This window comes from Salvia splendens, chromosome 7 (genome assembly GCF_004379255.2).
Source record: "Salvia splendens isolate huo1 chromosome 7, SspV2, whole genome shotgun sequence".
In the NCBI taxonomy this organism is placed as follows: Eukaryota; Viridiplantae; Streptophyta; class Magnoliopsida; order Lamiales; family Lamiaceae; genus Salvia; species Salvia splendens.
The window spans coordinates 31,708,017-31,770,449 of NC_056038.1; the positions used below are offsets into that span (position 1 = coordinate 31,708,017).

General features: G+C 40.2%; 3 protein-coding genes across 3 annotated transcripts in view; 2 read left to right on the forward strand and 1 right to left on the reverse strand.

The window, feature by feature from the left end:
- Positions 1 to 854, reverse strand: part of LOC121810284 — a 1,460-nt gene extending 606 nt beyond the window's left edge. The window contains exons 1-3 of the mRNA XM_042211070.1: positions 565 to 854; positions 174 to 387; positions 1 to 76 (exon numbers count right to left, since the gene is read on the reverse strand). The exon at positions 1 to 76 is cut by the window's left edge and continues 606 nt beyond it. Coding sequence (XP_042067004.1) covers positions 1 to 76; positions 174 to 387; positions 565 to 810 — 536 coding nt within the window. The 5' untranslated portion in view covers positions 811 to 854. The remainder of the gene's footprint in view (positions 77 to 173; positions 388 to 564) is intronic.
- A 29,416-nt stretch (positions 855 to 30,270) lies between these two features.
- LOC121810745 (agamous-like MADS-box protein AGL61) lies at positions 30,271 to 30,624 on the forward strand. Its single transcript, XM_042211488.1, has one exon. It carries the CDS (start codon positions 30,271 to 30,273, stop codon positions 30,622 to 30,624), a length of 354 nt encoding a protein of 117 aa, XP_042067422.1.
- A 27,076-nt stretch (positions 30,625 to 57,700) lies between these two features.
- On the forward strand, positions 57,701 to 58,646 carry LOC121740915 (transcription factor bHLH162-like). The gene is made up of 3 exons (XM_042133576.1): positions 57,701 to 57,957; positions 58,048 to 58,353; positions 58,459 to 58,646. Exons 1-3 carry the CDS (start codon positions 57,829 to 57,831, stop codon positions 58,537 to 58,539), a joined length of 516 nt encoding a protein of 171 aa, XP_041989510.1. The 5' UTR covers positions 57,701 to 57,828; the 3' UTR covers positions 58,540 to 58,646.
- Positions 58,647 to 62,433: the final 3,787 nt, after the last annotated feature.

The following is a 62,433-nucleotide window of genomic DNA, read 5'->3' on the forward strand; positions in this document are numbered from 1 at the left end:
AAATTCAACTCGATTATCACCCTCACTTCTTTCTTCGAATTCGACCCCTCTATCACATCCAAAAACGTGTGCTCCCCTGCATCAACCAAAACCCCCAAATGTTAGCACTACTACTTCTTTTCTCAATTTCATAACAAACCAGAGGATACCAATTAAATTTAAAATTGAACTACCTGAAGGAATATCGGGTGAGCTCTTCCATTTGGATTTGCAAATTGCACTATTGTACCCCGAATTCTGGAGGCGGCGGCACATCTCCGCCATTAGACAGTTCCGGCAACCGTCGGCAGCTCTGCCGCATACGCAAACGCCGCAAGCTTCTTTAACTGCTTCTTTGGTGATGTTTCGGATTTTTGATTCCAAAGAGCTCGTTCTGCATATGGTAGACTGCCAAGGCACAAAATCCAAAAGATCTAATTAATTCTAAACATTGCCTAATTCAGAAATTTTACAGGGAAACGAAACCGTATTCCTATCTTCTTCAAAACAACGGACGAACTAACACTTTATTGATCCAAAAGATTAGGCAAAAAAAAAAAGAGAGAATTTCTAAAAAAAACTTACTTGCAATAATTGATGTTGAGTTTCCCAAAAGCTGTCGTCTTCCGGGCCTGGATTTTCGTTTTCGTTTTGATTCTCTTTCTCATCATCGTCTGCATAATCGTCAAAAATGTTACTCAGCCCCTCGCATTCTTCACTCAGGAACTGGAAAACGGTGTCGTCGGATAAATTAATGGTGGTTTCGCCGGAAAAATCAGATTCCCGGCCGTCGCAAGTCAAAATCCTGTGGTTTATAGGAAGTCTCGACATTTGGATTTCCACCACCCAAACCCTACTAAAGATTTGTGATATTCAAAGAACCTTGGAAGTGGTTTATTTATATATACCCGAGATCTGGGCCCAATCAGCTGACGTGGAAATGGCAGCGGGTGGTGCACATGGATATCATGGAACCCTCCACAGGTTAATGTTGCCTCGCCTCGAATGGTCCAATTTGGTAGACCAGACAGAGAGGATCCACGTCAGTCTGGGTAATAATGCGATCGGTTCGGAAGCAACTGGATATACTCGCATATTCTTTATTTTAAATTTTTATTGTTATTTGTTGCTATTCTATCCTATTCGCTTTGACGTGGCGCAATCTAAGACGTCGGTTTCTTAGGTTTATCTTGTAAGGTGGAGCCAGCACCTAGAATCGTTGTCACTACTTACGCGGCGCCAGGTTCATGGTTTTTTGCATCTACCTTCTTGCTTCCTGGATTACCCCTCAGTTGCCGCATATCTGGCTACGTGACAAGGGGTATATTAGTCATTCATGCATCAATCATTTTTTCCAGATTGAGCAAGTATACAGTTGTTGGAAATAATTGATTTTCGGCTTCGAGTTTCGCTTCGGTTAGTGAAATTATACAATGATTTAGAGGATTATAGCCTAAATTACGAATTTCTCCCTTTTAGCCGAAAAAATAACCTTAATGTATAATTAATGAATAAGATATAAATAACGACAAAAAGTAGTTGAAATAGTAGTAATTACTAGAAAATGAGTTTACGGATGAAATTATTTTTCGGTGATATCATGAACAGCTTTCTATTCAATAAAAAACTATTTATTTTGTACTCACTCCTTTTGATAATATACTAAAACTTAAAAATAAACTTAGTACACCTATTATATTCATCTGTAGTCAATATATAAATGTCTTTCTATTTTAAATAAGTTCTACTTCAATTTTTTGTATAACATTTCGTCTCAGTAAGTTTTAGTTTCTACTAACAATAATTCATTATCGCTGTGAGATCACGTAATAAAGAGATTTCATCCCTCTACAAATAAGATAACTCTACACCGAGAATACTAAAGAAGCAATTGGCATGCTGTTTTAATTTAGTTAACAATTTGTTTAACGAATGTGTAGCATTTAAATATGGACAGAATTGATGGTCTGATGGCTAGACTTAATTAAAGGGAAATTGATGTACTATGAAATTTTTTAAGATGGTCAAGGAAATTAGGCTCAAGCTTATCAATCCCATGTACTCCGTTGTTAATAAATTAATAATGATATTATTATTAAGTAGGAGTACTATTATCTGCAAACATATGCAGAGGATTAGAGTAACCTTGCGTCATCAACTGTGGCCAATTAAAGATTAAGTTAAATAGTTGGCATTTTGTTCTCTTATAAAGTAGTGGAGTATTTATTTTCTCCTCCTTTTGGGACAATATAAACGTGCTTAGTTGTGTTTAGGGGAAGATTAATAAACGTAGAGGATAAACGGGTCAACCAATATTGCTATTTTTTCTTGTTAGATCTCACACTTTTTACATTAAAATATTATTTCACTGTTTTATGGTACTCCTATCATATGCATAGTTGCATGATCAGCTTCACGAGTAACGTGACGGGTATACATAAAAGCATTATTCGAATAACTCAAATTAAGATCAGACAACTTGTGTTAACCTTTGTAGTGTGAATGGCTTATTACGAAAATAAGTAACTCTCTACTCCGTTTATCTCATTAAAATAAAATATATATTTTTTTGGTCCCATTAAAAATGAAATATTTCTTAACTGAAAATATCATCATTTCTACTTTTTCCTTCTCACTTACTCTATTCTCTTTATTCTCTTACTCTATTCTCTTTATTAACTCACAAAACAACACCACATAAAATTCAGTACAGAAAAACAAACGTTTCATATTTAATGGGACGGAGTGAGTATTTTTTAAATTGGGCTATTGGTCCATGAAATCACAAGTTTTGGGCTAAAATTTGTTATTGCACTTGAATTTAAAACTTGGTTGCAAAAATCATAAACTTATTATGTAGTATAATGAATTTTCCATAATTTGAAATGGATTCCGACAAACTTTGGGAGATATTTCAAAACTCATGTGATGCACAAATAACGCCATTTACATTCATTAAATATGACGTTATATTTTATATTCACCACTTTGTTCACCTACATAATCAAACATGTCACGTCGAATTTAATATAGAAAAAAGAGAATTCGTGAAAAATTCATTACAAGCCGAACTCTTATGACATTAGCAACTAAGTTTTAAGTTCATGATAAATATCAAATTTTGGCTAAAATTTGAAATTTCAGGGACCATTAGCCCTTTTATATATGCTTGTTTAATGTATAAGGAAAATATTTTATTTTGTCACATTAGATTAGCATTTAAACGAAAATGTCGCAACTTTAGTTAGCTGTAAAGAGGTACACAAAATTTTCACTTAAAAATTTTATAGCAAATGAAACTGACCATGGATTTTTCTCAAGAGATGTACACAGTGACAAAGCTATTATTCCTTGTTTCCTAAAAATAAACAGAGGCAAATATTTTAATGCAAAATTAATAAAATAAGAGAGATAAAGAAAAAAATAAGTGAGAGAGGAACAAAAAAAATAGCAGAATTAATGTTAGTGGATTGTATGGTCCATTTCCTAAATGGATAGTTCCTATTTTCAGAAAACGGACTAAAAAGAAAATAATTTTTATTTTTAGGAAATGGATGGAATACTTTATTGGCTTACATGAAATCTCAGTGACTTTCTTAGCTGACTTCCAAGATCTACCACAAATTGGTTGATTTCAAAGGGTGTTAGGATCAGAGTAGAGTAGAATGTGAATACCAAGCCCTTCTAGTAAATGCCAAATTCTATGTAAATTGAGAAAGTTGTGCGGATTTAGAGTTCTTCTTTTTTTTGGTATTTCTTTTTTAGTAAAACATGTTAATTGAATTCCATTTTAATGAAGAAGATTAGATTTATTCCGAATGGGGGAGTGACGCACAAGGGTTATGCGTCGTTATTAATGAAACGCACAACCCTTATGCGTCTTTGGTTAATGACGCACAAGGGTACGCATAAGGGTTATGCTTCTTACTCTAATGACGCATAACCCTTGTGCGTCACACTGGTTAGTATTCCCGCCTATCACGTGGGTGACCCGGGTTTGATCCCCGACAATGGCACATTTTTGTAAGTGATTAGTATTTGATAAAAATGAGTTATTATAAACATTTGTTTTTGGCAAATACATATTACTCTTATTGTCTATGTTTATCACCCTCGATTACTTTAAAATCAACACAAACTTTAAAAAATTAAATTCAATAAAAAATTAAATGCATCAATCCATATTATAAATATAATTAAAAATTATCTTTAGTAGCCCTATCAAATTAATGCCTACAATATAAAAGTAGGAGAGTTCCTATTATTTTTTTTTAAAAAAATTCCATGATTTTTATTTGAATTGAACCTTTCATATATGTATAATTGCATGCATAGTTCAATGATAATTGATAATCATTTTGACAAATATTTATATGAACGCATATTGTTTGCACAACGACGAGTATATCTATCATTTTTCTTTGTTGAAAAGGTTTGGTTTTTGTAAATCATTTGGCAGACCAATCGTATTTCTTGTCACAATTTATAAAATGTAAAAGTAAAATAAAAATATTAAATATATGAACTTTCAAATTGCCAATCATGAAGTGTGCATCGCATGCTTGTCGTAATTTATCGGATGTTTATTTTAATATGAAAGCCACCTATATATAAACACCCTTTTAATAGGAACAGTATAATTCCATAATTTTTATTAACACATATTTATAAATAAAATATTTAGATTCATATTTGGCGACTTTCCGTTTTGAATCTTTTCATAGAAAAAGAGTAAGTAAAATATAGTAAAGCAATTCATGATTGGTATGAACTTTGATTAGCACGATGCTCGAGTTATGGAATACGACGTGTTGTAGAAAAATATAAATTAATAATCACGTAATTAATTAATAATTACAAGTATACATACCACCAATAGAAGTTTCTAACTTAGTGACAAATTTCTTTACTTTGTCGATGATATTCTATAGTCTCATCCCTCAATAATTCACCTCTCTCTCTTTGCCTCTCTCACGTAATTTCACGATTGTGTGTGTAGACTTAGACTCAAGTTATAATCCAAAAAATACGTACAAAATTTACTAAGTCAAAATCTTAGCCTAGCAAGACAAGTTAGTATATTGATTTGAGCAAGAAAAGTTATAGTATATATATATATATATAGGGGAGCGTTATTCTCCTATTCATCCCTTAGCTCCTTTATTCTTCTTAATATGGGCCGTTAGATCTCATTCATCAACGGTCCAGATGATCTGCATTATTACACTATAATGGTGCATTATTAGTCGGTGTGCATTATTCAACTGAAAATCTACATTATTACACTATAATGGTGCATTATTAGTCGGTGTGCATTATTCATCTGAAAATCTGCATTATTAAATGACACGTGGCACCAATCTAACCGTCGGATGACAAAATCGTGGGACTGAGATTAAAAAGAACAAAGAACAAAAGATACAAAAAGGAAATGAATACATCCCTATATATATATATTGATTTGATGATTGCAAAAAGTAATATGTATTTGCCAAAAATAAATGTTTAGAATAACTCATTTTTATCAAATACTAATCACTTAAAAAAATGCGCCGTTGCTGGGGATCGAACCCGGGTCACCCGCATGATAGACGGGAATACTACCCAGTGTGACGCACAAGGGTTATGCATCATTAGGGTAAGACGCATAACCCTTATGCGTCGTTGAACGACGCATAACCCTTATGTGTCGTTGAACGACGCATAACCCTTGTGCGTCACTCCCCCATTCAGAATTAATCTAATCTTCTTCATTAAAATGCAATTCAATTAACATGCTTTAAAAAAAAGAAAGAACTCTGCGGATTTACCGCATTGTGTATCTCGTTGGCACGTCAAAAATTTGTAGCGTTGAGTGCCTCTTTGTAATTAGCATAAAGTTTATACATTTTCATTAAAACATTAAAATCATAAAGAAATCTACTAGTAATAGACCATGATTCGATTGCTTTTATTTTGAGATACCTACATCTTAAACTCAATTAATTTGGATAACAATAAAGAAAAGGAAATCACAATGATTTTAGTAATTTGATGGGTGTTTAGTTGTTAATACTTCTATTGTTAGTTTAGGTCATCACTCCATGTTCCCACTTTTTGAACTTTGGATTCTCTCAATTGAGTTTTCTATATATATACTTCAATTCCGTTCACACATTTAAGTACTTTATTCGAGTTCTATTAGTAGTAATAAAACAATTAACAGTTATAATAGATAGCTATTAATATTTTATCATAATTAAGCCATTGCTACGTTTACGTATATGCAAACGATGTACTTGTGACTATAAGATACTATTAATTATACAACGACTAAAATAATACTACTAATACAAAAGTTGTTGTAGTATATCAACGTAAAAATACATAGCATAATACTTCCCTTCACTTTAATTTATAAAAACAATCCCTTGAAAATATGTACTCCCTCCGTCCCAAGGAAGATGACCTCTTCATTGGGCGGCACGAGATATTATGCAGTTTTATTTTACTTCATGTGTTAAGTGGAGAGAGTAAAATAAGAAGAGGGAATAAAGAAGTGATAAAAAGATTTTCATTTTTAGTAATGAGTCATTTTGAATGAAATAAACTAAAAAGGAAAGTGAGTACATATTTGGAAAGGCACTGTTTACTTCCTTATGTGATCCATTTACTCATCCAAAATATAATTATAGTATTAATTTATTACTCTAGGTTAGAAATAAAACATCACATTACGTAAAATGTCAAAAGGTTAATATAGTTTGTCTGACGTGATATAAAACAACATTATGTTTTTCTAATGTGCCAACTTTTTTCCCCCGTTGAAAATGGTATGTATATTTTGAGGTAGGTGACTATGTGTTGGTGGGCTGAGAAGGAATATTGTTTGCTCTACTCTACAACAGAGATACAAGTTGTAAAAGTTTGAGATAGTCTATGAATTCCTCCTTCAAAGATGTCAAGTTTATTTTGATCGATTCATAGCCTATCACAATCTATCCAATAGCACATCTAGAAAACGGATTTCATGAAATTGATCTAGTCGGACATATTGAAGTAGAAGAGACAATGCAATGCAATGCAATGCATCGATGGAGGACAAAAAACAGAAGCGAACCTAATCCTTAAAGATTAGGGCGGAGCTGGCGCACCGTGAAGCCGACTTCCGACCCCACCTAGATATGCCAGTGACTATATCTCTGATTCTCTCCGACTCCTAAATCATCTCATCTCTCCTTTAAGGTGTTGTTTGACATTAATATGATAGCTTATCTTAATTTAATCCGTTAGCGTAACAAATGGTTGTTATGCCACTATGTTACTGATGGATCCGCGAATTTTTGATGTTAGCAAATGCTGGTAGAGAATGAAAATACAGACACAAAGAATTTACGTGGTTCGATTTACTGAAGTAAATCTACGTCCACGGGAAAAAGGGAGGGCAAGATTGTATTGCTTGATCTGTTTTCTACAGCTTACAAATACAAACTTGCTATTTGCTATATGGTGTTTTATCTCTAGAGAGCTTAACCTTCTCATATCAGATCTAAGTTCCATTTATATCTTGGACTAAGATCGTGGCTTGCATCACCACCCTAAGTCGTGGATGTCGTGTAGGTCATGGCCTAAGATCGTGGATGTAGCGTAGGTCATGGCCTACGATCGTGGCCTGAGTTGACACCACGTGGTAGTGGGTGTGTTGGACATCCTGTATGGGTCCACTAACTCCTTGTTCGGTCGAATACTGAGACCGAACTGCTTTGGTTGCCGATCTGAGAGTAGAGCTTGATGCCGACCTGAGAGCAGAGCTTGATTGGTTGGCTTTTACCGAGCTGTAGGCTGAGGCCGAACTCTTTGGTAATGCCGAACTCATACTCCTGCTTTGGTTGCCGATCTGAGAGTAGAGCTTGATGCCGACCTGAGAGCAGAGCTTGATAGGTTGGCTTTTACCGAGCTGTAGGCTGAGGCCGAACTCTTTGGTAATGCCGAACTCATACTCTTCCTTGGGCTTTGGGCTGATGGGCCGTCATTGCTGTTGGGCTTGTTTAGTACGCACCCCATCACTACCCCCCCCGAAAAGCGAAGTGAATCACTTCGGCGAAGCGAGTCACTTCGGCATTCTGGAATACGGGGGGAGGCTGAAGTCGGGGGACGTGCCCTGCGCGTGACTGCATTAAATGCGGCATTAAATGCGACAGTAAAATCCGGCCGTCGAATCCTGAAAAGGTGGGATATGAAACGGTGCGATGATTTGAAATCTTTTCCAAATCTGATAAATACCGCCTTTCTTCATCATTTGAACACCTTTGCTATTGGCTTCTTCTGCACTCTCTATCTTTTGCGTGAAAAATTTCCTTCCGCTTTCAAAAATTTCCTCAGGATTTCTTCAAACTTTCAAAGAGTAAGAACCATGTCTGCTTCTTCTTCGTCTGAGTCTGGTAGCGGTAGAAAAGGGGGTAAGGGGTCTTCTAGCCGGAAAGAATCCGGGGAGAAGACCGTAGAGTATTTTCACAGTATCTTGAGTAAGGATACTGTGATATCCCTTTACGAAAAATACTCTTTTCCTGGGGGGAAGGCGGTGGTTCCCGACGATGATCATAGGGCTAACGACCCGCCGGAGGGTTATGCCACCGTTTACGAAGCCTGCTTAGAATGCGGGCTTCGTTTTCCTCTTCCCCCACCTTTTGTAGAGCTTCTTGATTTTTTTCAACTCCCTTTAGGTCAGGTGACTCCGAACTCTTGGAGGCACTTATCGGCTTTTGCTGCCGAACTGCGTAGGCTAGATAAGGATCTGTCTCTGAGGGCAATCCTTAATTTTTTCCAGTTTAAAAGGAAGGGGTCTTGGTTTTACTTGATCCCCTTACAGCCTTTTAGGGCCTTCTGCAAAACCAAGTGGCCGAAATGGCAAAACCGTTTCTTTTTTTATAATAGGACTTCGGCTCCGGGCTTTCCTTGGAGAAGGCCGAAGTCCGTGATTCCCCATCCTCGGTTAGAACCGTTGGCCGAGCTCGAGGGCGAGCTCAATAAGATTCCTATGATTAGGAAACAGTATTCGGAAACTGAGCTCGTCAAGGGCGACCTCGTGTTCAATATCTCGTCTTCGGACGAAGAGGCCGAGGGTGAGGATTTCTCTTTATCTTTATGCTCTACTGCTTTAACGAAGAAAACTAACCTTGTTTTCTTGCTTTTTGGCAGTGTTCATGCTGAATAAGGCTATCCGAAAGTCCTCCGAGCTTGAGGAGCCGGAGAAAGAGAAGGCTACCAGCTCGGCGCCTGATGCCGAGAAGAATCCGAAGAGGCAAAAGACCTCTTCGGGTCCAAAGAAGCCGGAGTCGACTTCGGCAAGTAGGAAGGGGAAGACCCAGAAGCCCCCGAGAGCGCCAGAGAAAGACATGGTCTTGGCGCCTCCTTCGGAGCATATCTGTGAGCCATTTTTATGGCCCACGGACTTTGCCGAGGTGAATTGTCTTCTTGATTCTTTGGCTTTGCTTCTGTCCTGTATTTTTGGTGCCCTCTGTTGACTTTTTTCTTTATCCATTTTCAGAGGAACGACATGCTCTCCAAGCTCGTCGCCGTCGAACTCTCCAAAGCGTCCAACGACTATGCTGAGATGCAGAGGAAATTGGCGGCTGCTTGTCACCGGGCCGAGCAGGCTGAGGCAAACTTTGAGAAAGCCAGAGCTGCTAGGATTTCGGCCCAGGATGAAGCTCAGTTTGCCAAAAACCAGCTCGTCATCCAGCGGGAGCAGACGAAACGGAGTGATGCTGCCGCCGTGGTTGCCCAGGGGGAGGCTCTCCGTGTTTACACGGAGAAACTCTTTTTGAGCAGCCAGTTCTCGGCTTTTGTCGGTAGTCTGGTAAGGCTAATTGCCGATAAGGGCGAGCAGGGGGCCGACGTCGTGCTGCCTCTGTACAGCCGAGAGATAGCAGCTCGGCTTCAGAATCTGCCGCTCCTTGAGGAGCTCGCTTCATCTTCGGTCCTGCTTTCTGCAGACCGAGTCCGGAGTTGTCGAGCTGATCGGGACGAGAACCTGGAGGCTATCTTTGCCTCCGTGGGACCCGTTTCACCCGCTTCGACTTACAACGGAGAGGGTGAGGCCGAGCCGCTGGAGCGGGAGGCCGAAGTCGAGCGAGCCGGGCATCCGGAGAAGGAAGCCGATCAGGAGACGCAGCAGATCGGCTACGGTGGCGCCGAGCAGGCTGGGGAGAGCAAGGAGGCAGAGGCTGAAGCTGAAGCAGAGAAGGAAGCTGAACCTCACCGAGAAGGTGGAGACGAAGCTAGCGAAGTATGATTTCGTCTCCCTTCTCTTAGTTTAGTTTCTTCCTTTATGTAAAATGGCCTTGAAGCCCTCCTTGTATAGAAAAATTTTTTTTTCTTATGAATGAAAAAATTCTTCTTTCTGCTCTTGTGTCTTCGTATAGCCTTTCGTACTCTCTTACTCCTGTTGTGGTTTACTACCTGCTCGGTAAGCTGAAATGCCGAACTGACGTAGCTGCTTTGTATTCTTAACTCTCAAGGAGCTGGAGGTACTTCACTGGAAGCGGCTGTACTCTTCGGCTTTAGACGAAGCTGAGAAAAGAGCTATAGCCGATCAGACGAAGAATGACGAGCTTCTGGCTCGTTTGGTGAAGCTGGATGCCGATAATAAGGACTTAGAGTCCGATAAGAATGATCTGGAGGCCGAGCTGAATACGACCATTGCTGAGAGGACTGCGTACGAGGATTACATCCGTGTGCGCGGGGGAATGACCATATCAGATGTTCAGAGTCGAGTTGACGAACTATGGGAGGAATATAATGTACTCCGGAGGAACAATGCGCTGGAGAGCTCGGCTTGCCAACAAGTCGTGACATCATTGCGGCGCTGGGCTTCTCGGTACAACATCGTTCTTTCTCGGCGCCCCTCCATAGAAAGATTCCTTCGGCATATCGTGCCAACAGATGCTCGCACTCCAGATCAAACCTTTGATTCACTTGCTCAAAACCGTACTCCAAGTCAGCAACGAACTCTGGAACAGCCGGAAACGTCAAGACGAGAACAGGCTGAAGTTCGTAGAGGAGCTGTGATTATGAGTGAGCAAGATCAACAAATGCTTCGTGAAGAGACTCTTCGCCGCCGAGGTGCTAGGGCTTCCCGGGCTCAGAGAAGAGGTGGCAGGTCGATTAGAGCATCTCGTCGACCTGCTTATTCTGCAGCTGCCTGGAACGCCCGAACTCAGCTTCACGAGGATTTTGTGAATAGATGGCTCAACTTTAGCAACCCTGGACAGTAGAATAGTCCTTTGTAATAGCGTAACGCCATCTTGTAGGGTAGCGGAGTTGTGTGCCGAACAAGATTTGAAAATGAAATTTTGTTTTTGTTTTCGCTTCTAACACTGTGTATTTACAGCTTAGCGAAAAAATTTCATCGTACTTGTCCTCGGTCTTATGAAGTAAACTTCTTTGACCGGACTTGTCTTTGGTCTGATGAAATAAACATCTTTGACCGGACTCGTCTTTGGTCTGATGAAATAAACATCTTTGACCGGACTCGTCTTTGGTCTGATGAAATAAACATCTTTGACCGGACTCGTCTTTGGTCTGATGAAATAAACATCTTTGACCGGACTCGTCTTTGGTCTGATGAAATAAACATCTTTGACCGGACTCGTCTTTGGTCTGATGAAATAAACATCTTTGACCGGACTCGTCTTTGGTCTGATGAAATAAACATCTTTGACCGGACTCGTCTTTGGTCTGATGAAATAAACATCTTTGACCGGACTCGTCTTTGTGTTCTAATTTGGCGATTTTCGTCGCCGGGATCGAACTTTCCCTTGTCCTAATTCGGCGAGTTTTATCGCGTGGATCGGACTTCCCCAGTTAACCGAAGTGGTCTTATGCAGTAAACCTCTTTGACTAGACATGGTCGTCCTCGGTCTTATGAGGTAAACTGCTTTGACCGAACTTGGTCGTCCTAATTCGGCGAGTTTTATCGCGTGGATTGGACTTTCCCTTGTCCTAATTCAGGCAAGTTTTATCGCGAGAATTGGACTTTTGTTGCAGTTCGTTTCAGACGAAGTGCTTGATTCTTAAGCAGAATTGTGGTCTTGTATCCTCTTTAGAAGCTTTGACACACAATCGTGGGCTTGTTGCAGCTCGTTTCAGACGAACTGCTTGTTTAAGCTGAATTGTGGTCTTGTATCCTCTTTAGAAGCTTTGACGCACAATCGTTGGCTTGTATGTTCTAAAAAGGGGATCAGCCTTTGAAGAACGAGATACCTCAGTTTTATTTGTAAGAGACGACACTCACATAGACAGACACAACGCACGTAGAGACAAGAACAAGTAAAAAACAAAGAAAACACATAAGACTGACTGACCGGACTGTCTCTTACAAATGGAACTTTTTGAGGTTGGAAACGTACCATGTTCGGGGTACTTGTGCTCCTGACGCGTGAGTCAATTTGTAAGGCCCTTTGCCGAGGACTTCTGACACCCGATATGGACCTTCCTATGTGGGTTCGAGTTCGCCCAGCTTTTCTGCTCGGCTTACTTCGTTGTTTCTCAAGACGAGATCTCCCACTTGAAATTGCAGCTTCTTCACCCTTTGGTTGTAATACCGGGCTACTTGCTCCTTGTACTTGGCTGCTTTTAGGCAGGCCAATTCTCTTCTTTCTTCGGCAAGATCTAGTTCGGCTCTCAGTCCGTCACCATTCATTTCTGAGGAGAAATTGAGTTCGGGGACTGGGTATGCCAATCTAAACCGGAATCACGGCTTCAGTGCCGTACACCATCGAGTTCGGCTCCGGTGTGACTTCGGTCATTTCGCCGGCCTCTGATTCCGGCTGCTGTGATTGCTATGCTTGATGGTGCCGAACTGATTGCTCGGCACTTTTAAGCGCAATCTGCGAACACACTTGCTCTTTTTCGATCACCTCGGATGACCGCTATCTCTCCTTTAGTGGAGAAGGTGTTCGGCGAGGATGCCTCTGATCGCTATGACCGGGCTTCTTTTTGTCTTCTCTGGATGAGCTGTCTAAAGACCGTTTTCGACGGTCTGCCTCATCGGCACGAGAAAACTTGTCCGCAATGTCCCACATCTCTTGAGCTGTTTGCGGACCGCACTCCACGAGCTTTCTGTAGAGAGCTCCGGGCAGGATTCCATTTTGGAATGCCGAAATGACAAGTAGATCATTGAGATTATCTACTTGTAGGCATTCCTTGTGGAATCTCGTCATAAAATCGCTGATCTTTTCGTCGCTACCTTGACGTATAGAAAGCAGCTGAGCCGAAGTGATCCGGGCTTCCGCTTTCTGAAAGAACCTCCTGTGGAAAGCATCCATTAGATCTCGGTAGGATCTAATGCTGCCTTGGGGGAGGCTATCGAACCACCTTCTTGCGTTCCCGATAAGCAGCTCGGGAAACAGCTTGCACATGTGGACCTCGTTGAGACCCTGGTTCGCCATGTTATATTGATAGCGTCCCAAGAAGTCATGAGGATCCACTAGCCCGTCATAAGTTATCGACGGAGTTCGGTAGTTCTGTGGTAGGGGAGTTCGGGTAATATCGTCCGAGAACGGAGTCTTCAATGCTCCGTACATGGCGAACCCGACATCTCTTCGGTATGGAGGAGTTGGAGTTCTCCTGTGATTCCGGTACCGAGGATTCTCTCTCCTGGAAGACATGACGCTACTGCGGTAGTGACTGTCTCGTATGGAGGGAGAGGGAGAATCCGCCGTTTTCGCCTCCGGCTGCTTTTGGCTTTTTTGCAGGAAGGTTAAGAATTCCTCCTGCTTTTCAGCCAAAAACAGCTTGACAGCCTCGTTCAAATCGGGCTGCTGGGAAGACTCGGTGGGGCGATTTTTGGAGCGGCTTGTTCCTTCGCCAGGAGAACTGGTGGTGGATTTATCCCTAGGCTGTTTTCCAGACCTATGGGATGGATTGGCTTCCTCCTGGTTCTCACGGGCAGGAACACGGGTACTCTGCGATCTGGTATGCATTTTTTGGGTGGAAAAAATGGATCAAAAATTCGCTTTATCACAAATTTGGTTCTCTGATTCCCACAGACGGCGCCAGTGATGGATCCGCGAATTTTTGATGTTAGCAAATGCTGGTAGAGAATGAAAATACAGACACAAAGAATTTACGTGGTTCGATTTACTGAAGTAAATCTACGTCCACGGGAAAAAGGGAGGGCAAGATTGTATTGCTTGATCTGTTTTCTACAGCTTACAAATACAAACTTGCTATTTGCTATATGGTGTTTTATCTCTAGAGAGCTTAACCTTCTCATATCAGATCTAAGTTCCATTTATATCTTGGACTAAGATCGTGGCTTGCATCACCACCCTAAGTCGTGGATGTCGTGTAGGTCATGGCCTAAGATCGTGGATGTAGCGTAGGTCATGGCCTACGATCGTGGCCTGAGTTGACACCACGTGGTAGTGGGTGTGTTGGACATCCTGTATGGGTCCACTAACTCCTTGTTCGGTCGAATACTGAGACCGAACTGCTTTGGTTGCCGATCTGAGAGTAGAGCTTGATGCCGACCTGAGAGCAGAGCTTGATTGGTTGGCTTTTACCGAGCTGTAGGCTGAGGCCGAACTCTTTGGTAATGCCGAACTCATACTCCTGCTTTGGTTGCCGATCTGAGAGTAGAGCTTGATGCCGACCTGAGAGCAGAGCTTGATAGGTTGGCTTTTACCGAGCTGTAGGCTGAGGCCGAACTCTTTGGTAATGCCGAACTCATACTCTTCCTTGGGCTTTGGGCTGATGGGCCGTCATTGCTGTTGGGCTTGTTTAGTACGCACCCCATCAGTTACTAAATGACTATTGAGTCTAGATAATTCTCTTATCTTGGATCTATCTACCTTTATCAAACGGAGCCTTATTATATACTGTATTTTTTTTGTCAATGTTAATCCAAAACGGTTGTTTCCATTTTGTTTAGATGTATATAAATGTAGGTCTTATGAAAACGTAAAAATGTAAATTTGTTTGTTTTTTTTTTCTTAGACAGTGACATTTTAAAAATAGTAAAAGTACTTTTGTCCTCTTGGTTGTAAAATAAAATATACTCTTTCGTTCTACAATTAACAAACGATTTTACGCCTTATACAGACAAACACTATGCGTCACATATTAGTTTACTAGTAAGTCGACGAAGAAATTCAACGGGAACTATCTCATCCAATAGAATATACTTCCTGAACCACATAGAAAGAAATACAGTACTACTTTTTAATAAGATATTGTAAATTGAATTCCCTCAATAATGGGATAATTTCAGCATATTTCTCTGATGCTTCAAACTTCAAAATCAAATCGTATTAATTGGATGGGTTTTCTAGCTCGATTATAAATCAAGTTGGTATTGTATTTTTAATATTTTTAGAGACCTAACAACTTCAGCCTGTTCATTATAGTATATCTTTATCCATTGGATATAAATATTTTCTTTTTGATAGAGAAGATAGCAAAGGTGATCTGGCCACGGTGTGCAATGTGAAGTTGTCGAGCCTTGATGAGCAATGTGTGAGTGCAGCATGTGGTATATGAGAGAAACCAATCACCAATCTCACACGAGCTGAACTTGTGAATGTGACAAAAGTGACAGCTAAGGTGGAGGACCACCCTTGTACTTGGAGAGACGTGTTGATCAAAAGATTGAAGAAGAAAGATAGTTTGCAGAGTTAGTTTTGATTAAGGTTGTAAACATTTTTTAATCTTGTACTGAGTAGATTCGAGTAGAGTTCTAGATAGTTCGAATGAGTAGTATATGTATGGGATCTGTGAACTTAGTTTTCAAGTAATGAAATAGCAACCTTTCTCTCAATACAATTTTAGCATATTTCAGTTCATCTTTCTTCTTCATGAATTCCACTGCATCCTTTCATGGTATCATAGCAGGATCCTTTTGATTTTGTCTCTCCTACCCTATAGGCTAGTTCCTTTGTTTCTTTTCTAAAAATGGCTGAAGCCAATGAATCCATACCACTGGTGGTGGGATGGAGTTAGACGCGATGATTATTGGATCAAGCTATATGGAAGATAACCGAACCAAGTGGATCAGTTAGCAAATGTCGTTGCCACTTGATCAAGGCGTTCTCTCTCGCTCCACCAAAAGAAATATTTATAACTCCCAAACTTGCACTACTTTAACAGTAAAGCGACAAGTACGGGGTCGATCCCACAGAGGAACCGGTGCATTGAGTGTGTGAGTAGTGAACAAGGGTCGGCTGCTGCCACGCTTTAAATTGGAAGTTTAAAACTATTGGGTTACGCTAGGCGGAATGTAAACTAACTACTGGATCAAGTAACTCATCTTGCTGGAAAAGGACTTAACTACCTAGGCTTGCTACGAAAACACAAAACACTTTGCCATTCATCATGATTAAACACTGGATCAGAGACTTTAAAGTTGAACTAGACTGGAACAGTAAGCGAGATGATGAAAACAAAATAACACCGATTTTTATACTCAATGCTCAAAACAGAACTATAATCATGCGGAATACAAAAGATCGATTCTTTAACTACAAAACAACGAAGAATTGAACTTAAGCAGCTAAAACTGGAAAGTAAGAAAGCGAATCCAGCCGAGAAACTCTCGGTCGGAAACTTGAGACAACGCCGAACAGATATTGATTTCTCTGTCGCGCTCCCTTCGGTCGCTCTCTTCTAACGGGTCATTCCTATTATCTAACTAAGCTATCTTTGGAACTGAGGAAAACTGAAAACTAGACTAAAAAGAAAACCTAAACTAGAAACGGAAGGAAGAAGATCCATATTAGGATGGTGCATCCTCTATTTATAAGCTCGTCGCAACAATCTCCAGCTGGGGTAACGTCTATGGCAGCGAATATTCGTCCTTGCTGAGATTGAGCGCCTCATCGATTGATACGTGCCCTTCTTCTAGAATGACGTCGCTCCTCAATAATAGAATGATGATCGGCTTCGTCCTTGCGTCTTACGTATCAGCACGTTTCCCCTTCTAGAATGTCGTCCTTGATAACCGATTGATGATCGCCATCCAGCACATCAGCCTCACGTGTCTTTCTTCTAGAACGAAGTGGTCCCCCAGCTAACTGCTTGATTACTCCCTTGATCAACCCACCCGGTTTTTGGCCTTTTTTGCCTTCTGTACTAGCTTGATCAGTTTGGCCTTGTTGCCCTTGGTCAAGCGGCATTCCTGCACAATTAACACTCGCTTTGCGCGATAAACTGATCAAGTAGCATACATTTTACCCCTAAACCGATGCATGAAATAAGTCTTATCAAACTGCTAACACTTAAAACATATTTGTCCTCAAGTATAAAGAAAAAGAAAAGAAAACGATAAGGCAAATTCCAGGCATGGTTTACTCGTTTCAAGAAAGTGAAGAAAACGAGAAGAGGAAAACAAGACTCAAAACAAAAACACATATTCACATAGATGCATTAGACCGAATAAACTTCCAACAATCATACCCGAGGTCGAGGTCAATCCATTTGCCAGCAGCTTACGTTTCTTCTCTTTCGCGTTCACTTGATCAAGGTGTCAGTTTGTCAAAATTGCTCAATTTAAACCAACTGTTGGATTCACTCAGTCACTCATTTCTCACCAGAGATGTTAGGACTGTTCACTCTGTATTGCCACAAATTTAATACCTCGAATCGAACTGCACAAAATAGTTCCTTAAGGTCTTTATTTCGGTTGTAATGGGGCTTAAGAGGAGTAAGTGAGTTAGGGTAGGGTCCTAGGGTTCTAAGTATAAAAATTAAAAATATAAACTGTAAAAAGAAAAAGAAAAACACATGAGTCAAGAGACCAAAGATCCGAACAATTTTACTGGATCAGGCTGAATTATTACCTTGCAACTGGATATTTCACTTGGTCAAGCCGCGACCTTTAGCCTTTAACTTTTAGCTTATTTTCTAACTCTCGACTACTGGGTCAGGTTACAATATTTTTCCTGCCCTCTTTTTTCTAACTTCTCTTTTTCTCTCTCTTTTTCCAAAATAATACAATATATATTTTTTTCGAACTGATCAATCTAACCGATCAACCTGACTGACTAACTTGCTCAACTCGACTACCCTTTTATTTCAGCTTTTTCTAACGTTATCTCTTTTTCTTTTGAAATCATCCATCTCTTGACCCCTTTTTCTCATGTGTTACAAAAATGTACAAAGATGTGGGTTTCGGTTTCAAAAGACGGGTAAAAGTGTATATGGGCTCAACGTGGTTAACTAGGGGGTGCCTTGCTTTGACGAGGTGGGTTCGTGAAACGAAAGAAGAAATGACTCAGTTGGTTAAGTCCTAATGCATTTAGTCCTTACTACTTGTGCAATTTTCATCTAAAAATCAAAAAGTAGCCTCTCGTAATTTTTTTCTTTGTAAAAATAGTAGAAGGTGTTCTACTTTGGCTTGTAACTCACATATAGAGAGGCTTTCACAGAAGGTTTTAAAATTGAGCATTTCCATCATGCTTGCGTCGTTCAAACTGATCAAGTTAGGCAATTAAGTTTCACATGCAAACATAATGTATCCTTTTTCTTACTCTTTTCCAGGCATTCATATCTTTCATTTATCATATTGCATGCATACTGCCCTAATTATCACTGACTGATTGTTTTGCATTTTTATAAATTGACATGAATAATTCAATTAGGCTAACCCTCCCCCCTCCCACTGCATAGTAGCTCGCCCTCGAGCGACTTGATGCAGTGGAAAAAGGGTTAGGCAACGGCACAGAGTAAACAAATCAAGGAAAACTTCTCACACTTAGACCAGACACTGGGCTAAGTGGGAGATAGTGCCAAAAATCAAAGCATGTCGAAAAACAGAAAAACATGAACAAAAACACATAGGCAGTAAAAAACGAGCAGAGAATGCATAAACTTCTCACACTTAGACCCGACAAAGGTCTAAGTGTGAGATGAATTAAAGTATTTATACAGACCAAAGTCAAATTAGAAGCTGAGCAAGTCCTGCACATCTTGGGAGGACTTGACCAAGACTATGATCTTGCAGTGTGTGCAGTGACATAAAGATCATATCCATGGAGCATTGGAGATGTTAGTGCTTTCTTGCTGAGTTTTGAGTCCAGAATGGAATCAACTAGGGCTCATTCCATCATCTCAGATGGATCTCAACCTACACTGAATCTGGTCCAGCAGCAGTCTGGACAGAAAAGGGAGCAACAAAGTTTCAACAACAACAAGTTTGAATTAGGAAGTGGAAGAGGTTTGGAGGAAGAAATCAGAGAGGTGGCCGAGGTGGAAGAAGCTATGGTAGAGGAGGTAACAAAATTGTTTGTCTGCTATGTAAGAAGCATGATCATTCTGCAGCAAAATGCTGGCATATGTTTGAACAAAACTACACACCACCTCAAGTCTAGTTCAAAGGAAATGCACCTCAACAGCATCATCAAGGATTAGGGTTGATGATTTGAAGATTTTGAAAATAAAACAATTTGAAAGCAAATAAACAACTAATTGCAAATAAATCAAGGAGATAAAAGTATAGAGATAAGGGAATTCCGGGGATGTGCGTTCATAGTTATGGTTATACAAATTCCAACTACAATACCCTAACACAAATTCCAACTACAGTACCCTAGCACAATTCTTACTTTGATAGAACGAGTCACCTAATTTATGCTCATGCGATGCAAACGTTGGTTACAAACATTAGGGTTGTCAGTCCTAAATACCTAACTCCTAAAAGCTCCTAAGACCCTTAAAAAGTCATCACTCTCAATTAACAATGTCGTTTTAAAGGAAGCTAATTGTAGTGTCTATTAAGAGGATCTAACTCGCCAACCTGCTCTCACGATTATGTTGCAAGTTATATTAATTCACCACAGAATGTGTCACTCAAACGTGAAGTATAATCCAACAACTTAAGGAAGAAACAAAGTAAGAACAAAATGGATATTAAATAGAAAAAGAATTGTATAACCAAAGTCGTTACTAACACATACCTAGAATCCTATGAATTTAGTTACACATGATAGAATAATCTAAAAACATAGATTGAAGTGAAAACAATTAGAACATAAAACTAAAGCAAATAAAACCTAAAAGTTGAATCCTTGTAGCTTTGATGTTCTTGAATCCTTCTCCAACTCATTGTACAATGAAGCACTCTAACTTTTAATCTCTAGAAAATATGTTGCAAAAAGAGGATTCAAATGATGAAGCTTGAGGGGCTATATATAGGGGATAAATCACCCTCTTCAAATAAGGCAAACGGTTGCAAAATATGGTAAATCTTGGAGAGAAAATTAGGGCAAATCTGCTCACTGAGTTTTTGTTGCGGACCGCTACACCTTGGCCAGCGGTCGCCATGCATTGTTCCGAGGCTTCTGACTCTTGGGTGGCGGTCGCCACGCCTTTCCCAGTGGTCACTGGGCGTGTCTTCTTTCCATGCATAATATTCCCGGAACGGGCCGGTACTGATATGGCGGTAGCCGGCAATGTTGCAGCGGTCGCTGGACGCTCCCAGAAATTTCAGACTTCCTACTTTGCGTTTTGACTCCCTTTTTAAGCTCAAATATGCACATTTCTCACAAATCATGTCAAAATACCAAAATATATGAAATATGCAAATAATGGACATGTAATGCAACTTTGACATCTAAAATGGACCAAATAATGGCCTTAAACCCGTGCAAAATCCGAGCGTATCACTTATATCATTTCCTAGTAGATCATACCCCAATTAAGTGAGGCACTGTCTCCATCTCACCTTCCAGTCCAGAAAGTCTAACTGTTCAATCCCTGAGCTTGGTCAACTCAAAATCCAGCAGTAGTTTAAGTCACTCTCCTAGTCTAGATTTGTCTTTATGTCATAGTAGATTAGGACATCCTACTCTAGATGTAGTTAAACTTACTCTTGACCGTTGTAATATTCCTTATCATGCAATGAAAGAATCCTCACTTTGTTATCTTTGTTGTGTGTCAAAAGCTCATAAACCGCCATATCCTCAGTCTTTTTCTCAGTATAATTCACCTCTCGAGCTTATACATAGTGACCTTTGAGGATCATCTCCTATTAAATCTAGAAATGGATACTCATATTATGTTTCATTTGTTGATCATTTTTCTAGATTTACATGGATTTTCCTTCTCAAAAATAAAAATGATGTTACGGCTGTTTTCAAGCAGTACAAAGCCATGAGTGAAAACCTTTTAGGATCAAAGATAAAGATTCTACAATTTGACTGGGGAGGTGAGTTTCAAGGTTTAGTTCATTTTCTCAAAGAGAGTGGAATTGTTCATAGAGTTTCCTGCCCTTATACCCCACAGCAAAACGGCCTAGCAGAAAGAAAACATAGGCGCATAGTTTAAACCGGTTTGGCCTTGTTAGCTCAGTCTTCCCATCCTCAAAAATTCTGGGATGATGCCTTTGTAACAGCTGTGCACTTGATAAATGTCATGCCATCTAAAGTTATCAACAACATTTCTCCATATGAAAAACTTTTCCTTAAGAAACCTGATTATTCAGTTTTGAAAGTCTTTGGATGCCTTTGTTTTCCTTACACTAGACCATATAACAACCATAAGTTGCAGTTTAGGTCTGTTAGAGGGACTTTTCTAGGATATAGCATCTCTTACAAAGGGTATAAGGTTCTCATTCCTGATGGAAAATTAATCATCACTAGAGACATTGTTTTTGATAAATCTATCTTTCCTTTTCAAGCTACTTCCCCTGCTTCAGTGATTCCAGCTTACGTACCTTTACCATGTCATCACTCTTCATTTCCTCCCATTTCTACCATTTCTGTTCTTAATCAGATGTCACCTTCTGTTCCTGATTCATCAAATTCTTCCATTCCTGACCATTCTGTCTCAAAACTAGATATCAACCCCTCGGTAGTAGATCAACCTAATCCTAATGAGCAGCCACATGATTCACCTATATCAGCTCAATCCCATCCACCTCTTGAACCAGCTCCACCTACCACCCAAACAACACATTCCATGACAACCAGATCAAAATCTGGAATTTACGAGCCAAAAGTCTTCACCATCACTGTTTCTCCTTTTCATTTGCCTAAGTCAGCTCTAGAAGCCTTACTTATTCCCATCTAGAAAGTTGCTATGCTGAGTGAATTTATTGCACTTCTTAAAAATAAAACTTGGATTTTAACAACACTCCCACCAGACAAGAATCTTATAAGTTGCACTTGGGTTTTCAAGATTAAACTTCATTTATCTGGGCAATTGCTAGACACAAAGCTAGATTGGTTGCTCAAGGTTTTTCTCAACAACCTGGCTTTGACTTTAATGAGACTTTCAGTCCAGTTGTGAAGCCTACTACTATAAGAATCATACTCAGTCTAGCAGTATCTCTTGGATGGACAGTAACACATCTTGATGTGAACAATGCCTTTTTGAATGGTGAGTTAAAGAAAGACATTTACATGAAGCAGCCTCTTGGTTTTGAACAAGGTGGACCTCATACTGTCTGTAAACTTAACAATGCTATTTATGGGCTGAAGCAAGCTTCTAGAGCTGGTTCTTCACTGTACATTCAGTTCTGATTAATCTTGGCTTCTCTCAATCAAAGGCAGATGCTTCTATGTTCTTTAGGCAGCAAGGTAATGAAGTAATATATCTACTCATCTATGTAGATGATATGCTGATTACTGGAAATTCTCGTGCATCAATACAGAAGGTCATCTCTCAGCTAAATTCTTATTTTTCTTTAAAAGATCTTGGGGATGTGAGTCTGTTTCTAGGAGTTGAAGTAGTCAAGACTACTGATGGTGGCCTTCATCTCTGCCAGTCTAACTATATCAAAGATCTTCTAAAGAAAGCCAATATGACAGGTGCTAAAGGGTGTCCAACTCCCATGATTTCAAGCTCAGAATTGAGCAAGCATTCTGGAGAACCAGTATCTGATCTAGGGGTGAGCAAAAAAACCGGAAACCGAATATCCGAACCAAACCAAATCGAAATTTTGAAATTCGGTTCGGTTTTTTCAGTTTTTCGGTTCGGTTCGGTTTTAAAAATAAAAAAAAATTCGGTTTTTCGGTTCGGTTCGGTTCGGGCGAAGAAAAAACTGAAAAACCAAATTATATATATATTCTATTAATTTAATATATTATATTATATATAATATATATATTCTTTTAATATATTCTACTATATAATATACATTATATGTATTATTAATTTTATATTATATATAAATATTCTATTAGTATATATAAAATAAAATAAAATACACATATATAAATATATATTTATATTATATTTATTTTTTTCAGATTTTCCAATTTTTTTAAGTTCGGTTTTTGGTTTTTCGGTTTTTCGGTTTCGGTTTTTCGGTTTTTCGGGTTCGGTTCGGTTTGGATTTTGAACTAAATTCAATTTTTTGGTTTTGGTTCGGTTTTGGCAAAAAACCGAACCGAAACCCGAATGCACACCCCTAATCTGATCCAAAGTTTTACAGAAGTATTGCAGTGAATAAGGTGAGTCAATACATGGTAGAACCATTAGACACAAATTGGAGAGCAGTGAAGAGAATTTTAAGATATCTCTCAGGAACCTTAGATTATAGTATTCATATTCGAAAATCTACTGGGGATATCTCAGCTTTCTTAGATTCAAATTGGGCAGCTGATGTGGATGATAGAAGATCAACTATAGGAGTGTGTTCTTATCATAGAAGAAATCTTATATCTTGGTGTGTCAAGAAGCAGACTGTGGTAGCTAGATCTAGCACAGAGGCTGAGCATAGAAGCTTAGCTCAAGCAACTGCGGAGGAGACATGGATATCCTCAATGCTTAGTGAATTGAATATCAAGAAGAAAGGCAGCCACGTGATTTGGCTAGATAACATGAGTGTCATTGCTTTGTCATCAAATCTTGTACTTCATGCAAGAACTAAGCATATCAAGCTGGATATGCAATTTGTTAATGACAAGGTCCTGAGCAAAGAACATGAGTTAAGGCATGTGCCAACTGCAGATCAGATTGCAGATATATTCACTAAACCTTTGAGTCATCAACCCTTCGTGAAGCTAAGAGAAAGATTGGGTGTGATATCCTTAACCTCGCTCGATTTGAGGGGTCGTGTTAGAGAAGATAGCAAAGGTGATCCGGCCACTGTGTGCAATGTGAAGTTGTCGAGCCTTGATGAACAATGTGTGAGTGCAGCATGTGGTGCACGAGAGAAACCAATCACCAACCTCACACGAGCTGAACTTGTGAATGTGACAAAAGTGACAGCTAAGGTGGAGGACCACCTTTGTACTTGGAGAGACGTGTTGATCAAAGGATTGAAGAAGAAAGATAGTTTGCAGAGTTAGTTTTGATTAAGATTGTAAAAATGTTTTAATCTTATACGGAGTAGATTAGAGTAGAGTTCTAGATAGTGTTGAAAAGTAAAATGCGAAAAATAAAAGACTATTGCAGAAAGTAAAAGACGGGAAAACTGTAAAGAGTACATTGTGATTATGCTTAAATTAATTCTCTCAATGGTTACTCGACCTTTTATAGACTCTAATTATAGCTATACTTGGAAAATATATTCTAATTATACTAATATCCTTTTTATTTAATTTTTCATAATCTTTAATTGATTTCCTTCTTTATTCTTGCCGTAACATCATCTCTTGCCTTCTTGTTCTCCAATTAATTGATTTCCTTATTCCAACACTCCCCCTCAAGTTGAGTATCAAGTTTTTCGACACTTAACCTGCACGATCTTTAGTTTGATAAATAGTTTATACTCGTATTTAAGAGTTCTTCAATTTTCATTGATAGTTTATGCTCATATCATAGAGCTTCTTCAATTCATCATTGATAATTTATACTCGTATCAAAGAGTTATTGAAAGTTTAGACTAGTTTCAAGGAGTTCTTCAATTTTCTGTTGACGGTTTTAACTCGTGTCAAGGAGCTAATTCGGACAGTTTTGACTCGTGTCGAGGAGCTAATTCGGACAGTTTTGACTCGTGTTGAGGAGCTCATTCGGACAGTTTTGACTCTTGTCGAGGAGCTAATTCAGATAGTTTTGACACTTGTCGAGGAGCTAATCTAGACAGTTTTTCCTCATATCTAGGAGCCATCAGACAGTTTTGACTCATGTCGAGGAGCTAATCTAGACAGTTTTTGCTCATATCTAGGAGCCATCAGACAGTTTTGACTCATGTCAAGGAGCATACTAGACAGTTTTTGCTCGTATCTAGGAGCCAAATTTAGACCATTCTCGGCCCATTCCAACTCAAACTATGAGCCCATTCATTTCTTTTCTTTCTTGAGCCTAATAACTACTAGGCCCAAATTTACTTTTCCATTTTGAAAACTTAACAATGAAGCAGACATATCACAACGTCTCTTTCCTCTTCTCATCTCGGAGAACAACCTGTTCTCCGGCAACAATGCACTTGCCTGCATCTTCTCAGGATTCTGTCAACCATTTCGTTGGTTCCTCCATCAATGTCTCCTTTCTAAGTGGGTGATAATTCTATGGTCGAGTAGCCCGATCTCTTTTCCTCCGGTCACTGCTTTCTTCTCTGGCCATAGACAATCCCCACCGTCGTTGGTCCCCTTCTCAGTGACAGCTTCCACAACCTTAGCTTTCCATGGACAACCTGTGACGACTTCCACTTTAGAAGCTGACACGAGTTGTCTCTGGGAGACTTCTCTGGTCAGTTTGTCGGTTGTGCTTTCTTTCATGGCAAGCTTTACTACAACTAGCTTATTATAGTAGCATGTTGTTTTCTCTGAGGTGCTTTCATCATGGCTTTCTCTAAGCTTCTCCTCATTGTTTAGGAGAAAGCTGTCTCTGGGAGAATGCTGCAGAGTGTTGTTACTGATGTGGAGAGATGTTTAATATTGGACCTTTCATCTTGCATTATTGAAGATTGTGACATAGATCTAGTTAATATACTATTTTCACTTATTAAGCTTTCTCTTGGGGCCATTCTTCCATCGATCCTTTTGCATCACATTCTTGTCGCTCCATTGGCGTGTGGGCTACACTTTAGCTGCATTCTCGCCCTCTTGCTGGCAGTCATCTTTGGTCTTCATTTAGCAGCATTCTTGGTCATTCCTCCTCGGTGACTGCTTCCTTGGCTGCATTTGGGAGAATCGTCGGCCATTAGCTCTGCAGCTTTCTCGACTGCATATACTCGGTATTATTCTACTGGCTGCTTTTGCTGCTCTCTTCTCAGCATTATTCCAGGCACCCTTACGTCTACCCCTCGCCTTCTCCGGCGGTAGGTGGAATCATCCGACAAGGGTAGTGCTCTCCCTCTCTTTCGGATGATTCATTGAATATAAAGACTTTATTTTGGATCTAACGACCTCCAAATATAAGGTTTGGCTTGGCTTCTCCTTCTCCGGTCCTTCTTAGATGGCTGCTTTCTCGACTCCCTTTCTGGCAGCCTTGGCTTCTTCTTCTTTGGTCTAGCTCAGAATGCACCTCCGAGATTCATTCCAGGCATTGGGGTATGGCTTCGTCATATGCAGCTTTCTCGCCCTCTCATCGGGGGTGTCTTTGGCCTTCTCTACCAACATAGATTCAAGAGGAATTGTTTGGTCAGGTATTTCCTCTCCCCCTCGGCCAAACAAACCTTGGACTCCTTGTTTTTTCTCTTGACTGTGGCCGTGCAATGCTTGCTCCATCAGCGACTCTTGATTGTGGTTGTTCTTCCATAGATGGTTCTTTCCTCAGTTCGAAGAGGAATCCTTCGGCTGTGTGCTTTCTCTCCCCTCGGCTGGACAATTGACTAACTCTAAGCCATCATCTCTTGCTTGCTGCCTCCTCCTGATTGACGCTCCCCACCGGCGGCCAATCGACCCTTGCTTGCTAGTTCTCTGGGCTCCATTGCCGCTCGAACAGAACAGGTGGTCATATCGTTGTTTGTAAGGGTCTCCGTTGCTTGCGGTCTGCACCGTCGTCCGTACCTGCTGCTTGGTGTCCGGCGCTGCTGTCCGAGGAAACGAAGCTAAGCCCTCTCTCCTTGATGAAAGTTTGATTGAGGCTTCTTAACTTGATTTTTTGCAAAGCAGCTCCTTTTATTCTCTCCTTACTCTCTTGCTCTCGGCTTTGAATGTGAAAAAGGGAGTATGTGGTAGTGTAAAATTGATTTCTTCACCAGCAGAATAGCGTGATGATAATTGTTGCAACCTTTTTGGAGATTTTGGGGTTCAAGGATGAATACCAATGATAACTTCTTTTTTTGTATTTTTTTTGGTTTTGAACAAACTAGCGAAGGATCGTTAGCTGCTCTGATACCATGTTGAAAAGTAAAATGCGGAAAATAAAAGACTATTGCAAAAAATAAAAGACGAAAAAACTGTAAAGACTACATTGTGATTATGCTTGAATTAATTCATTCAATGGTTACACAACCTTTTATAGGCTCTAATTCTAGCTATACTTGGAAAATATATTCTAATTATACTAATATCCTTTTTATTTGATTTTCAATAATCTTTAATTGATTTCCTTCTTTATTCTTGCCATAACTTCATCTATTGCCTTTTTGTTCTACAATTAATTGATTTCCTTATTCCAACATATAATTCGAATGAGTAGTATATGTATGGGATCTGTGAACTTAGTTTTCAAGTAATGAAATAGCAACCTTTCTCTCAATACAATTTTAGCATATTTCAATTCATATTTTTCTTTATGAATTCCACTGCATCCTTTTATTCTAAAACTTTAATGAGGTGACGTGTCACTTTTGTTGAAGATCCCACGTTATACCTTTGGTAAATTGATATGATCTGTTATCATATATATATATATATATATATATATATATATATATATATATATAGGGTTTTGATCCATGCAAAACCATTCTTAATACAAAAATGCAGAACCAAGCATACAAAAGTCATTTTTAGGTCATTGTAAGCTTATTTTTACGTCATTATAGTAAGGTGACATGAAATGATCTTAACATGACCTCAAACCCAAAGTTTATAATATGACCTAAAACTGCTTTACAATGACCCTCCGTGTTTTTGTTTAATTATTGACCATTGGATTGTCAAATCTCATGGTCAGGATTTGGTCTGGATTTTGTATTGAGATCAAGTTTTGTATTGATCATTTTCCTATATATATATATATATATATATATATATATATATATATATATATGGGAGCGTTATTCTCTTATTCATCCCTTAGATCCTTTATTTTTCTTAATATGGGCTGTTAGATCTCATTCATCAACGGTCCAGATGATCTGCATTATTACACTATAATGGTGCATTATTAGTCGGTGTGCATTATTCAACTGAAAATCTGCATTATTACACTATAATGGTGCATTATTAGTCGGTGTGCATTATTCAACTGAAAATCTGCATTATTACACTATAATGGTGCATTATTAGTCGGTGTGCATTATTCAACTGAAAATCTGCATTATTACACTATAATGGTGCATTATTAGTCGGTGTGCATTATTCAACTTAAAATCTGCATTATTAAATGACACGTGGCACCAATCTAACCGTCGGATGACAAAATCGTGGGCTGAGATTAAAAAGAACAAAGAACAAAAGATACAAAAAGGAAATGAATACATCCATATATATATATATATATATATATATATATATATGGAAATGATCAAAATAAAAATGCATTTAAATCCAGAAATGCAGCCTAAATCTTGGCCCTAGGATTAGATGATCTAATGGTCAATAATTATCAAAAACACGGAAGGTCATAATTAAGAAATTTTAGGTCATATTATAATATTTGGGTTTAATGTCATGCTAAGATCATTGTAGGTCATGCTTTGTTAGCATGACCTAAAAATTAACTAACTATGACCCAAAAGTGACCTACGTATGATATTGTTCTGCATTTCTGTATTTAAATATAGTTTTGTATAAATCAAAACCTATATATATATATATATATAGAGGGGAGTGATCAAAGTATAACTAATTTTAAGTGTATAACTAGAGAACAAATCTCAGCCACACATCTTAATACTCCAAATTAATCATATGGCTTAGCTATTTTTATATATTTTAAATAAAAGTAATTAACAAGGGCATTTTTGGAAACTAAATTGCCAAATCCAGTCTCAGTCCCAAACGGATTGAAAGCGGGTTCTTCGCCGTCGTTTTTAGAAGCCTCCACGATTATACGAGCAAATCGTTTCTGATTAGATAAATTACTGGAAGAGAAGGTGGAAATGGTTGGTGAGATGAGAGGATGAGGAGAGAGAAAGGCATAGCGGCGGCGGCGGTGGAGAGCAGGAGAGGTGTGGCGAGTGGTGCAGGCTGTTAGGAATTTAACGATTGCATGTTATGTAAAATTAGGGCCTATTACATCACAATTGTTAATTGTTAGCTCTTAATTAGTGCCTAATGCCGCCGATTTTGAAAACGAATTTTGAAAGTGGCGGTCTTATGGAAAAAGCTCATGGCCATGGAGACACGTGGATGTGTACGGAGAGTAAAAAGCTTATGGAAATCCTATAATATTTTTACTTCACAATAGTTTTCTCTCGGACCCCTCAACATATTTTTCCTAAAAGTATCCACACATCAAGTTCAATATTTTTAGGATTGTTAACAAAACACATCACAATTAGTATGATTTTACTTCACTGTTGTTTACAAAAAACATCACTCTTAGCATTATCTTACTTCACTGTTGTTTACAAAACACATCACTCTTAGCATTATCTTACTTCACTTTTGTTTACAAAACACATCACTCTTAACATTATCTTACTTCACTGTTGTTTACAAAACACATCACTCTTAGCATGATCTTACTTCACTGTTGTTTACAAAACACATCACTCTTAGCATGATCTTACTTCACTGTTGTTTACAAAACACATCACTCTTAGCATGATTTTACTTCACTCTTGTTTACAAAAAATATCACTCTTAGCATGGTTTTACTTCACTCTTGTTTAGAAAACACATCACTCTTGTTTACAAAACACATCACTCTTAGCATGATTTTACTTCACTCTTATTTACAAAACACATCACTCTTAGCATGATTTTACTTCACTCTTGTTTACAAAACACATCACTCTTTGCATGATTTTACTTCACTCTTGTTTACAAAACACATCACTCTTAGCATGATTTTACTTCACTCTTGTTTACAAAACACATCACTTTGTTGTTAACAAAACACATCAATTTCAAGTTCAAAATTATGACACATCAATTGCCTGCTCATTCCAATCGAATAACAAAAAACGAAATCCGTCAAAAATGTGCATTCAAATGAATAATCCGTCAAAAATTGACTCTCTATAAATATAGATGGTATGTTTAGTTTTAATCACAACGCAATAGCATAACAATTATTTTGATCGCAGCAATGGAGAATTCCAACGGCACAAAAACTCTAGGGAGAAGGAAAATCCCAATGAGGAAAATCGAGAATAAATCAAGCCTGCTAGTCGCCTTCACCAAGCGCCGCGGCGGGCTCTTCCGCAAAGCCACCGAACTCTCCATCCTCTACGGTGCGGAAGTCACGATTCTGGTGCAATCCCCGGCGCCGAAGCTCTACGTTTTCGGCCACCCCGCTCTGATCGACCGCATCGATCCGATCTCCCGCCGCCGCTGCGACAACGGCGGGTACAAGGCGGCGATGAAGATGGAGAAGAGGAGAAGAGGAGAAGAGGAGATGAATTCAATTTGCCGACGTAACCTATTTTTGGCTATGCAATGACCATTATACCCCCGCTTGGTTATTATGGAGTAAATTTGTGATTGAGGGAACTAATTTCTCCTTAAATTTGAAAATTATATGTATTAATAATAGCCATTGATTTTCTTGATTTTGTGGCTGTGATTTATTCTATAGTTATAGGTTTAAGGGGCTCTCGCCCTAGATCACTACTATATATATATATATATATATATATATATATATATATGGATGTATTCATTTCCTTTTCCTATATTTCCTCCTTTTTCCTTCTTAATATCAGCCATTAGATTAGAGAAATGGACGGTCAAGATCAACATTGGGTAATTAATCTCGTGTTGCATTATTTGTCCTATTTTGTGAATTATGAGGGTACAATAGTAATCTAATCTAGGCTGGAAACCGCTACGAATAATGCACCACATGGTCACGAGTAATGCATATAATTGCCTATATAATGCACAATATGTGAACTGCAATGCATACGAACAAGATGTGCTGTGTTATGATGTTTGACACATGTTTCTTGTTTCCCCTAAGGGTTTAATAAGCTTAGGGGCTAGGGTATAGTACGTAGACATGTATGTAATCTTCACATGGTAACGAGTAATGCATATAATTGACTATATAATGCACAATTTGTGAACTGCAATGCATACGAACAAGATGTGCTGTGTTATTATGTTTGACACACGTTTCTTGTTTCCCCTAAGGGTTTAATAAGCTTAGGGGCTAGGGTATAGTACGTACGCATTAATAACAAATTATAAACGATACGAATAATTCACCAAATTGTCACGAGTAATGGATGTTATTAACTATATAATGCACAATATGTGAACTGCAATGCATACGAATAAGATGTACCATGTTATGATGTTTGACACACGTTTCTTGTTTCCCCTAAGGGTTTAATAAGCTTAGGGGCTAGGGTATAATACGTAGACATTACTAAATACACGTATGTAATCTTCAATCCGTTGATTAACCCATATACACAATACCTCTAATAATGCATAATATACTGAGATAATGACAATTAACAGCTACATAATGCACTACCAAAACCAAATAATGCACATACGTATATTCCAATAACAACAATTTGTTAGTAATGTCTACGTACTATACCCTAGCCCCTAAGCTTATTAAACCCTTAGGGAAACAAGAAACGTGTGTCAAACATCATAACATGGTACATCTTATTCGTATGCATTGCAGTTCACATATTGTGCATTATATAGTTAATAACATCCATTACTCGTGACAATTTGGTGAATTATTCGTATCGTTTTATAATTTGTTATTAATGCGTACGTACTATACCCTAGCCCCTAAGCTTATTAAACCCTTAGGGGAAACAAGAAACGTGTGTCAAACATCATAACACAGCACATCTTGTTCGTATGCATTGCAGTTCACAAATTGTGCATTATATAGTCAATTATATCCATTACTCGTTACCATATGAAGATTACATACGTGTCTACGTACTATACCCTAGCCCCTAAGCTTATGAAACCCTTAGGGGAAACAAGAAACGCGTGTCCAAACATCATAACATGGTACATCTTATTCGTATGCATTGCAGTTCACATATTGTGCATTATATAGTCAATTATATGCATTACTCATGACCATGTGATGCATTATTCGCAGATACCAAAATGTGGCAGTTACTTTTCCGTCAAATGTCAATAATAACCCTGTAATGCATACAACCACCTTCTATAATGCAACACGGAACCAGTTTTATAGAATCAATCTGATCCGTTGATGCCTTAGATCTAACGCGTAATATTAAGAAGGAAAAAGGATCTAAGATGTGAAAATGAGAATAACGCTCCCCTATATATATATATATATAGGGTTTTGATCTATGCAAAACTAGATTTAAATACAAAAATCCAGACCAATATCATACGTAGGGCACTTTTAGGTCATAGTTAGTTAATTTTTGGGTCATGCTAACAAAGCATGACCTAAAATGATCTTAGCATGACATTAAATCCAAATATTATAATATGACCTAAAACTGCTTAATTATGACCTTTCGTGTTTTTGGTTAATTATTGACCATTAGATCATCTAATCCTAGGACTAAGATTTGAGCTGCATTTCTGGATTTAAATGCATTTTTATTTTGATCATCTATATATATATATAGATAGATCATGCTCCATAGCGTGATTTAGAAAAAAAAAATACGTAATCGTGTAAACTAGAAAAGCCGATGTGAATTGACAGAAAAAGAAATGTGAGATGTAATTTGAATCTTGTTTCAAAACATATTTATTACAAAAATGGACAGGCTGTCCAAGATAAATAATAACTGTACATGTGATTGTAAATGGTGGTGTGCTGGCTTTATGTTGCATATCCAATACAAATATGCCTTATCCTCATATATCATTCTAAATGGTGGTGTGCTGGCTATATGTTGCATATCCAATACAAATATGCCTTATCCTCATATATCATTCATAGCTATAAACTACCTACGCATATATACTCCTACATATCTTCTCTACCCACAAATTGGTCCCATGAAATTAATATATAGTGGAGTGCCAATCTGTTCACATGTACATGAAAAGTGAATCACACTACAGATGATTGGTTGAATTAAAATTGGAATCGTCCTTTGGCCAAAATTAAATTGATGGGTTTGATTTTTAAATCTCAACCAATTTTGACAAACTTAATTGGCACTGGCTAATCGGTTCTATCAGTCCGACTTGAGTTCTAAGAGCATCTGTAACGCAAGGGGCCGGGCCGCATCTCGCGAGTCCCGGCCCGTCCCGAGCGTTGCACGGAGGAGAGTCATGGCCCAGGCCCGTCCCGGGGCCGCGTTCCCGGCCTGTCGCGCGTCCCGCGTCCCGGCCTGGGATGGCGTTGCACGGTGACGGGCCGCAACTGTACAGTCCCGGCCCAGCGTTACACGCTCCTCGGGCCGGGCCACAACCAATTTTTTTTTTTTAAATTCGAAAATTTTTTCTGTAAATACTACTCCATTTTCATACACATTCAACTTCATATTCAACTTCAAATCTTTTCCTAGAATTCGAAAAAATGCCTCCACGTCAAAGAATATTCGAAGATCAAATGTCCCGGTCGTTAGCAGAGGCGCTACCGGCAATCCAAGAAGAAATCAACAACGAAGTTGAACGCTACCAAGCTGTTATTCAAGCTTGGAACGAACAACAAACCCGGGTACCACGTACCCGGATGTATTTTCAGTTTTAAAATTTCTATGTTGTAATTTTGCAGTATTCGATGAAATTAAATTTTCCGTGTTATAAATTTGCAGCGTTTTTTATTTTACGAATTAAATAGGTTGGAGTTGTGAATAGTGTCATTTATTAGTTGCGGCCCGGGCCGCAACCTGCAGGGTTACAGCAGTTGGGGCATGGGCCGCAACTGTAGAGGAATGATGACGTGAAGGGAACTTGGGGCCGGAAATGGGGACGGGGTTAATGATGCCCTAATGCCAATATTTCAATATATACTTTAAAATCCGGAACAAATGGTTTTACCATCGGTTTTGAAGTTTGAACCCAAAACCATGAAAAAATGAAAAAAAAAGTAGGAATATGTGAAAAGCAAGAGAAAATAATAAAAATCACCAAAATCAAAATTGGATCACCATTTACCGATTAAAAAATCGGACACGTCAAATATGATATCGATTTTAAACAAGAACTGATGGTTCTTAGAAGTTAAACTAGTAACACCTTGCAAATTGGATGGCTTAGTTGGTTTATCTGTGTGGGTGTGAGACTATCGAGATCCGTGAAATTATTCATCTTTAAAATTTGGAGAATTATTGGTGAGCTACCATGGCCATGCTAGTGAATTTTAAAAAGTATTTTTTTTTTATCACTTTTTCAAAGATTGATGCATACTGCTAATTAAGGGCATATGTGCATGTTATTTCTCTAATGGAGCTTATGGAGTAATTTTAACCTAAATTTCGTTTTATCACAAGATACGTTCACTTGCTGAGATAGTGGCTAGGTTTTTTCTAGGACAAATTAATAAAATATGTATGAGACGTGCCTGGAATAAATAAACAAATCAAATCTCCATTTATTTTGAATAAAACAAGAAGACAACATTCACCATTCATTAACACGGAATTTAAATTTTAAAAAAACTCTAAATTCAGAAAAAAAAAACGAGATACAGAGGAAAGTTCACTACGATAATTTTGAAATTTCAAGAATAAACATATAGTATATATTGAATATCTTCTCCCTCGAAGCCTCAATCCGACCATTATAATTATATCAAAGGCCTTTGAACTTTTTAAATAACTTAAAAACTCTTTTCACTTTGACAATAAATGTAACTCAAATTACTTTTAATTTAGCACAAGCAAATTCCAAGAATGAAATGATCTTAGATTATTTTTATCTGATTTTTGACGTCCCACAGCATTTTCTTTTTCTCTGATTGCAAAAGCCACAACTAAAGTGTAATTCAATGTAGTAAGTATGTTAGTATTAACTTGTTAGTTGAGTGTATTTGGTTTCTAGTCCAATGATCAATGTTGATTATTCTATATAATATTCGACGATAACCTTTTACAATTAGTGTGGGTTGGGCATTAATTTATGTATAGTAATCCACCAGTAATCCATTGTCTTTATTCCTTATTTTCATGATATGTAATGATGATGTAGCAATATAACATAAACAACTACTCCATAATTCTGGAGGATTTATCAAAATTCAAGAGAGAGAGAAAAGATAATTTTTGATCAAAATTCAAAAGAGATTTTCATGATATGATAGATAATGATGATGTAGAAATATAACATAAACAACTACTCCATAATTCTGGAGGATTTATCAAAATTCAAAAGGATGAGAGGATAATTTGATCAAAATTCAAAAGATGGGGCGATAATTTGAGGGGGCTTGACTATTAAATTATTAATTATCAGTTTTACATTTTGGAGGTTCATCATTACATATTCCATTTTAATTTTTTTTAGTTTTGATAAATCGATTACACATTCTATAAATTAATTTCATCCATATTTATTGCATGTATAAAAATATAACTCATATTTATGCATAACTTATTAATTTTTCTATTTTTCCATTTTTAAAATTCACGTCAAATCAAGATGAGATAATTATTTATAAACAAAGTGAATAATGCAATTAATGATTGAGGAAGAACGAGGGTTACCATTCGATTCTCATTTCAATTATATATCAGCCATGTTTTGTAGCGATTAGGAAATTATATAGATAACTTATTCTTCATTTGTCTAAAGTTTTAACATAGAAAACATACTGTCACATTCAAATGTAACTTTAGGATAGTACTACTTTAGTTTTTGTGAATAATCCGAATTAATAAGATAAAGTATCCCGCTTTCACTTTTATACATAAAATATCTGTTGGTAGTAAACCACCGTTTGTAAATTTTCAACCGAATCACACAAGTTGAGGCCTAACATGGTGGATTATTGAATTATCGAAGTGGTGGAAAAGGAAATATATTTAATTATTAATCAATCTCATGGTTGATTGAAAAGTTCACTTAAATACAATATACTTTTCTCAACTGAACAAAAAAGTGAAAAAAGCAATCAATCCTAAAATAAGATAATATAAATGATTAAGAGGTGATAATTACTGCATGGCGACCTGCAGTGTTGCAGTTATCTGTAATATCTGTATGTTAATGTGACGTATACCCACTGCAAAGCCAAATGGATAATTACAACAAAACATAATCACTTGATGTGAAGTCTTGTAAATATATAAATAGAAGAAACATTATATGAGGTGTACAACCGTATTGCTTTCAATATTTCATTTCGTTTTCATAGTTCAACGAATGCACACACAAAATATACAAGGAATTCTATTTTTAAAATTCTTCATTGTGTTATTTTCTTGTAATGTTTAACAACAAATCGTTTGTTATTGGATCTCGAATTAACATAGAATGTTATCCATTAAAGAATAGAGACACCAAGAGAATACACATCAATAAATATATACGAAAAAAAGATAACTTTCCTTGCTAATTTACTGACATCTTGATTAATCCAAGAATTTAAGATTATTTCATGAGTACTATGTAAAAGTAGGAATCAATTATTTAACCATTTTATTAAAAATAAATTAGTCTCTTACCGCTCAACCTCCTTAGAGCATTTTATTAAAAATAAATTAGTCTCTTACCGCTCAACCTCCTTAGAGCATCTACAGTGGTGCGGATGTCCCGGCGGACCCCCAGCGGACATCCCAAAAACATCTCCTGTCACGTCATAAAGACTTCCCACTGCACTGCCACGTCATAAGGATATCTCACTGCACAGTGGCAGACATCCCCAAGGACATCCCGACGGACTTCTCATAATAATAAAAATTCACAAATTCACCAAATTGAACAATTTACGGAATTAAAATTTCGACACAAATACGGAGAAATTGCAACCACTTTATTTTAAAAAAACATTCATAGTACAAAAAAAACATACATAATTATTAAAAAAAATTACATAATTAAAAAAAACCGTCGTCTCACTCCTCGGATTCCCCGCCGCTAGTACCCTCGTCGTCCCCTCCGGTAGTCCCCTCGTCGCCACTATCCGCCATGTCTCCCAACCCCAAATTGCGTCGCATACTGTTGATGATATCCTTCAGCGACGACCTGTAATGGCGATCGGTCGATGTCCGCCATTCAACCATTGCACGTAACAGAGTTTCATGTTGCGCGACGCGGGCGAGTGAGGGGAGCTCGGGGTCGTTTTGGGTAGGAGCTGCCGATTGGGCCTCGGCGGACTCGCTGGCGCTTCCACTCGCCATCCGCGCCGTGGACTTTTGCCCCACTAGGCGACAGCGGCGGACCGACGATGAAGGTGTCGGGAACTCTGCCTCGGCGGGGGGAGTTCGTGGGAACCAGCACTGCTACTGTACTTCCCGGAGGCCCTGATCTTCGTCCGCTTCAGCTAGCCAGATTCAACACCCGCAGTTAGAGATGCCCAAGATTTTCGGTTCCGACGGTTAACCGCGGAACCGTAACCGCCGGTTCCGGTTCCGAACCGGAACCGTGACTTTTTTTAACCGGAACCGCCATATTTTGAACCGCGGGCCGATTCTGGTTCCAAATTTTACGAACCGAAACCATGCCGGAACCGCCGGTTCTGGGCGGTTCCAAAGCTGAACCGTGAAAAACCATCGGAAAACCGTGAAATCTAGCTGAAACCATGAAAAATCGCTGAAAACCGGTGATTCGGAACAGTGAAAAACCGTAAAAAAAATGCCGGTTTTTGAACCGAAACCGGAATCGTGAAATAGCCTCACGGTTCGGTTCCGGTTCCACATTTCTCGAAACCGGAACCGCCAGTTTACGAACCGTGGGCATGTCTACCCACAGTAAACTTGGTCGAAGTCCGCACCACAAGATACACCTCCCAATATTTGAATTCCCCGAAGCCTGCCGCAGCATCTTTGAACTGATGGTGAGACAGAAGCTTCACATCCTCGGTAGACATGCCGATGGTTGCCGAGCGAAGGTTGTTTGTGTAAATGCTGGCGAATCGGCTAAGCTGCCTCTTCAGCCGCTCCCACTGTTTCTGGCATTGCTCTCCATTGTGAGGCTTCCCCCTGGCGGTTTGAATTGGAGGTAACTTTGGCTAATGCGCCACCACATCCTGTCGATATGCTGGTTAGCCCCGATATATGGATCCTCCACTATACTGATCCACGCCTTCGCAAGCGCGATGCACTCTTCTGTGCTCCAAATGGTCCTCCTTTTTCCCGCTGGATCCCTCCCCCACCTCAGCGGCCACCGCCTCAACATCGTACCCCGCCGCAGGCAAGGTAGTGCCCCGTCCCCTGCCCCTCCCTCTCCTTGTCCTCCCCCTCATCCATGTCGCCGTTGGTGCGTCTATGGGAGAATCCCAGATCGGAGATAGCCCCAACTCCTTAAACGAGAACGTCTCGATGCTAGTAAACTGAGTCTCGAGAGGAGTACTCGAGGGGTTGTCCGTTGACAGTAAATCCATATAGGGGCGATAGACATTGTCCACCGGTGATTGGGGTACCCCTTGCCTACTCCCCCGCAGCGACAGGCAAGCCATGCATCATCCTCGGCATCGTCATCCCGATCATCTGGGGTGGCATCATCCCCGGCATTCCGGACATCATCCCCGGCATTGGGGTCATTCTGGCACTCACCCCGGGCATTTGAGGCATCATCCCATACCAAGGCAGGTTACATGTTGTAGTACCCGGACATCATCCCCGCCGTCATTTGGGGTTGGGGCATCATCCCCGCCATTCCGGACATCGTGGCGGAAATTGGGGTACTTCCGCCAACGGGAAAGATCGGTCCATGTGACTCGCTCATGGCGGGGAATCACTATCGTGGTGCTCCATTTATCTTCGAAAGAAAAGTATTTAGAGAGAGAGATACTCGTTAATACAAGTGGTGCGAATGAAATGAAGTTCAACGAGCCGTATTTATAGAATTTTCAGAAAAAAATAATAAAATAATAGGGACGTCCGCGCGGACGTCCGTGGAGTCAACGCAATGGCGGACGTCGGCAAGGACGTCGCGACGAACGTCCCGGGAACGCCGCGGAACTCCGGTGTCCGCAGCAGATGTACGTATCCGCATCACCGCTGCACAATGGCGGACATCCCGTGGGGAACTCCGGCACGCCGGCCAGACGTCCGCCGGGACGGGCACCATTGTGGATGCTCTTAGGTTGAAAATATCTTATTTTACTACTCCCTTCATTTCATAGTAGTAGAATCATTTCTCATTTTTAGTAAAAGTCAACACATTTGTTCTCACTTGTTTTTCCTTCTCTCTACTTTTTCATCTCTCCTACTTTATTAGTAGTATCTTTTATTTAATATATTACAAAACTTTTTCTTAATCTCCGTGCCAATAAAAAATATCCCCACTACTATAGAACTGCGTACTATAATACTCTTTCATAATTAGACTATCTTTGATACTCTCATTCAACCACATCCTTAAGTTAAAAAGATCTCAGTTTAATCAATATACTCTTTCATCACTAGTAGTACATCTTTGAATATATGACAATCTTCATGCCAGTCCATTTTCTTATATAGCCTTTCCAATTTCCATAAGAGCATTAGCAGTGGGGCGCCCTATGGCATGCCACGTCATCAGTTTTATACTCCTACCCCCCACCTGCAGTGGGGCGCCCTAAGGCGCGCCCTATGGCGCGCCACGTCATCAGTTGTACTATTATTTTGTTTAATTAATTTAAATGTTTTCAAATATAGTGTGCAAACGAAAATTTACAAAAAAAGAACAAGTAATTAAAAATCGGCGAAGATTGATTAAAAAACAAGTTACACGATTCAAGTTTACACAAAAAACTGGCTAATCTATGCAATTCCCAACTTCCGACGCAGCTCATCGATCAACGCCCAGAGATATTCGGCTTCTTCGGAGTCCGTACACTTCTTGAGGGCCTTGTGCGTCTGCAACATCGTCCTCGCCATCGAGGCTGTTGCCAACTGGACGTACGCGGCGGCCATCGGGGTCAGGGTCGGGGTCGGGACCGGGAACGGCGATAGGGTTGCGGCGGTCGAGGATGATGTCGCCGGCGCCTTCCCCTTGGCCTTCGCAGCCTTGACGCCTATGGGACGCCGGGAGGACATCGGTGTGCCGGAACTCTCTTCCTCCATGTACGTCCGGTTGAGGTCAACCGGACGATTACTGCTGTCGCTGCTCGTGTAACCACCAATTCGGTGGTCTTCGTCCTCTTTACCGCCCCGGTGTGCACAATCCCGCCTTGGAACTTCTGCTTGTCCCTCAAAAGCGCCCAGATGGCCTCGTGCTTGAACTCGCCGTACAGGGACTGGTACGACAACAACACTTTGGAGCACACGTCGCTCAAGCTCTCACCGCTCCCCTGCCCCCGCGCGCACTTCTCGTACTCCGCCGAAAACAGGTTGATTTGCTTCTTCACCTGGTCCCAGTGCTTGCGGAGCTGCTCCCGTTGGCGCTTGTACGCTCTAGGCGGGTTCGCCTCATTGTAGCGCTCGGCAATGCGCTCTCAGTACGCGATCTGCCTCTGGTTGTTCATGAATATCGGGTCCTCTGATATATCCACCCAACACCTAGCCAATATGAGGGTTTCATCCGGCGCGTAGTTTGTACGGCCGGGGGCGTACTCTTCACATACTTCCGGAGGTGGCAACTTGTACGCGCGCTGCCGGTTCCGCTTCTTTTTGGCGGGGGCGGCGGAGGGGGCGGCCTCGGCGGCGGCGCGGCGGGAGGGGGCGACGGGTCGGTTTGGTGACGGCTCCATCTCAGACAAATCGTACGATTCCGTGCTGAATTCGGGATTGTACTGCGTGTTGGCGGCGAATGATCGATATTCGTCGGTTTTTGTACCCGGCCAACGCGCCTCACCACTGAACATCGGACTGTTGGGACTTGATGAATCCATTTCGTAGTAATAAAAAATGTGAGTTTCGAGAGTGGAATCGCGAAATGAAATGTTACAAATGAAGGGTATTTATAAAAAAACCAAACCGTGTGTCATAGTCCGCCACCATCGTCCGCGGAGCCCACAATGGGGCGGACGATAGCGCGAACGATAGGCTATCGTCCGCGCTATACGCCGCGGACGATGTATCGGCCGTGAGCATCGGGCGCGCCCGATGGCAGGCACGCACAATGGTGCGATCGTCCGCGCCCGAGGACGATGGACGCCATCGGACGCCCCATTGTGGGTGCCCTGATGATGCTTTATATTTTGAATATTTAAAGGGTTTTTAACGTGTGATGTATCAACATTAATCAATTTATATCTGAATAAATGTCTCTCGGAACCTCAGTTCACAAATTGAAAAAAAATTGTTCTATATAGACCACTAATTATGATAAGCTAACTTTTAGATTCTCAAAAGATTAATATGACCAAGACTTAGGTTGCAAAAAAAAAAGTTCTCTTTCCTTTCCTTTTGTAATTTATCAATTTTGCATTAAAATTTATTAGTAATAGTATCAATTTCTTTATAGAAGTACGTATAATACCAATCGAAAAATTAGATTAATAAGTACTCCGTACATTGCTAGATATACAACTAAAAAAAAAGTTAATATTGCACCTAACTAACCATTAGCTGGATGAGCAGATTCAGCACCACCATTTACTTATTAGGTAGAAATTTGCCAAGAATAGCTTGACTGCAAAATTTTTGTGGTCTCTCAATCATTAATTACGTGTAGCTTCACGACACAAGGAATTACGTGGTTCGATTTACTGAGGTAAATCTACGTCCACGGGAAGAAAGGAGGGCAAGATTGTATTGCTTGATCTGGTTTACAGCTTACAAATACAGACTTGCTATATGATATTTGATGTCTAGAGAGCTCTTTTCTCCTTTAGTCTATCTGATCTAAGTTCTATTTATACATTGAACTAAGATCGTGGCTTGCATCACCACTAACTAGGTCGTGGATGTCGTGGAGGTCATGAGATCCTGCATGGGTCCACTATCTCTTTGTTTGGTCCGCTATCCTGCATGAGATCCTGCATGAGTTGACACCACTAAATAGATCGTGTAGTGGAGGTCGTGGAGGTTCTGCATGAGTTGACACCACTAAATAGATCGTGTAGTGGAGGTCGTGGAGGTTCTGCATGAGTCCACTATCTCCCAGTTCGGTCGAATACTGAGACCGAACTGCTGAACTATTGCCGAGCAGCTTTTGCCGATCTGAGAGTAGAGCTTGATTGGTCGGCTTTTACCGAGCTGTAGGCTGGGGCCGAACTCTTTGGTAATGCCGAACTGATACTCTTCCTTGGGCTTTGGGCTGATGGGCCGTCACTGCTATTGGGCTTGTTTAGTACGTACCCCATCACTACCCCCCCGAAAAGCGAAGTGAATCACTTCGGCGAAGCGAGTCACTTCGGCATTCTGGATAAAGGTACGGGGGAGGCTGACGTCAGGGGACGTGCCTTGCGCGTGACTGCATTAAATGCGACAGTAAAATCCGGCCGTTGAATCCTGAAAAGGTGGGATTCGAAACGGTGCGATGATTTTGAAATCTTCTCCGAATCTGATAAATACGTCCTTTCTTCATCATTTGAACACTTTTGCTATTGCTTCTTCTGCATTCTCTCTCTTTTGCGTAAAAATTTCCTTCCGCTTTCAAGAATTTCTTCAGAATTTCTTCAGACTTTCAAAGAGTAAGAACCATGTCTTCTTCTTCTTCTTCTGAGTCAGGTAGCGGTAGGAAAGGGGGTAAGGGGTCTTCTAGCCGGAAAGAATCCGGGGAGAAGACCGTAGAGTATTTTCACAGCATCTTGAGTAAGGATACTGTGATATCCCTACACGAAAAATATTTTTTTCCTGGGGGGAAGGTTGCGATTCCCGACGACCTTCATAGGGCTGACTCGCCGCCGGAGGGTTATGCCACCGTTTATGAAGCCGGCTTGGAATGCGGGCTTCGTTTCCCTCTTCCCCCTGCCGTTGTAGAGCTGCTTGATTTTTTTCAACCGAACTGCGTAGGCTAGATAAGGATCTGTCTCTGAGGGCAATCCTTAATTTTTTCCAGTTTAAGAGAAAAGGATCTTGGTTTTACTTGATACCTTTACAGCCTTTTAGGGCCTTCTGCAAAACCAAGTGGCCAAAGTGGCAACATCGCTTCTTTTTTTATAATAGGACAGCGGCTCCGGGCTTTCCCTGGAGAGGGCCGAAGTCCATGATTCCTCATCCTCGGTTAGAACCGTTGGACGAGCTCGAGGGCGAGCTCAATAAGATTCCTATGATTAGGAAGCAGTACCTGGAGTCTGAGCTCGTCAAGGGCGACTTCGTGTTCGACTCCTCGTCTTCGGACGAAGAGACTGAGGGTGAGGAATTCTTTTTTGTGCCTTACTGCTTTTGTGGCGAAAACTAACCTTGCTTTCTTGCTTTTTGGCAGTGAACTTGCTAAATAAGATTAGCCGCAAATCCTCCGAGCTTAAGGAGCCGGAGAAACAGAAGGCTACCAGCTCGGCGCCTGATGCCGAGAAGAATCCGAAGAGGCAGAAGACCTCTTCTTCGGATCCAAAAAAGCCGGAGTCCACTTCGGCAAAGGGGAAGGGGAAGACCCAGAAGCCTCCAAGAGCGCCGGAGAGAGACATCGTCTTGGCGCCCCCTTCGGAGCATGTCTGTGAGCCTTTTGCATGGCCAACGGACTTTGCCGAGGTAACTTCTCTTCTTGATTCTTTGGCTTTGCTTCTTTCCTATGTTTTTTTAGTGGCCCCTCTGTTGACTCTTTCCTTTTTCCATTTTCAGAGGAATAGCATGCTCAGCAAGCTCGTCGCAGTCGAACTCTCTAAAGCGTCCAGCGACTATGCTGAGATGCAGAGGAAGTTGGCGGCTGCTCGTCACCAGGCCGAACAGGCTAAGGCAGACTTTGAGAAGGCCAGAGCTGCTAGGATCTCGGCCCAGGATGAAGCCCAGTTTGCCAAAAACCAGCTCATCATCCAGCGAGAGCAGACGAAACGGAGGGATGCTGCCGCCGTGGTTGCCCAAGGGGAGGTTCTCCGTGCTTTCGCGGAGAAACTCTTTCTGAGCAATCAATTTTCGGCCTTTGTCGGTGATCTGCTGAAACTGATGACCGATAATGCCGAGCAGGGGCCCGAAGTCGTCCTGCCGCTGTACGGCCGAGAGATAGCAGCTCGTCTCCAGAGTCTGCCGCTCCTTGAGGAGCTTGCTTCGTCCTCGGTCCTGCTTTCTGCTGACCGAGTTCGTAGTTGCCGAGCTGACCGGGACGAGAATATGGAGGCTATCTTTGCCTCCTTAGGGCCAGTTTCACCCGCTCCAATTTTCCACGGAGAGGGTGAGACCGAGCAGCTTGATCAGCAGACCGGAGACGGGCAGGCCGAGCAAGAGGTGCTGCAGATCGGTGATGGGGGCACCGAGCAGGCTGGGGGGAGCAGGGAGGCCGAGGCTGAAGCTGAGGCAGACAAGGAGAAGGAAGCTGAACCTCACCGAGGAGCCGGAGACGAAGCTGGCGGAGTATGATTTCGTCTCCCTTCTCTTAGTTTAGTTTCTTCCTTGTTGTAAAATGGCCTTGAAGCCCTCCTTGTGTAAAATTTTTTTTTCTTATGAATGAAAAAATTCTTCTTTCTACACTTGTGTCTTCGTATAGCTTTTCGTACTCTCTTTTACTCCTGTTGTGGTTTACTACCTGCTCAGTAAACTGAAATGCCGAACTGACATAGCTGCTTTGTATTCTTAACTCTTAAGGAGCTGGAGGTACTTCACTGGAAGCGGCTGTACTCTTCCGCTTTAGACGAAGCTGAGAAAAAAGCCATAGCTGACCAGATGAAGAATGACGAACTCTTGGCTTGTTTAGTGAAGCTGGAGGCCGACAATAAGGACTTAGAGTCCGAAAAGAAAGATCTGGAGGCCGAGCTGAATACTGCCGTCGCTGAGAGGACTGCGTATGAGGATTTCATCTGCAGGCGCGGGGGAATGACCATCTCTGAAGTTCAGGAACGAGTTGACGAACTGTGGGAGGAATATCATGTACTCTGGAGGAACAATGCGCTGGAGAGCTCGGCTTGCCAACAAGTCGTGAAATCATTGCGGCGCTGGGCTTCTCGGTACGACATCATTCTTTCCCGGCGTCCCTCAATCGAGAGATTCCTTAGGCATTTCCCGCCAACAGATGCTCGCACTCCAGCTCAAACCTCTGATTCACTTGCTCAAAACCCTACTCCAAGTCAGCAACGAACTCAGGAACAACCGGAGACGTCAAGACGAGGACGGACTGAAGTTCGCAGAGGAGCGGTAACTATGAGTGAGCAAGATCGGCAAATGATTCGTGAAGAAGCTCTTCGCCGCCGAGGTGCTAGAGCTTCCCGGGCTCAGGGAAGAGGCGGTAGGTCGATTAGAGCATCTCGTCGACCTGCTTATTCTTCAGCTGCCCGGAATGGCCGAACTCGGCTTCACGAGGATTTTGTGAATAGATGGCTCAACTTTAGCAACCATGGACAGTAGAATAGTCCTTTGTAATGGCGTAACGCCTTCTCGTAGGGCAGCAGAATTATATGCCGAACAAGTTTTAATAAATGAAATCTTCATTTCGCTTCTATCACTGCGTATTTACAGCTCAGCGAAAAAATTTCATCGTGCTCGTCCTCGGTCTTATGAAGTAAACTTCTTTGACCGGACTTGGTCCTCGGTCTTATGAAATAAACTTCTTTGACCGGACTCGTCTTTGGTCTTATGAAGTAAACTTCTTTGACCGGACTCGTCTTTGGTCTTATGAAGTAAATTTCTTTGACCGGACTAAGCTTGTGTCCTAATTTGGCGAGTTTTATCGCTCGGATCGGACTTTCCCTTGTCCTAACTTGGGGATCGGACTTTCCCTTGTCCTAATTCGGCGAGTTTTATCGCGTGGATCGGACTTTCCCTTTGTTGCAGTTCGTTTCAGACGAACTGCTTGTTTCTTAAGCTGAATTGTGGTCTTGTATCCTCCTTAGAAGCTTGGACTCACAATCGTTGGCTTATATATGTTCTAAAAAGGGGATCAGCCTTCGAAGAACAAGATACCTCAGTAACATTTGTAAGAGACGACACGCACATAGACAGACAAAACGCACATAGACAAATAAAAAGGACGAACAAGATTTTAAACTTTTATAAAACAAGCACAAAGAACAAGTAAAAAACAAAGAAAGCACATACCTCTAGGACCGAACTAGACACAAGACTGACTGACCGGACTGTCTCTTACAAATGGAACTTCTTGAGGTTGGAAATGTGCCATGTTCGGGGTACTTGTTCTCCTGACACGTGAGTCAATTTGTAAGACCCTTTGCCGAGGACTTCTGACACCCGATATGGACCTTCCCATGTGGGTTCGAGTTTGCCCAGCTTTTCTGCTCGGCTTACTTCGTTGTTTCTCAAGACGAGATCTCCCACTTGAAATTGCAGCTTTTTCACCCTTTGGTTATAATACCGGGCTACTTGCTCCTTGTACTTGGCTGCTTTTATGCAGGTCAATTCTCTTCTTTCTTCGGCCAGATCTAGTTCGGCTCTCAGTCCGTCATCATTCATTTCTGAGGAGAAATTTAGAGTTCGGGGACTGGGTACGCCGATCTCAACCGGAATCACGGCTTCAGTGCCGTACACCAGACTGTACGGAGTTTCACCGTTGGAGGTTTTGGGTGTAGTTCGGTAGGACCATAGGACTTGAGGGAGATTTTCTACCCATTGTCCTTTGGCTTGTTCTAACCGAGCTTTTAACCCTTTCACCAAGATACGGTTTGTTACCTCCGTTTGTCCGTTTGCTTGTGGGTGGGAGACCGAAGTGAACCGCTGTTGAATATTCAGCTCTTGGCACCAATTCTTGAATGTCTTGTCGGTGAACTGAGTCCCATTATCCGAAATGAGGATGTGGGGTATGCCAAATCGGCACACTATGTTCTTCCAGACGAAATCCAATGCCTTCGAGCTCGTTATCGTAGCTAATGGTTCAGCCTCTACCCACTTTGTAAAGTAATCCACGGCAACGATAAGGAAATTCATTTGTCGAGGAGCTTGTGGTAGTGGTCCTACTATGTCTATGCCCCATTGCATAAAAGGCCAAGGGCTTTGCATAGCATATAGATCGGTCTGCGGCATCCTTGGGATATTTGCATGGATTTGGCACTTCGTGCATGTCTTGACGAGCTGCACTGCTTCTTGTACCAAAGTTGGCCAATAATACCCCCATCTCAGAACTTTTTTAGCTAAAGCTCTAGCTCCGATGTGGCTACCGCAAGATCCTTCATGAACTTCTCTAAGGATGTAGTCCGTCTCTTCTGGCCCTACACATCGCAATAACGGCTGAAGGTAGGACTTTCTGTATAGGACTCCTCCATGAAGTTCGTACCGAAGTGCTCGGCATGTGATTTTCCGAGCTTCTCTCTTATCCTCGGGCAGTTGTCCTTGATCTAGATACTGTAAGATCGGCGTCATCCAGTTCGGCGAGCTGGCTACTGAATGTACCTCAGCTTCATCAATGCTTCGGTGCATCAATTCCTCCACCTTTGAGCTTGGATATGAGGCTAACTTACTTAAAGTATCTGCTCGGCTGTTTTCCGCTCTGGGAATGCGGATTATCCGAAAATAAGAGAAACTTCGGCTAATGCTTTGCGCTTTGTCCAAGTATTTCCTCATCCTCTCATCACGGGCTTCACTTGTACCCAACAGGTGATTCACTATGACTTGTGAATCACAATGGATTTTGAGAGACTTGATAAATAGACTTTGCGCTAGCTGGAGTCCGGCAAGGAGAGCTTCGTATTCGGCTTCGTTATTAGTGGTTGGGAACAAGAACCGAAGTGAATAAGTTACCTCGTGTCCGTCGGGAGCGATAAGTAGAATACCAGCTCCACTTCCCGTTTTATTCGAAGCTCCATCTACGAATCCGCTCCAGCAATCCGGCGGCTCTACTTCGGATTCCAGGGGCTGTGCTAGTTCGGTATTGGCAGAATTTTTCTGTTCGGCAATGACAGGGATTACTTGATCGAACTTTGCCTCTGTAAGAAAATCTGCCAAGGCTTGTCCCTTGATGGCTTTCCAAGGTAGGTATTCAATTGAGTGTTCTCCCAACTCTATGGCCCATTTGGCGATTCTGCCTGATGCTTCTGGCTTGGTCAAAACTTGCCGAAGTGGCAGATCGGTTAAGACGCATACCTTGTGAGCATAGAAGTATGGCCGCAGTCTCCTTGCTGCATTTACTAACGCCAGATCAATTTTTTCCAGAGGTTGATACCTTGTTTCTGGACCTCTTAATGCTCGGCTTGTAAAGTAGATGGGAAGCTGCTTTAGGCCTTCTTCTCGTACAAGCACCGCGCTAATGGTTTGATCTGATGCCGCTAAGTATAAGAATATCACTTCGGCATCTGTTGGAGCAGAGAGAATTGGAAGCTTGGCTAAATAACTTTTGAGCTCGTCAAAAGCCTTTTTCTGCTCGGCTCCCCACTCAAACTTTGGTGCCTTTTTCAACACTTTGAAGAACGGCAGTTGCTTTTCGGCTGGTTGGGAAAGGAATCTATTCAGTGCGGCTAGACATCCAGTTAGCCTTTGCACATCATGTATGGACTTCGGCATCGCCATGTTCTGAACAACTTGAACTTTTGAGGGATTTGCCTTGAGTCCGTCCTTTGAAACCCAACAACCCAGAAACTTTCCCGAATCTACCAAAAAGGTACATTTTTGGGGATTGAGTTTGGGGTTGGCTTTTTTGAGCACGTCGAGGGTGGATTTGAGGTTGTCTTCGTACTCCGAAGTGCTTCTGCTTTTGACGACTATGTCGTCAACATACACTTCAACCTCTTTTCCGATCAAATGCCGAAAAAGCTTATCTACCATCCTTTGATATGTGGCTCCGGCATTCTTTAAACCGAATGGCATCTTTTTATAAGCAAAGATGCCGAAGTCAGTAATGAAAGCCGTTTTTGAAGCATCATTCTCATCCATTAAAACTTGGTGGTAGCCTTTGTATAAATCAAGAAAACAGAAAATTTCGAAGCCGATCAAAGCTTCTACTTTTTTATCTATGTTCGGAAGGGGATAGCAATCTTTAGGACAGTGCTTGTTTAGATCGGTAAAATCTATGCACATCCGCCATCCTCCTTCTTTTTTCTTGATCATCACAGGATTGGCCACCCAAGAAGGATATTTCACCTCGAATAATACATCCGCTTTCAGTAATTGGCGGACTTCGTCATGGATGACTTGATTTCTTTCTGCCGCAAAGAGTCTTTGCTTCTGTTTTATAGGCCGGACTGAAGGATCAATATTTAACCGATGAGTGATTACCTCAGGGGGCACTCCGGTCATGTCCAACGGAGACCATGCAAAGACATCTTTGTACTCCTTGAGGAGCTGGATGGTCTTTTCCCGGAGTAGAGGCGTTCCCGCGAAACCGATCTTGACCGTTCTGGATGGATCATCTTCGTATAACTGAACGGTCATTGAGTTCGACTCTGGTGTGACTTCGGTCATTTCGCTTGCCTCTGACTCCGGCTGCTGTGATTGCTATGCTTGATGATGCCGATCTGATTGCTCGGCACTTTTAAGCGCAATCTGCAGACACTCTTTTGCTCTCTTTTGATCACCTCGGATGACCGCTATCCCACCTTTAGTGGGGATCTTGATGGTGAGGTGATAAGTAGAGCAAACGGCCCGAACTGCGTTGAGCCAGTCTCTTCCCAAGATGATGTTGTACGGGGACCGAGCTTTTACCACAAAGAACTCGATCATCGTACTGGAGCTTGTAGGCGCTTTTCCCACCGTGATCGGAAGGCTGATAATACCTTCAGGGCGGGTGTCCTCCTGGGCGAAACTTTTCAGAGGAAGTGGAGCCGGACTGAGCCGAGCTGGATCCACTTCTAGTTTATCGAAACATTCTTTAAAAAGAATGCTGACTGACGCTCCGGTATCCACGAACACTCTGTGGATCAGTTTGTTTGCCACTCCGGCTTGGATGACAATAGCGTCTTGATGAGGAGAGATGGCCGGGACGGGATCTGCATCTGAAAATGTAATCACTTCGTCCTGCTTCAGCCTTTTATGCGTTGGCTCCTCTCGATTGAAGCCTCTGCGCTCTGACTTCAGGGACGATTTAGTCTTCCCGGCAGGGAGAGCATCAATAGTCAGGATTACTCCATCATATTGCAGCTCGTCATCGTCTTCGGGGTCCTGTTGCTTTTTCGGATCCTGAGGAGCGCAGTTCGCACCTCTCTGCTTTTTGTTCTTTTTCGGCTGCTTGCTTTGGTATTTTTTTAACGTCCCTGCTTTCACAAGAGCATCAATACCTGCAGCCAAATGTCGGCACTCCTCGGTATCGTGACCGTGGTCTTGATGGAAGGAGCAATATTGATCCTGAGGTCGACGCGCGGCCGATTTCGTCATCCGCTTTGGTTTTTCGAACATATCGGAATGCAGTTCGAAAATTTCCGCTCTCGACTTGTTCAATGGTATGAACTGAGCGGGCGGCTTCTCAGGATTGAGACGTGGCCCCAATCGGTCTTGCACCGGAGTCCTTTGAATCCTTTCAAAAGGAGTTCGGCGAGGATGTCCCTGATCGCCAAAAGGAGTTCGGCGAGGATGTCCCTGATCGCTATGATCGGGCTTCCTCCTGTCTCCTCGGGATGAGCTGTCTAAAGACCGTTTGCGACGGTCTGCCTCATCGGCACGGGAGAACTGGTCCGCAATGTCCCACATCTCTTGAGCTGTTTGCGGACTGCATTCCACGAGCTTTCTGTAGAGAGCTCCGGGCAGGATTCCATTTTGGAATGCCGAAATGACAAGTAGATCATTGAGATCATCTACTTGTAGGCATTCCTTGTGGAATCTCGTCATAAAGTCGCTGATCTTTTCGTCGCGACCTTGACGTATAGAAAGCAGCTGAGCCGAAGTGATTCGGGCTTCCGCTTTCTGAAAGAACCTCCTGTGGAAAGCATCCATTAGATCTCGGTAAGATCTAATGCTGCCTTGGGGGAGGCTATCGAACCACCTTCTTGCGTTCCCGATAAGCAGCTCGGGAAACAGCTTGCACATATGGACCTCATTGAGACCCTGGTTCGCCATGTTATACTGATAGCGTCCCAGGAAGTCATGAGGATTCACTAACCCGTCATAAGTCATCGACGGAGTTCGGTAGTTCTGTGGCAAGGGAGTTCGGGTGATATCGTCCGAGAACGGAGTCTTCAATGCTCCGTACATGGCGAACCCGACATCTCTTCGGTATGGAGGAGATGGAGTTCTCCTGTGATTCCGGTACCGAGGAGGAACAGGAACATGTCGGGGTTGAGGATTCTTCTTCCTGGAAGACACGGCACTACTGCGGTAGTGACTTTCATGTCTGGATGAGGAGGGAGAATCCACCGTTTTCGTCTCCGGCTTTTGGCCCTTTTGCAGGAAAATTAAGAACTCTTCCTGCTTCTCGGCCAAAAACAACTTGACAGCCTCGTTCAAATCGGGCTGCTGGGAAGACTCGGTGCGATGAGTCTTTGAGCGGCTTGTTCCTTCTCCGTGAGAACTGGAAGTAGATTTCTCCCGAGGCTGTTTTCCAGACCTGCGGGCTGGACTAGCTTCCTCATGGTTATCACGAACGGTATTATGGGTGTTACGTGATCTGGTATGCATTTTTTTTTTTTTTTTTTTTGGGGTGGAAAAAGGGTCAAAAATTCGCTTTATCACAAATTTGGTTCTCTGTTTCCCACAGACGGCGCCAGTGATGGTTGGGCGAATTTTTGATGGTAATAAATGCAGGTAAAAAATATAGATCACGACACAAGGAATTACGTGGTTCGATTTACTGAGGTAAATCTACGTCCACGGGAAGAAAGGAGGGCAAGATTGTATTGCTTGATCTGGTTTACAGCTTACAAATACAGACTTGCTATATGATATTTGATGTCTAGAGAGCTCTTTTCTCCTTTAGTCTATCTGATCTAAGTTCTATTTATACATTGAACTAAGATCGTGGCTTGCATCACCACTAACTAGGTCGTGGATGTCGTGGAGGTCATGAGATCCTGCATGGGTCCACTATCTCTTTGTTTGGTCCGCTATCCTGCATGAGATCCTGCATGAGTTGACACCACTAAATAGATCGTGTAGTGGAGGTCGTGGAGGTTCTGCATGAGTTGACACCACTAAATAGATCGTGTAGTGGAGGTCGTGGAGGTTCTGCATGAGTCCACTATCTCCCAGTTCGGTCGAATACTGAGACCGAACTGCTGAACTATTGCCGAGCAGCTTTTGCCGATCTGAGAGTAGAGCTTGATTGGTCGGCTTTTACCGAGCTGTAGGCTGGGGCCGAACTCTTTGGTAATGCCGAACTGATACTCTTCCTTGGGCTTTGAGTAGAGAAGAGAAGAGAAGAGAAGAGAGGCCGAAATTTAGATTTAACTTATTAGAGATATAGCAATAAAATACAAACTTTAAATATGGTAAAAACTCTAAATTATGATTTAGATTGTTAAAAAATGCCAATAGATAATATAATAATAACAATAAAAAAATATCAACACTGTGTTAACGGTGGATGTTGTGTTAACACTGTATTAATATTTTTTGTTACTGTTATTTTATCATCTGTTGACATCTTTTTATCGGATCATAATTTGTAGTTTATACAATAGAGTTTGCATTTTAACATTATCCTAAGTTATCATTTATTAAATTAATTCTACTTTCCACACTTACCATTTATTAAATTAATTCTACTTTGGAAAGTTTAATCAAGTTGGAAGTGTAGTTATTTCATTCAATTTAAATAAGACCCGGTCTCCATACAGGGCCGTTAAATTTGGAATATTAATTGGATACGTTTATATAGTTTTGGTCGATAATATTGTGTTTTGGCCTTGGTTTTATTTTTTTCGTAACGCAGTGGTTTTTTGGTAGTTGAAAATAGATCGATGAAAATTAGCTAGTGGAAATTCGGATGATAAAAAACGTAATTTTCCTTGTTAATTTATGAAATTATCTAAACTTTCAAACATTTTATTAATGTGCATTTGAAATGGCATGTGAATTAATACACAATTGGTAAAATAAAAAAGATGAGGTGAATGATAGTTAAAGTAGTGTAAGTGGATAGTGAGACCCATTGTTTAATGAGTTTTAATGATTGACTATAGTGATATAAGTTGTAAATAAAATGATGTACATATATAAATAATGAGTTTGGAACAATTGTCCATAAATGAAAAAATATATATTTTATGGGATAAATGAAAATAAAAAGCACATATTTTTATGAAAAAAATAAAGTATTTTTAACCTTGTATAGCAATGCGTGTACATCGTTTTCTAGTTTTAATTGTTTCCATCGTGAGTCCAAGAAACTAGTGTATTTGAAGTTTGGTATTTCTGGGCGTGGGCCAAATTTATGATTCTTAATCTTGAGCCCTATGAATCACAAAAACAGATAATAGTGGGCTGGGCCCAATAAATGACAGTGGATTTGGATTGTCTAACCGAACCTACAATATGATCTTTTAAATTACTTCTCCTTTTAGTTTGCCCTTTAAAATTATGATCTTTAAATTTAAGAAATTATTTTCTTTTTGATGAGCTGAGCTGAGCTTCGTTTTGTAATAATAATATTTTAATTATTTTTCAATTTTATTTTTTTATATTTTAATAATTATGCATTAAAATTTGTGCTATTTCTAAAGTTTATATTTTTAAATTAAACCGAGAGTATTATATTTCAATGTCCACACAAAAACTTCAATTTAATTTAAAAATTCCGAACGTAAATTATTTTATTCAAGAAAAACACAATAATATGAAAAAGATTGATTATGTTCCAAAAGTCATAACAAATACGATGGTGAATAAGTAGGTAAAATCATTAAAAAATATTATGTTGAGAAAAGGATCAGGTAAGAATTTTGAAATTAAATTGTGTACACTAACGACAATATATTGCATAGAAACTCCAAATTTTATTAAGACTTCCATTGTTCTTTTAAATACATAGAAATTGAATAATGAAAATCGAAAATGAGATTATAATATTAGAGGGAGTTTATATATCCTTTAGAAAATGAGACCATCTCACTCTCACATTAATTGGGGAATAGATAAAAGAACAAATAATACTCCTGACTCTGTAGAAACTAAATGAAACTTTTTTAGAAAAAAAACCGTGAAGGTGTTGCATAAAATAGACAATAGTGCAACGAAGAACCATCATAGCAATATCAAAGTCCAATTATATTGTCTTGTTTGAAGGAAATATGTTGGGGTGCGGCGCAAACTATCCCACATTAGGATACATTTTTTTGGAAAATGTCAATCGACAAACCCTAATATTATTATTAAAACTTTTATAATATTATACTTTTACTATAACTCAAACAAAATGACCTACCGATCAAGAAAAATGAGCTCAATCAAAGAAATTATAAAGTTTTGAAATATCCTAGAATTTCAATCTATCTTAGTAAAAATAATAACTTAACTTATACCTTTATTACTACTATCTATTAATCCTGACGAGAATATAAGTTTTGATGCGTTTCATCTTTCTATATTACCAGTTAAGTAAAGCGCAACACAACACTTTTTAATATTTTACTACTTCACAACACTTTTTAATATTTTACTACTTCAAGATATGGACAGTAGATGACCACGTCAATAATTTGGAACATATGAATATTAATTGTATGCCTCCGCCACTGTCTCTTCGGATGTAAAAGCTTAAACAACAAAATTTCAAATATTTTACTAAGTGGAGTATATTATTTTCTGGAGTCTGATTGGATTAGAAAAAGGAAGTAAAATTCTGCCTTGTCACTTTGTTTAAGGGATCCCAACTCGTTCCACTGCCTTTCAAGATAGAAAATCTGAAAAGTGAATAAAAGATAGTATGATTAAGAAAAGTTAAAGGCAAATCATGTTATACTACAATCTAAATTAATTAATAAAAAGCGAGAGTGTGATACACACCGGTTCTCCGATATCACCCAAATTTCTCTTTGCTAACATTATACTACTACTATTATATACCAACATATTTAATACTTTAGTTTTAAATTGTATGATATTTATATTTATGCATAATGATCTAAATCTTTTTTTTTAAATTACTGTTAACTTGAACATATAACTAAAATAAATTAGAAGTAAAGTAATAGTAGTATAGTAAGTACTAGTATATAACATACTCCCATCCCAAGGTGGTTGGATCGGGTTTTTTTTACCCGTTTTACAAAAAAAGAAGTTATTCAAGACGGAGGGAGTATATGTATCAAAACCAATATGAGAATGAGATGATTAATACACTCTTAATTAATTTATAGGTTTTATTTCCTTTAACTCGTTTAGCGTAACCAACTTTTATATATTATTTCTCACTTATCAGAAATCCGTTTGGAGAAAATTAATATATCAATCTCATCTATTCCGAACATAGATCAACATTATATCATTTATTTTTACAAAATTAAATATTCCATCACAGTTACAATTCAGTCAAAATCTTTGACCGGTCACAACTCCAATCCATCCATCTTTCTGGTCATATTTCTCTCTCACCATAAATCTACGCACTACCTTGGGACACAGTGGTTACATTCACTAAAAAAAAGCTAGTACAATATTGTAGCATGACTAAGTCTTTAAATCCACTTACACCTTTGTCTCCACATCCACCACATCTCGACCCCCTCCATCATTGACAACCATTCATCTGAACGTAAATCCAACAACACCAACTATAGCAACAATCTACCTTAGTTTCACATTAGACAATTGAATTAAATGAAAAGTTTGACATTAGACAATTGAATAAGAAAGCAGTGAAAGAAGCTGCTGACAACTTGGGGCAAGGAATGGATGAAAATAACAAAGAAGACGATGACTTGCATTTCAGATAGTTTGCGATTTCTCCATCAATTCAAATTTCAGCTCCGAACTGGGTTTAGTGCTGGGAAAGATTGTGATTTGGCAATGGTAGTGAAGCAAAAAACTTATTTTATGTGGGTAATCGTAAAATATTTATGGAGAATTTTAGGCCACTTTTTAAGTTGTGACAATTAGGATATATGGATTAACCTAAAGTAGGAAATAATATACAAGTTTGTGATATTTAAAATCAATTTTAAAGTCCGTGAAAAATACTAAATTTGCTTAAAATTTATGATTTTAAGACCAATTTTCTTAAAATTTAGCAGTATATTTTTTTTTTGATAATTTTCCTTTAGTTTCAAATTGGGGCCAAAACCCCTCTCTTTTTACCACTGCAACTATTATTCCCTCTAAGAGCATCCACAGTGGGGCGGACGATAGTCTGCCCGATGCATCGGGCGGGCTATCGTCCGCCACTGTAGCCATGCGGACGATGCCCGATGCATCGCCCGCGCCCTATACATCGTCCGCGGATGATGGCGTCGGAACACGCATCGACTGCGGTATCGTCCGCCCCACTGCGGGTCACACAGACGACACCGCGGACGATGCAACGCGTTTTCCTTTTTTTTTGAATTTTTATCTACTTAAACCCCCATTTCTCTTCCATTTCCCACCCCAATAATTCTCTCTCATCTCTCACTTTCCCCACACAACAATATTTCACTCCCAATCTAGCTCCAGCACGCCCCACGTTCGAGGATTACCGATGAGCTTCAATGAGGTTCTATCTAGACATGCCTCAATGCGCAACCAACAATACCATGCTCAGCTCATGAACGACATGATTGAAGAAGTTTGGGACCGTAACCGCCGTTGAGAATTTGTAGTTTTTTTATTTCGTAGTGTAATGTTTGAATTTTAATGAAATGAAGTTTTTTTTCTAATTTTTGTAGTGTTTTAAATATTCAAATAAATAAAATGCTTAGGGCGGACTATAAGGCGGCCTATAGGGCATCCCACTGCAGATGGAAGGATAGGAGGATGAAATGCTGATGTGGCGGAACATAGGGCGCCCTATAGAGCGGACGGACTATAGGACGCCCCATTGTGGATGCCCTAAAGCTACTTTAGAATTTAGGGGTCGTCACTACTTTCGTATTTTAGTTAAGGAATATTAAATGTGACTGTATTTGTTAGTTTTCCACAAGACTTGGGACCGTACTTTAAATATAATAGTACACTCTCATGTGAAACACACTCTTTCTCTATTTTTTATATAATTCCTTTGTTACACAAAAATGTCGTACTTGTGGGAGGATACAAGATTTTAGAAAGTTTTGTATAGCGTGTTAAATGGTGAGATAAAATATAATACTTTGTATTTACATTAATGTCATAATGAATTTTTTTAAATAAAAATATAGCTTTAGTAGGATAATTAAAAAGGAAAATGAAATACAATATATTTTACAAGGGGGAGTACTAGCTAAGAATCTACATAAACTGGTGATTGGTAGTAAAGTCTCATAAATTTTAAATTAACTAGTAAATAAAAATATATTTGAATAAATAATTAGTGTAGATTCGTAATAATATTGATTGTACAAGGTACACATGACATGTATAGCCCATTTCAAAACCTTGGATGATATTAGCTAAACTCGAGAAAATGAAATGGTCAAAAATCATGCCACAAGAGGCCCACTGCTCATCCCTTTTCTGCTCAAGATATTCACCTTTATCTTCTCAATCTTCACCATCACTCATTTGTACCAAAACCAAAACACACATTAAATAATACTCCACACACATCCTCATTGCATTTGGAGGCAGAGATGGATCAAAACCCTAGCTCTTCAAGGATGGTCGTAGACAGAAAAACTATAGAGAAAAACAGGAGAAATGAGATGAAGGCTCTCTACAACAAGCTCAACTCTCTAATCCCTCCTCAATCAAGGCCTAGGGTTAATCTTGATTACTCCTTAATTCATTTATGCTTGCTTGGTTTCCAATTTAGAATCTTAACTATATTTGAGTTTTAATTTGTGTGTTAGGATATGGTTTCGCTGCCGGATCAGCTACAAGGAGCGACGAACTACATAAAGATGCAGGAGGCTAAATTGGAGAAGATGAAGCAGAAGAAAAACTGCCTTGTTTGGAGCAAAGGAGGGCCTAATAATTTACCAAACATCGATGTCCGAGTAATGGGTTCAGACCTACAAGTGGTGCTCATAACTGGACTCAATTCTCAATTCATGTTCACTCAGATCATACGGCTCTTGCATGAACAAGGAGCTCAAGTTGTCGATGCTAGTTTTTCTGTACACAACGACACCGTTTTCCACACTATTCATTCCCAGGTAGTATAATAGTAGGAGTATATATAGCTTTGTTAGTTCTCACAAGCTGATGTTTGCTTATATATCTATTTCTCATTGCCTACTTTTTTTGTTTTATTTGTCAAGATTGGAGATCAGTTTGAACAGAATCATGCAGCTGCAAGGATTTCAGAGAGATTGCAGAAATTTGCCTATGATTGTATTTAAATATTTATTCAAGGAGCTGTTAATTATTGTGTGATTTGAGAAGAATTTGGTGTAAGGCTCTAGTCTCTTCTTCTAGACAGCTCATTAATTTGATTTTATTCTTGCCATCTGAATTTATTGTGGTTCCAAAAAATAGTACTCCACTAATGTGAATGTCTAGTAGCTGCATAATACATGTTTAATTACCCTATGGTGTCATGGGAATTCATTTTTTTATCACCGTCATGTATAAGGGAAAATATTTCATGGTTTGGCATGAGACCTAAAAGATGTGTTAATTTATGTCATCATCCGATTCTTGAAGGTAAAGTCATATATTAGGTCCAGACCTAATTATTTAGCCCACTAATTCTCCAGGTCATAATTTAACTGTAGAAAATATAGTTATATATATCACTTGTTGTGTCCATCCGGATATGGTTATACCACATGAATTGCTTGTCAAAATGTTGGAGTATGAATCGCCTGATTGTACTAGCCAATTACCAACAATATAATTAGTGGATAGAAAATTTTCATGTGGTGAAATCAGCATATATATATATATATATATATATATATATATATATATATATATATAGGAAAATGATCAATACAAAAATTGATCTCAATACAAAATCCAGACCAAATCCTGACCATGAGATTTGACGATCCAATGGTCAATAATTAAACAAAAACACGGAGGGTCATTGTAAAGCAGTTTTAGGTCATATTATAAACTTTGGGTTTGAGGTCATGTTAAGATCATTTCATGTCATCCTTACTATAATGACGTAAAAATAAGCTTACAATGACCTAAAAATGACTTTTGTATGCTTGGTTCTGCATTTTTGTATTAAGAATGGTTTTGCATGGATCAAAATCCTATATATATATATATATATAAATGTAATTTTAGAAATCCCTTTTTTGTTTACCATAATTCGGTAGAGCATGCGTGTGTGAAGAACTTCTGCAAGTAATTCAGATTGATTATAACCTTACATTGTTCCAATAGATGTTTCCAAATATATACGTGCAGGGTAGTAATATAATGCAAACTCATATATTATACAAACTTCAAACTATGATTTGGATCATTAAAAAATATCAACAGATGACAAATTAGTAGCAACAAAAAATGTCAACATAGCATCAACCGTTGACACTGTGTTGACATTTTCTGTCGCCACTATTTTGTCATTTGTTGACATTTTTTTATGGTCCAGATCGTAGTTTGGAATTTATACAATATTTAAAATTTGTATTTGATCACATCCCTATATGGGCATAGGTTAAACTATATATATACGCCATATACAATAATTCATATACAATAAAGTCAATATGTGAGACTATGCAATCATATATAGTCCAACATCAGATCGAATATAGGACGAGGAATGACTTTATTTTTTTAAGTAGATGCATTGCCAATTACTAATGCAACTTCAGTGTGTGTGTGTGTGAATTAGATAGAGTAGCTTATTAATTTTTATTTATAGCGCTAAGAATTGAACAAACAATGTATGTCATCTGAAAGGCCAAAGGCTCGGACCTTGTGAAATACAAAGGCATCCAACTACGATGTTACGATCAAAAAGTGGGATAACGTGGGAAGCGCCGAACCATGTAATGTGGAGTGAGATTGCGATAGATTTTGTTGGACGTACTTCTCTATCGATTTATAGCTTTTATCAAATCTTATTATAAAGTGCATATGTTTTATTTTTTTCGTGCAGAGCAGCACATGCCTTCTTCCGACACACTCAAAAAGCAATTGTTCAATTGGGCCAACCAAATCAACTTGAATGGGCCCGAACAGCACCGGCCCGTAATCCTTCCACTGCAGAGAGCGGGAAGTTTAATGCTGCTCTGTGAAACCAGCCTGACACGGTGCCCTCCACTTTAGGAAGCAAGTGGCCCATCCCTTCGGACAGACCACTTGGCCCAACTCCGCCGCTTGGAACGGGCGGGCCAGACAAGCTACCCGAAGCCCAGCTGAATGATTTGGCCCAACGTTCAATCACTTTGATGCCCCCACTTGGGTCACAAGCCCACGCTACAAGGCTCGGCGCTTTAACTTGTATGTTTTGCAAATATAAACACATAATATTATTGCACGCTAACCGATGTGGGATATATCACTTGTCTTCGTTCTGTTTACTTTTGGTCATTTTGCTTTAAAACAATGTTTCAAATAGTAATTACTACTTGAATGAGTACTATCTCGATCATTCACATTTCAAAATTACCACTGCAAATAAAACTCTTGTCACAAACGAAATTATACAAAAATAAAACATAAGATTCTCCAAGTGTCTTATGCATGGTTTTTTGACTTGCAACACTACTACTCCTGTGCGTTCGCCGCTTCATCTTTATCATAAAAAATGAGTTATACGAATTCCCTTACATCCGTCCACAAATGGTATAAGAATTCTCCAAGTGGCTTTACTGAAATGCAAAGATAGTCTTGAAGTAACAAACAGTCGAGCAAATGCAAAGATAAAATGCCCAACTGAATGTACCTAAAAATATAGTGTTGAATACAGTAGATTTTTTTAAAAAAAAATTGACCTTGTGAAATAATGGAGGACTCTTATTTATTTGAGGCCGTATCTAGACAGGCTTGGTAGCAATTGTCATTTGTCAATAAATGTGCAATGACACAAGCCTTGCATTGATCATGATTCTTTTCTTCTACCCTATTACGTATACTACTACACTACTATACATAGTTCAGCACATAGAAATTATTGAAATTTCAACAATGAATTGTAAAAAATCATGGATTAAATATGCCCGGTCAATGGATTTTGACCAAATAATAAATGTGACGAGACATTTAATTTTGTGAAATTAAATGACATAGCGTCGATCTACATTTTACGTAGGTAAATGTAGTATATTCACTTTCTCAAATCCGATTTCCGGTGAGTGAGAAATAGTGGATTAAAGTTGGGCATAATTAGCTTTTAATTAAAGCTTGGAGATGGAGCTTAGGGAATAATTAACTAGTGTTAATTATCCCACATTGGAGGATTAACACATCTTTAATGTGTATAAATTAAGTGACTTTATGTTACTTAATAATTATAGTGGACCAAGATGGGTGAAAGAGCCCACACGCGCGCGCCGCCGCCGCCGCCCGCCCGCCCGAGCCCGAGCCCGTGCCCGTGCCCGCGCTCGCGGGCCGCGGGCCTCGGGCCTCGGGCCCGATCCCGATCCCGATCTCGATCTTGGCTGTTGACCCCCTGCAGTGGACTGAGCCTATAAATAGGCCAGCCATTCCATGCATCACTACACAATTCAAAAAGCATTCTGCATCATAAGCTCTCTCCCTCTCCCTGCATAGTTTTTCTGTCGAAGCTCTGCCCTCTCCTCCATCCAGTTCTCGTCTTGCGGGAAGAGGCCTCCTCGACTCGGCTAATCACACTGGTTTAGTAGTTTCGATTATACGTTGTATTTTTAAGTTCAGTTCTTCCTTTCCTTTCTTTTGGGTTGTATTACGCCCGGTAGTTATCTTGTAATCCCAGAAATCAACAATCGCAAGACGAGATAACTTGCCTTTGAAGGAATTTGGACTTCTAAACTGAACTAAAACTTTCGAAATATTAAACACCTTTGCTGGAGATGTCTACCGACTCCAACACCGCCGCTGCCACCACCGCCGCCGCCATTCCCTCCACCATGGCGACCACTGGACCGGTCAACACTTCATCGATTCCCTCGATGATGCCAACTCCTGGCTTCCCAGCCGCTTCATCCACCGTCCCTTGGGTTTGGGACAACCCCTTCGGGGCGTCCACTGGTTCCACCTTTGGTGGTTCGGTTGGTTCCACTTTTAGTGGTTCCTTCGGGTCCTTTAACGGATCGAGTGCTGGGGCCTTCGGGTCTCACACGAATGCTGGG

Bases quoted from the DNA above. Each gene is read 5' to 3' on its own strand.
- LOC121810745 (XM_042211488.1), top strand. From the start codon at position 30,271: ATGGAGAATTCCAACGGCACAAAAACTCTAGGGAGAAGGAAAATCCCA.
- LOC121740915 (XM_042133576.1), top strand. From the start codon at position 57,829: ATGGATCAAAACCCTAGCTCTTCAAGGATGGTCGTAGACAGAAAAACT. The intron at 57,958-58,047 runs GTTAATCTTGAT...TTTGTGTGTTAG, and splicing joins CTCCTCAATCAAGGCCTAGG to GATATGGTTTCGCTGCCGGA. The intron at 58,354-58,458 runs GTAGTATAATAG...TTATTTGTCAAG, and splicing joins TCCACACTATTCATTCCCAG to ATTGGAGATCAGTTTGAACA.